Here is a 72,089-nt window from a genome sequence, read left to right as displayed (position 1 = left end):
TTGTTTAAGTTCTGGGACCCCTGAGCCCCCATAAAAATAACTTTGAAATATTATATTATGTGTGAAAATTTTACACACATGCACATTTATAATCAGCAGACAGGGCCTCTGCCCTTCATCAACCTGATAATCAACCATAGGACCTACTCAAACATGAAAAAAATAAAAGATTGAGAACTCTAAAGCACATAATCTTAGAGCCATTTAGAACCATGTGTATTTCTGAAATCCTCTATTACCGCAAATCTCTTGGTTGTATTTTCTATGGCATTGTCTGTTTCTCATTATCAAAGTCTAAAGAAATTTGATACAGTCATGTAACACTTGGCGAAGGAGTGTTAGAAAAATGCATTCCAAAGTGCTCGGCTTATCTTTTCTTTCCAAAGCAGTAACTACTGTCTGGCTTTACTCTTCTGGAGAAGCCAACTGGGAGGGCGGAGAGAAAAAAAAATCAAACCAAAGTAAATTAAACAATGGCCCTGTGCCTGAAATAATCACAGATGTCAGCTTTTAAACAATGCATTGTAGTTAACAGGCGCTTAAGGCAACATTAACATGGAGAATTCCTACTTGGTAAAGTCACCTTTTGCTTATAGAGTGGGTGGCATGCCATTCTTGAAAGCAGAGTTTAGATGGAACCAGACAGAATACGATGATATGGGCAAAGTCTGAGGTTTGCATTGCCTGTAACGGTAATAATCAGATGGCAATTGGCTTCAGGAAATCAGATTATGAATTCCCGGGGATGGTCTAAGGGACATCTCATTCTTTCTTTTGGCCAGAACTCAGGGACTACATGTCGTCCTTTCGTAAGAGTCAAGACATTAAAGAAAGTCTGAGGAAAAAAATGATAAATGATAGCTTTGAAGGAAGTTTTGTGTGTGTTACTCCAACAGGTGTTTTTTTCTGCTCATGTAAATTAGTTAAGTTATTCAGATATTACACAAATAGTATTCAGACAATTCTAGAAGCACATCTGATCAATTAAGATAAAACTCTGTTTTTGCAATTCAAGCTTTTAAAAAGCATTATAGTTAAAATACACTGCAAAGACATGCTGGGATAATTGGTTGTCAAAGTACATTGGCACCACTGAGTAGTCTTAAAATAGCAGGAAATGCAACTGAATACTGGAAAGGAAATCACTATTTCACTTTTTCAAATAAAACATATTGCACCTCTGAGTTCACAATGGGATATTTGCTGAGAGTCTGTAATTAACTCATAATGATGAGAACCACAGTAATAAACATTTCCTTAGCAAAACACTCACTTGTTTTCATAATTTCCTACTTTTTTGCTATTTCCTTGTCGGTTTTTTATTAGCTTATCACTATTACTCAAGAAAATAATGGAGAAAAGGGTGAATAATTTTTCTAGAAAGGGACTATTTTTAAATGTTATATAAAGAAAGGACACTTCTTGATAAAAGCTATCATATCGTCAGATAGTTCATATGGCATAAGGAAAAATGAGGGATTTTTTTTTTTTTTTTTTTTTGAGACCGAGTCTCACTCTGTCACCCAGGGCGGAGTGCAGTGGCACGATCTCGACTCACTGCAACCTCTGCCCCCTGGGTTCAAGTGATTCTCCCACCTCAATCTCCTTGAGTAGCTGGGACTAGAGGCGCATGGCCAAAAATGAGGGAATTTTGACATATATGTAAAATTATTTTACTTTGAAAACCCAGAACCAACAAGACCGACACGCCCCTCAATTGAAGATCACCTACAGCAGCTGCTTCCTGCCTCCTCTCCCGCCTGTCTGGCACACAGCTGTTGGATTAATCTTCCCAAATACCTTTTCATCATGTCACTCCCTTGCCCCAAACCCTTCAAGAGCTGCCCAGTTCCAACAGTACAAAGCCCACATTCCTCGGCCAGGCATTAAGCCCCCTGTACAACTGGTTTCAATTTTCTATTCTTGCCTCATTTCCCACTATTCCCTTCTAATGTAACAGCCCATGTGAATTCTCTGGCCTGTCTGGTCAATCACCTTTGAAAAAGCTATACCTTTCTTCTTTTGCTGTCATTTCCTCAAGCTGTTCACTGTCTGGGTGCTCCCCTCCTCCATCCCCTGGCACATCCTTCAGCGCTGGTCTGGGCCTTCGCACAGGCTGTCAGGTAGGTTTACCTGTTCTGCAAATGCATCCTGGCTCTGCATGAGATTTCAAGCTCCATGTGAGCAGGAATGTATCATATACTTCTCTGCGTCTGCTACCATTTTTAGCACAGTATCTTGTATTGTATGGCACTGGATAAATAGCTATTGGTTGATATAACAATGGTTACTCTAACACACAAAGCATTAGCCCAGCATTTGATGTGCCTCACTAGTGTCCGTTAGAAATAGCTGGTTCATTACCAAAACCTCTAATTTCTGCCCCCCACAAATTTTCCTATAACATCCTTAAAAGTAAGAGCAAGGCAAGGAATAAAGCAAATAAATCTTGCAAAGTATTTGGGCTGAATTTGCAAAACCTATAAATCTAAACTTCATTTACTGCATATCAAGATATATGCCAAAATTCAGGAGGCTGAGATGGGAGGATTGTGCTGCCTTGTGCTGCTGCAGCGAGCTGTGATTGCACCACTGTGCTCCAGCCTGGGTGACAGAGTGGGATCCTGTCTCAAAATAATATATACATATATATGCCAAAATTAAATGATTGTAATACATGTAAATAGTTATTTAAAAACTTAAAAATACTCTAGATATTTAGAAGTAGCTGAATGCAGCATGTGCTCAGGACCACTGGGTCCAGTTTTGGCTGTGACTGTGATGGCCTGGCTTGGGGAGGGGACTCTGGTTCCAACTGCCTGGCAGGACTCACTGCTCCACATGTCTCTCTGTGTCCTTTCTCCTCACAGCAGACAGAGGCATGTTTCTCTAATGAACATCATTAGGCCACACCACTCCTCTGCTTAAACCCTGCCAATGGCTTCCCCATTACACCTGCATAGAAATACAGTCTTTCCCTCTTTTTTTTTTTTTTATTTGGAGGAACAGGGTCTCTCTCTGTCACCCAGGCTGGAGTGCAGTGGTGTGATCTCAGCTCACTGCAACTCAGGCCCAAGGGATTCTCCGACCTCACCCACCCCAGTAGCTGGGACTACAGGTGTGCACCACCATGCCTGGCCTAGCTAATTGTTTTTTTTTTTTTTTTTTGTAGAGATGGGGTTTCACTATGTTGGCTAGGCTTGTCTCAAACTCCTGACCTCAAGTGATTCTCCCGCATCAGCCTCCCAAAATGCTGGGATTACAGGCATGAGCCACTGCCCCTGGCTAAAAATCCAGTGTCTTTTCATGACTAACAAGGCCCTTTGCTCAGATCTCATCCACTGCTCCCCTTGCCCACTACTCCTCCCCTCACCTGCCCCCTCCAGCCACCCTGGCCTTCCTTCTGCCATCTCTCTTTGTATTTACTGTTCGCCCAACCAAAACCTCTGCCCTTGATCTTTTCCTGGCTGGTTCCTTCTGTTCATTCTCAAACATTTCTCTTCAACGAGGTCTTTCTTAATCACCAAATCTAAATTCAGTGCCTCTCATTCCCTCATCTTACCCTCCATCACATCACCCAATTTGAAAAAATATTCCCTACTGGTATCTGAAATAATCTCAATTATTAAGTAATGTACTTGCCTGTCTATCTTCTTCCATTAGAAGTAGACACCATGGAGCTTAGTATCTTTTCTGTTTTAATCACCATGGTTTGCCCCAGAAATTGCTTTGGCATGCAGCATGTGGTAAATATTTGTCAAATGAATAAACTTGCCTAAAGTACACAGCGAATAAGTGACAGAATAAGCCCTGAAACCCAAGTCTGCCTGTCGCCATAACCTCCTACTCTGTCCAGGTGCTGCCATGCCCCAGACTCCACTTCACTCATGCCGAGTGCTGACCTCCCCTGGTGTGTACAGGGCAGAAGCCAGGGATTCAAGATAAATACAACAGAGAGAGCCAGTATGCCTGTCAGTCCAGGAGGAGCAGCCTGCCCGGGGAATCACACAGGACTGGGACCACAGAACCTCATGCCACACCAAGAAGTCACCCCAGAAGTATCAGCTGGAGGGACAATCACACCAAATCACTTATAACTTTGTTAGAAACCATTCGGCACTATTGCCAGTGCATAAGGCATGGACATGGATAGAATGGGCAAAAAGGGAAACATCTATGGGGGATACACTATAGAAGATAAATCAGCAAGATGTACTCATTCATGAGATATTGGAGAGAGTAGGTGCGGGCAATAAAAAAATCTCAAATAGGTTGACTGGGAAGAGGGGGGTGTCACTGATATAGCTCATGCACTTAAGCAGAGGAGGCTTTGCAGATGAAGCCAGGGGGAACACTGAGGACTGTTTTAGATTTATAAGTCTTGGCATATTGTTGGTGCTCAGAAAAGATTTGTCCAATGTCCCAGATTCCCTTGGAAAGTTAAGAGGAAGGAGAACATTGAGGTAGGGGTAACCATAAATTCCTCAAGGTCTGGGACCATGTGCCCATCCTTCCCTCCCTCCCTCCCTCCTTCCCTCCCTCCCTCCCTCCCTCCCTCCCTTCCTTCCTTCCTTCCTTCCCTCCCTCCCTTCCTTCTTTCCTCCCTCCCTCTTTTCCTTCCTCCTTTTGCTCCTTCCTTCTTTCTTCCTCCTTCCCTCTTTTCCTTCCTTTCTTCCTCCCTCCTTCTTTCCTACCTCCTTCTCTCCTTGCTTCCTCCTGTCTTCCCTCCCTTCCTCTCTCCTTTCCTTCCATCCTCTCCCTTTTTCTCCTTCCTTTATTCTCACTTTCTCTGTTTTCTTTCTTTCTTCATATCACTTGATATACAACTGTTAATATGACAAACAGTCCATAAATAGTAGTCACATAAAGGTTTGAAAAGCAAGACTTAACTAGTTTCTACATCTTAAATATCATTCATGTTCCAAGGAATTTCGCATAGCATGAAGAATAATTACCTTAAGTTCAAATAGATCTGCCCACTACACTTTTTCAATATCTTAGGCAATCATGATTCACTTTTCTTATTTGAAATCTGGAGCCAAACAAACCCCTGTGGGGTTCTTCTGAGAGTTACCAAAAATAATGTACTTGGGACGTTCAGCAGGATGCTTGAATCATAACTGACACTTAATAAGTGATGAATCATTAATATTGCCTCAATTTTCCTCATTCCATGTTGGGCTTTTGAGAACTGTTACTTAAGTTTAGAGACGTACATGCCAACCTTAAACTTGAACTAGTAACCTTACCTTATCTTCATTAGAAAACATCTATCAAGTGTCTAATTTCATGTGATCTTTTGAAAGTCGAACTATAAAATTAAGGAGAAATGTTACTACTACCAAACTTTATCCAAAACACAAAGAAAGCTTACAGCGTCTAACAACACAATAACAAGTTAAATGGTAAATTTTACTCAACCTACTCCCACTGGCCCATTTATGCGAATATCATCTTATTCTCTCTAAAAATAATATTGCATCAACATTATTTCACAGAACAAAACTCGGTGCTTGTCTGTTTATTTTCTGTTGTATTTCTCCATGTTAGCTTGTCTATCTCAACCACAGTATATACCCAACCAGTTATTTCAGTTTCCCTGTAAAGAAGCAAAAGTAGAAAGCACAGCCTTAAAAAAAATCCATTCTTGCCAATTTTCCAATCAAACCCTTATGCTAGCTAAAGCGTATTCTGTAGTCTCTGTTATTAATCTGAGAAGGCGGCCCTTTGGGGACAGAGTATTCCTCATATAAGTTCATCGCTAGCTAGCACTGACATTGATCATTTTGTGATCCTTCATAAACGATGACCAATTTAAAAATTAGGAAAATGTTACATAAGAATATCACAGGGATTGACTTCTTGGGCCCTACTGACCTAAAATTACTTGAAATGGTAAATGTGTTAGCAAAGGGTAATGGGAAACTACCAAGTCCCAAAGGCATGCAGATTATGTTTCCTCGTACAGAGACTGCTCTAAAGACGTAAACGTCTATTATGGCATGATTCGGCGACAATTGATTTGCAATTTAACAGCACAGTAAACTCAAACATTACCATTTATTGCCAGTTGGAAAGGGGAAAAAAATGGGAAACTCTGTGTCTAAGGGGGGATTCTGTAGTTTGGCACATTTGCTGGTTCTTAATTTAAGTGCTTTGCTGAACGAGCCTGCCTATGAGTGTGTGGTAGCCCAGTGTTCTTCTGACTAATTTGGATCGCTTGAGGCCACGGAATCATTGAGTGGTTCCATTCATGAACAGCAGATGATGTATGACAAGGCTGTAATGCTCTTAGGAGGAAGTTAGCTACCAAGAGCTGTACTATACCAGAGGGGGTTTTGATAAAACTTCCATCCAGGCTACAAATTGTAGACATTGATTTGAAATAAATTGTGACTGATGATCAGTCGATGACGATTTCCATAATCATTATGCCGTCAGTAATTTATCAAGGTAATGATATTTGTGTCCCTGATGTCACATTCATCCTGTACTAAGGGACTGAAGAACATGCTGTAATTTTTAAAAGCCCTTATTAAGAACCAACTGGTTGTTTTATACTTCCAACTGTAATCAGTGGGATGGCTACAAGTGAATAAAACATTTAAAAAATCCTGCTAGGTTTGTAATAAGATTCTTTCAACAAAATCTTCTATAGCACGAAGGCAGAGATCTTATGCTTGCAGCATTTTAATTAAATCTCCGTTATCAAGATCATTCAACATAGTTTGCCAATATGCATTGGAAAGGGCTATTACGGCACGCCGGGCAGAGCAAGCTGCCAAAGAACCTTCTCTTAACCCTCCTGGACTATTTTTTTTTCCAGTATATTTCTGTTCCTTTTTAGATTTCTGTGATTTCTTAACAACTGTGATTCTTCAGCGTGTGTATAGTCAACAGATGCCTCCACATCCTGCATTTATTCCTGTTAGATTTCAAAATTGCTGAACAATATTCCCACCCTTATTCAGAAAAAAAGCTAATGACATTAAACACTAAATGTCATAAGTATCTCTTCACCAAAAGGGAAAGTGAGCTGAGAAAGTCAACGAGAGTGATATAATTAACACAATTAACAAACGTGTTCTGAGATTGCCATTATAAAATGAATTACGATTAGATTGCAAATGTTATAGGATCATTTATATTTTCATGGAACATGGTTTAAATACATATAATCCAATATAGTTTTGAGAATTTCATGAATAATTCTAGTTTGGCAACGTAAAAATTTAACTAAAATTACAATAAAGCAAAATACTTTGGCTCAAATCAGAAAATAGAATATCAGATATTTGTTTTTAAAACTTTATGTATCCAGTTTGTGGAGATAAATTCCTATGAGGAGATCATGCATCTAACTCATGTCCAGGAGATCCACAGTTAGAGAGCAAATACTCAATAAAATTACTTGAGATTGAGTACACAAACTTCAGTTTTTCTAAACACTGAAAAGTAAGTAGATAAAACTATAGATCTACAAATGCCTCTTTGTTTTAGAAAAATGCCTGTCTTTACTAGTCTGAGATAACTGGCATGGCTCAGTGGTCTCACCTCTTAAGGTATTTGCATACTGTCTGGCTTTGGTTCCTGGCTTTATTATTTATTCTTATTGTGGTAAAATACACATAACGTTTATCACTTTAACCATTTCTAAGTGTAAGATTCAGTGGCATTAAGTACATTCACAGTGTTCTGAAACCATCACCACTACACTGGCTTTCTGATTTTTAAGCTGTTGCTCATCTTCACTTTGTCACCTGTAAAACAGGAACCAGGATTATAACAGCAACTTCATGTTGTTTTGTGAGAATTACATGAGATGATATGTGTAATGCTTGCCTGGTATATACGAAGCGCTGAAATATTAATACAGACTCCTGTTCTTTTGAGTTGTTTTCTTCTAATGTAGACATTACCTAACTCTGACAGAGCAAGACTCCATCTCAAAAAAAAAAAAAAAAAGAGGAAAAATAATTATGAAATAGCACAAGGGATTAACTTACATTTATTCTATAGAGGTGGCTATGTATTACAAGTGCTTCCACAAATATCTCATTGGTACCTCACCATAAACCCCTTGCCACAAACAAGAAGGCCAAATTTTGTTTTTTTTAAAATTTTAAATAGGAAAAGTGAACCCCATAAAAAAGTTTTAAATAGGAAAAGTGAACCCCTTGAAAGAGTAAATGATTTACCCAAAGTTCCACAGTCAGTGAGTGGTGGAGTTAGGACCCGAACATAGCACCTGCCACTCAGGCGGTACCGTTATTAGTGTGTGTTGAATAATAAATGACGTAAAAGAAGTTAAGGTTTCTGACGTTAAGTTCTCTATTCCTTCTGCCACACAACACTGACTTATTCGTGTCCAGCCAATCAGGTGTCCATACATCACCTGGTTTATCAGTATCCTGCTTTTATTTAGTGCTCCCATTTGCTAAGACCTTCTCTTGTAAGGTATTAAAAGCCTGAGAATCCACTGTGGGTTCTTGCTTCTTTAAATTCTTTGAAGTTGACCTTTCTCTTGATTTGGCTGGAAAGACGTGCCCTGAGTTGACTTTTCTCTTGGTTTGGTCAGAAAGAGGTACACTGGGTCATTAAAACTGGAGCTCTGAGTTTGATGGTCTGCTCAACAGGTAGGCTAGTGACTTTGGAGATCATTTAAAATCTATGACCCAGGCTCTCTTCAGGCATTTAGAAGATAATTGTCAAGAGGCAAACAGCTTTGTAGACTTTGTAGCTTTGTAGACTTAAATGTCGCAGTGGTGGCTGTATTTTATGTACTTACAGGCCTCTGAGTAAGGCTTAGATTTCAGAGGATGATGAAAGGAGGACCAACCCTACACGGTGCTGATGTTTTCCTAAGCGTGTTTAGTTAGGTAAATACTGCTTTTCCTTACTATGCTTGTATTTTTATTCTTTTTGAAAATTATTGTTTGTCTTTCAGTAGTGTGGATGTGCATGTATGTGTGTATGTGTGTGTGTATGTGTGTGCATGTGTGTGCATACGTCTGTGTGTGCATGTATGTGCACACCTATGTGTATGTGCATACCTGTGTGTGTGTACATGAGTGCATGTATATACCTGTGTGTGTGTGCACACGTGTGTGTGTGCATACCTGTGTGTGTGCACGTGTGTGTGTGCATACCTGTGTGTGTGTGCATGTGAATATGTATACCTGTGTGTGCATGCGTGTGTGCATACCTGTGGGTGTGTGCATGCATGCATGTGTGCATATGTGTGTGCGTGTGTGTGCATACTTGTGTGTGTGCGTGTGTGTGTGCATATGTGTGTGTGCACACCGTGTGTGTGTGTGCGTGCATGTGTGTATACCTGTGTGTGTGTTTGTGCATACCTGGGTGTGTGCATGCCTGTGTGTGTTCGTGCATAACTGTGTGTGTTCGTGAATACCTGTGTGTGTGCGTGCATGTGTGCATACCTGGGTGTGTGTATACCTGTGTGTGTTCGTGCATAACTGTGTGTTCGTGAATACCTGTGTGTGTGCGTGCATGTGTGCATACCTGTGTGTGTGTGTGCACGCGGACACTCTTGATTCAGTGCTTGTTGGGTTACCAGGAAAAGGAGGGCTTGTATCTATCCTACAGAGTGGGAGAACTTTAAAAGTATCAGACTTGAAATGACACAACGCTGTCTAATGGTTTCACTCTTCTGGGAGTGCTAAATCTCACCTTGGGCTATCCTGATGGAGCATCTATCCCATGAGGGTTGTTGTGGTGTATTTCTATGCTGGGTAACTCAGACTTCGGGACATGGAGTGCTACAATCGACTATGTTTCATGGGTTGAACTATGAGAATACTGGGAGGGGTAGGGCATGAATGCTAAGGTGATTTGAAACTTGAGAGTAGGTAAGTTTGCCCCAAAGAGAGTTAGAAAGTCATATTACGATAGTCTGTAAACGTATTCTCTCAGAGGAAAGTGGCCCTCAGAGGAACGAAGCCAGGAAATAAGGGAGTCTTCTAGTGGAGAACGAGCTGACACTTGAGTATTTTCTATGAAAGAGGTATCTCTTTGGGAAGTGGATTTCCGATCACTTGAAGTCACCAGAGTGACCTGAAATTGAAAATGCAATTCATCCTTTCCCCATTCCCAGCTTTATCCCATCTGTCCCCTCCCGCAGCAGCTAAGCATGGGAGATGAAACGGCTTCACCTCCAGCAGGGATGTAATTTGAAAACTAAATAATTTTGGATGTATGGAATGGAGTGAAGGAGAAAATTGAAAATAAGAGGCAATATACTTAACTATTTTAAGAGAAAGGTAACGGGCTGTGTCTTAAAAACACTCAGAGGAACAAAGGATGAGGATGCTTTATTAGAGTAATAGAAAATAAATTCTAAGACTGATATTTCACCCATTGTATGTAGAATATTTTAATATTAAAATTAAAATGTAGAACGCATCGGCACATCACAAAGCAGCAGTAATTCGCCTATTTAAAAAATGTAAGGAGAATATATGTATTTCATGCAAATAATATTTTTATAGCAATAACATGGTTTTCAGAGTTGTAAAATTATAATTCAAAATCTAAAAAGCCTCTCAATATAACAAGTACTACTGTACTACAGAAATATGGATTTAGAAATATAAATTTCCTACGTGGCTTTTTCAAACAAATGCCATTTAAAAATATTTTAAATGTCATATGAAAGAAGCAAATACCAAAATTTATTTCTAGACATATCTGATACAAAAATGTATCAAATTTATATTAACAGTAGATAAGATGATTTATATGCTATTAACATTTAATCTCTTGTTAACCAAATCATGTTGACTAACAAAGTCCATTAAAGCTGCTGGCAATATCTTCATAATTTTTAAGTAAAGAAAGGGTTACTGAGAAATAGGAGAAAAATGAGAATTGAGAGTAAGGAGAGTAGAAAGAAGTAAAAATAAAAATACAGATAAAAAGACATCAGTAAGGAAGAAATAATGAGTGAATGAATTGGGAAATATGGGGAGGAGCAGGTGGAAGGAGAACGATGGGAGGGAAAGAGAGAAGAGAAAGGCAAGAAGGGAGAAAGAGGAATGAAATTTGACAAGGAATATTCAAGGTCGGGGGCTGGAGGAAGACTCTGTGTGTGTGTGTGTGTGTGTGAGAGAGAGAGAGAGAGACAGAAAGAGAGACAGCAAGAGAGAGCGAGAGAGCGAGAGAGAGAGAGAGAGAGAGAGAGAGAGAGATGCTTTTAATCCAATATGCAGTCAAGCCAAACAAAGCAACCATGCCCACCTAATCTGCCTTTCTCTTAAAGGGGAGTAACATTAATTTTGGTCTTTCATACAACCCATGGCAGAACTATAGAGATCATCCTTGTGTCTGTCAGCAGACCAGAATGGGTATTTCAGAATTTTCTAAGATAATTTAGAAAAATTCCAACGTCTGTGTAATGTCATACAAAAGGACGTGGGGAAACTCAACATACATCAACTTGAAGGATGACACCATCTTCCATTAGCTTGCTTTTGCTTTGACTTTTTAAGTGGCTTTTAAAAACATTTTTGAATGTTTAAACACATTAAAGAAATACTATAATGCTTTTTAGTGTGAATATGTAAAGTACATTTTTTTTTCTGCAGCATAACTGAAATCTAATTAATCATTTTCTCTAGAGATTTTTTTAAAGACAACTTATTGTGACAACAATAGGAACATGACTTTGCTCATCATTGCTGAAAATGTTTCTGTTGGGGCAACAATATAATTTTATGAAGGCTTGCACACACTTATTAGGTATATTCACACAATTTACAAATGAAATTAACAGTCCAACTGAGATGCCTGCAAACTCTCACATCTTTCTCAGAATAAGAATTGTTTCTTCATCTTTTAAAACAAGAAACTGATTTATATAGCCATTTCAGTTATACTAATATCTTTTCCATTCATGAATTAGGGGAGTAATGTTCCTCCTTTAGTTGTAGACTGGAATATTAAGCACTTTTACTTATGACTGTTACCACTAATATAATTCTCTGGAAGACCCCTCACTGTAGCTGAAATGTGAACGCTTGGTTGTACTGTTTATGAGTGAACTGTAAATTTTAATGTCAAATGGTTATTTTCTGCTTATCCATCTGTAGCTCACAAAAACAAATGGATGTGTGGGTTGTTCTATACGTTGGCTCATAAAGGAACTCAGATTGTGGCATCAACTCAAACAATCCCTAAGAGCAGCCTGTTCTCTCTATGAGAATTCCAGAAGAGAAAAGGTCTGGGGCTCCTGGGTTACTCCAAACCGCGTTTTACGTTTGAAAAATTAGCCTTGGCGACTCTGGGCTGACCCTGATTCATCACGTCACTTTTATTCCATTGTAAACACATTCTTACATCCCTCAAGTTTTTTTGTCCTTAAACAAATTTATTCTTTGGGATTTGGATATTTCCAATATGTATTATATTATTACACTTACTACCAAGAATCTCGGTAATAAGTGAATCTAAAAACCTTTAGTATTCGTTTTGATGCTGGGGTTGATTTGATGATTGATGTCTGTCATGGTAAAAGCACTCATCTTTCCATTATCATACAGTGTTAACACAGGCAGCTAGAACACTGTTTGTGGATACATGATAACTGAGTTGGATACTGAGTACCCACCATCCTTCATATTGCACTGCAGTGACTTCATGCATGAAAATAGTAACATGTGGACATTTCTGGAATAGCTCATTTCTGTTGTGTTCCATTGATAGACATGAAAGGACTTTGAATCTACTTCTGGCTCCATCACCAACAATCTTAGCCCAAGCTTCTTCATGTTTCTGTTGCCTTGTTTATAAAATAGAAGTCACTAGATGGCCTATAAAGCTTCTATCTTAAATGTTCATCTCTGTGCACTTGGACATGAGCTTAGGGTTTCACAGGAGAGCACAAGAGGCATTGGCAGGTTTGTTCCTTCTTCACTTCAGTGTTTTTTTTTTTTTTTTTTTTTTTTTTTTTTTTTTTGAGACGGAGTCTCGCGCTGTGTCACCCAGGCTGGAGTGCAGTGGCGCGATCTCGGCTCACTGCAAGCTCCGCCTCCCAGGTTCACGCCATTCTCCTGCCTCAGCCTCCGAGTAGCTGGGACTACAGGCGCCCACCGCCACGCCCGGCTAGTTTTTTGTATTTTTAGTAGAGACGGGGTTTCACCATGTTAGCCAGGATGGTCTCGATCTCCTGACCTCGTGATCCACCCGCCTCGGCCTCCCAAAGTGCTGGGATTACAGGCTTGAGCCACCGCGCCCGGCCCACTTCAGTTTTAAGATGAGATTCTAAACTCCATGATTTCTAAAAATAGAAATGTATTGATTTGTCTATTGGCACTAGAATAGATACAGGACGCAATGCAAAAGTGTCACTATGTTTCATACAGTTTTGTGCACCCAATCAACAATAATAATTTTAAAATAACTGAAACAACTCTCTGGTCTTTAGCTTCAGTTTCAAATAATGTTTCTTGTATAAACAAGGACTGACATTGTGAATTTTAGTCTTTTCAGTCCTGAGCAGGTTTTGCAATTACACATATACTGGAATACAACTTTTTGACTTAAAAATTATATTCTAATATAAAGTTTCTTTCAAGTCATTTATAAATAATGTTTAAAAGCAACCCTGGCCGGGCGCGGTGGCTCAAGCCTGTAATCCCAGCACTTTGGGAGGCCGAGACGGGCGGATCACAAGGTCAGGAGATCGAGACCATCCTGGCGAACACGGTGAAACCCCGTCTCTACTAAAAAATACAAAAAACTATCCGGGCGAGGTGGCGGGCGCCTGTAGTCCCAGCTACTCAGGAGGCTGAGGCAGGAGAATGGAGTAAACTCGGGAGGCAGAGCTTGCAGTGAGCTGAGATCCGGCCACTGCACTCCAGCCTGGGCTACAGAGCGAGACTCCGTCTCAAAAATAAATAAATAAATAAATAAATAAATAATAAAAAAAATAAAAGCAACCCTAATTTTAGCTCTAATATATAAGCTTGGAAAGTTAACATTCTTAATTAATATTATATACACATGTGTATGTACATACATAGTTGGCCAAAATACAGATAATTTATATATAATACATATTTATACAAAGCATATAGTTGGTGTGTCTATCAATATATTTCTATTTGCATATAAATATATATATCTTATAGATGTTATATCAATCATACATTATAATATGTTATATAATGTTATGATCAATATAATATGTTTTTCCCCCAAGAAAGGAGGAAAGATAAGAAGTAAATGCAACAATTTTCTTTGTTAAGTGGATTTAACTTTTTCTGAAGAAATATGAGTCATAGAAAGCCCATGAGTAGGGTAGGATTGGAGAAAGACTGAAAGGGAACCAATGCAAATGATACCTCCTCAAATTTAACAGTTATCTCTTTACCTTTAATATGATTACGGCACCATGTCTATTTTCACTTAAAAGAAAATAGTGACTCTCAAGAGCAAGGCAGATTTACTCTTTTATTTTCTAAATTTAACCAGTGAAAATTACCTTAATTCTAAAGGTTTAGGTGTGTAAAGCTGTGAAATTACTAATTCACTTATATTCTCTGTTATAATGTTTTCCATATGGATGGGATTTTCATATCTAAAATAGATCCATATGGAAATTATAAAGCCATGAATTTCTTCCTGATGTAGCAACTAAACTTGCAACTGCTGGTGTTCGGAAAGCAGCATTGTCTCACTGCAGGATAGTAAGGTCACTGCAAACCCCACTGTTGCCACACTTTGGGACACAGGGCCTAGAGGATGGGAGGGCAGCTCCTATTTTGGCTGCATTGAATAAAATTTATTTTTGTTAAAGGATTAATTCCATAGCCCACAATTTACCAGTTCTATATTTAAATGCATTTGTACACTAAAATATTATTTCTTAAAGTGTGGTCTGTAAATCATTAGCATTCCTGGGCTCCAAATGCATGATTTAGGGCAGAGATCCTGTGTGGGGTTTCTCTCCATTATTTCCCAGAATATAGTACATAGTCTAACACACAGTGGTCAATTAATAAATATTTGTTCAGGGAATCAACTAATGAACACTAAAGAATAAGAAACATTAAAATAAAGAAACAAATGAATTGAGTAAATGCAGACCCAGGCAAAATTGTCTTGTCTCTTAATAATCCTCAAAAATTGTTTATCTCTTAATAATCTTCAAATAATCATTTTCTCTTAATAATCTTCAAAAAATTGAACCAAAATGATTCAAACAAAATTCTTACTAAATCTTTAAGTTGAGTCAACAGGAAAATTAGGTTTATGTTACCACAGTCTTCCCTGGAGAGAGACTTACAAAGACATAAAGTATTCTATTAAACAATCTAGAATGCAACCTAGAAACAAGCTGTTTCTAGAATTTTCTTCTCCTTCTGTCCTGCAGAGAAGCTCAAAGCCTTAGCAGTATTCTATATTTTTTCAAAGCAAGATTTCAAAAAGTTAAGATAGCATTTCAAAATTTCAAAATATTTTCACATGTTTATTTTTATTATTTATAGACAAACTCCAAGTGACTTATGAATTTTAGACAATAAGCAGTTCTGACGTTTTAAAGATACTCATAGAAAATCATATAGTCAGGGAAATAGTAAAAATGCCAGGAAAGATGCCTTGAAATATATTAAAAAACCATGTAGGAAAATGACTTCAAATGCCTACAAGTAAACAGCACAGTGAAGAAAGAGCATGTATGTGAGAGAGTTCAGAAGGGGCTTTCAAATATCACAAAGAACCTTAGTGTAAATAGGAATGGCCAGGCTCTGAAAGCTTATAAGTAAGAAATTGAAGAAAGGTGCGAGATGCCAATAGGACAGAATAAAGAGGCTCAAGCCATTGAATAATCTTTCCCTGAGAGAAGCACATTTGCCCTCTTCCAGTTTGAACAGGATTCAGGAACACAGGATGTAACCTGTAGTAATGACTAATATATCTTTGTTGAAACTCAGGAAATGGTTTATCTTTAGTGTGAGGCCAACTAAATTTCTTGCTGTTACAAGTCTTGTTTTTAGGTATAGAGCGTTAACAAATGCATGAATCCAGGAAGGTCTTATCAGTGCAAAGACCAAAGCAGGTAGAAATTTTCTAACTGCATCTCCGTACCTGCCCTCGCACTTGACAGAGAGGCACGGCAAGGTCAGTGTGCCAGATAGGGAGGGTGCACAAACACTTAATTTTGTATTAAGATTTTGTGTGTGTGTGTGTATGTGTGTATATCAGAGATATAACATATATTTCCTTCCCCATCCACTAACATTTTAGCCTAAACAAATAGAGATTTATCTAATAGATTTCACATTCTAGCATTTAAAACAATCATTACAGAGATGAGTAAATGTGAAAAATTAAGTCCATGTGTTCTACCGATTTCCTGGTTATATAGTAAAATTTGTACAAAATCATCTCACTGTCATCACTTAACATTTCATAATTCAAATTCATTTGAATCTTATTACTCTAGAGCTTCAATGCATATCTTCAAATACTCCTGTTAAAATATTTTTTTAAAAAAATTCTGCTTACTAAAACATAGTCTCAAGTTTTGATAAGGATAGAAAAATTTTCTTAGAAAACAATACCCAGAACAAAGTCGATGTAGCAGGATATTTAATTGAATGTCTTTAATTATACAAATTTGTAAACAAAGGAGACTTATTGATCCCCAATACTTAAATATCACATTGCATGAATAACAAATTATATAAAATATGCAAAATAATAGTACATTAGCTTAAATAACACTAATAAATTGCAAAGCTTAGCATGAAATTGAAAATCACTAATGGAACACTATGCAGTGTGTTCATGCAACAAGCAAAGACTCATACATAATGTAAGAGTACAACTGTTAGCAGCAGGCTGAGGGAGGACCATTTAAATGCGTTTTTATGGACAAGCTGGATTGATCTGGGAAGTGGTTCCTGAGGAGATTCCACTTACCCCGAAGAGCATCTTGGGAGATTGTCATAATTTTCCACTTGTATCTTATCTGAACCTCCTATTATTTAGATCATCTGTATCCTTTATATCCAACTTTATAAGGAGAAATAGATAGAATTAAATAACTGATATAAAATCATCAGTAATAAAGGCCATTTGATCTGGGGTGTTCTCTCACAGCGTATTTCCATTTCGTATTTTCTACGGTTTGAATGTGTCTTCCAAAGTTCATATGCTGAAAACTTAATCCCCAATGCAACAGTGTTGAGAGATGGGGTTTGCCTTCACGAATAGGTTAATGGCCTCATCTCAGGAGTGGGTTAGTTACTATGGGAGTGGGCTCCAATGGAAAGATGAGTTTGGCATCCTTCCCTCTTTCCCACACTCTTTTGCCCTTCCACCAGGGGATGGGGCAGCACAGTAAGAAGGCCCTTGGCTGGGCGTGGTGGCTCATGTCTGTAATCCCAACACTTTGAAAAGCCAAGGTGGGCAGATCATGAGGTCAGGAGTTTGAGACCAGTCTGGCCAACATGGTGAAACCCTGTCTCTACTAAAAATACAAAAATTAGCTGGGCGTGGTGGCAGGCACCTGCAATCCCAGCTACTTGGGAGGTTGAGGCAGGAGAATTGCTTGAACCTGGGAGGCAGAGGCTGCAGTGAGCCAAGGTCATGCCTCTGCACTCCAGCCTGGGGGACAGAGAGAGACTCCGGCTCAAAAAAAAAAAAAAAAAAGAAGAAGAAGAAGAAGAAGGCCCTTACCAGATGCGGCCCCTTGCTCTCAAAGTTCCAAGCCTCCAGATAAATTGATTTACTTATAAACTACCCAGTCTCCAGTGTTCTGTGATACCAGCAGAAAAAAGACTAAGACAATATTCAAGTTCTATGTTCTGTAAATTTAATAAAAAGTTGTTCTGCAAACAACACTTACTGTGATGAAAACTAAAAATTTGCCTAAAAGATGAGACTCAAATTCTTAGTATACTGGAGCCTCACAAGATTTAAGATGCAATATCATACAGAAGTTAGTATATATCAGGGGCTACCTTGGACCCCATTCAAGGAAAATGAGTTATTGAACATATTACAAGCAACTTGTTAGGACTATGTTTCAACCCTAAGTTGGTCCCCAGGCATGGAGATTGATGATAACATTATTAAGTAAAGCTCTAGTGTTTTCTACTTTCATTTTTACCTTAATATCACCTCTAAATTTAATTGGTATTTCAAAAGAGAATATAGTTTGAATTTGAACATTTTGTATCTAAAGGTGAGTGTAAGGATGAGTTTGAAGGTGATATGAAGTTGTCAAAAGTCATAAAGCTGCTACTAATTTCAAGAGAAAAATAAATTGCGTTACTGAAGGAAAAGCTTAGTTAATACAACAGGGACTATAATAACGAGTTCACCTAATATAGTCCCTAAAAGTGAAGAGAAGGTTTTAGTCAAAGGAACTTAGAGAAGATGGAATCTGTTTGTAACAAAACACTCTAGGGATACAGAGTAAGTAAAAATAGAGGTTTGTCCTTCACTCATTTCTATCCTCAATGGCTCATTTATGAGCTTCTTCTGAATTATGATCCTGCAGGCTCACTTAAGAATTAGGAAAGATGCAAATGTATACTATGTCCATCCATCATATTGTCTTCGATACTTTAGTGATCAATAATATCAAGACACACAATTTCAATGTTAACATTTCCTCAAACAAAGATAATCTGAAGCATACTTAACACCATGATGTGTACCTAACCTTAGAGATGTCTGGACTTGGTCTACCATAAACAATTGTGATTACGCTTAGGTGACCTTTTAACATCTTAAGCTAATTGACCCAGCCAGAAAACACCTGCTTCATGCATATGATTTGCTGCTACTGAGCTTCAAATAGCGAAAGGAACAGCAAAAAGGGAGTTGCAGAGAAATATTTAAAGTGTGGTGCAAATACTAAGTTTTAAGAAATGGTTACAAAACGCATATATGGGGAATTGGTCAGTTATGCACTTAAGTCATGTCAGTTTAAAAGCTTGTTATAAGAATAAAAGAAGAGAATGAATTAAACAGGTGGACATAGAATTAGATGTTTAAAATAGAATAGAGGCTTAGAGTAAAATAGATATCAATAAAATAAAAGTAAAAAATGACCGCTGGTTAAAGAGTAACAGTAGCTTATTTCTCTCCTGATTTTCATGGATAATTAAAACACATTGCAATTCCCAGCCTTTCTTTTTAGGAAGATCACAGGTAATCCCACAAAGCGTCTTAACTACTATTGGATTATTTTGTTAATATTTAATTATTACATTTGACTAGCCTTTAAGTTATTTAGTAACAATCCTTATAAATGTTATCAGCAGAATATATTCTTCCAATTTTGCATACAATCAACAGTCTTCAACTCAGAAAAACATCTATGATACAGTAAATATATATAGATATGTGAAATATGATGAAGAGAATCCACATGTATAGATATGGAATATGATAAGTCAAGGCCACTTTATCTATAAAACTCCCCTTTGAGTTGATTTGAGTTTTTCAGTTTCAACAGTTAATAGGCTCCAGTGCCTGCTGCTAACATTCAACGGGCCTTATTTTTGTAAATGTCAGTGTTTGGATTCTTTCCATGGTGAGTGGCACATAAAGTTAATTGATACATTGATGTAATTTTTTGGCACTCCAAAGAACAAAGCCCCCAAATCAGCCTTATGCCACATTTTCTGAATATACAAAAGAGATGGACAGAGGAAACATCAGGAGTATATTGTTGTTTTAAATGACATTTATACTCCATTTCAAACAGAGAAATATTAAGAATATTTAAAGACCCAAAAATATAAGAGAATTGAAATGTCAGAAGAATACTATAAAGGAAGAAAAGCATGTAAGTGCCAGAAAACAAATACATAAAACCAAATCTGCATTTCTAAAATAAATTTTAGCATATGATTCTCAAACTTGATGATGTATGGGAACAAAGAGCATTATTTATTTAAAATGGAGATTGCAGGCATTACTCTGAGAGAGCCTGATTCAGCAGGCCTGAGGAGGGACCTGAAAATGTGCATGTTTAATTACCTCTCCAAGATGCTCTGACGCAATTGACCCTTAGTACACTTTGGAAAATGCAATTTTAACACGTGAATATTTATATAGCCAAATAAGAGGTACTATAAATTACTGTCCCTGAATTTTAAATTGTTTTAAGAAAATATATTTAATAAAAAAGAAGAGTATTTATCATATGACGCAAAGGATCAAATTATATTCAACTGATATTCAACTGAAAATGCATAGATTTCAGACCCTATACACATATATCTACATGCCATAAGAATATTTTATTACAATTCTAGTCTTACTTATAGGTTCTCCAAATTTAGAGGAGAACCCTGATTGAACTACAATGCCCATTAACCTACAAATCATTGACATTTCCTAAAGCAGCATGGATTGCCAGAAAACTTAAAAACTTTAAAAAGTAGACAAAGAAATAAACCTCTTTCAAATATAGTCAGTCCAGAAAATACTCAGGCTAGTGACTGAGTGGAAGTGGAAACTAGCAAAGTAACTGAAGCATTAACTCATGATTTTGCTTTTTGGAGCATGTGTCTAAATGGTGATCTTGACATTTGTGTCCTGCTATCTTCTAGAAGTAGAGGGGTTCAAAGCCCATGGCTCACGTCATGTGTGGATTCTAATAGGAGAACCTTTCCTGTCCATGAACCTGTACCTAAAGGGGTAAATAATTAGCAGCAAGAGAAATGAAAAATAACCCCCTGCCCAGAAGACTGCAAGAAAAATACTCTATATCATATTTTGGAATTAAACAGGAATAAGGTTGGAAACGTACCCTAGTAATTCATCATTATAAGCCAGGCCTCACCAACAGTTGCAGCCTTACTGTCTGTAATTGTAATTTTAAGGCTTATTCAAAAATCTCAAAATAGTATTTAGTTTACAGTAGCCTCAGACTGGTAGTGCTTCAAAAACAAATACACTCACTCCTGAGAAATCTGGCTTATATAAACAAACAAATCACAAACATGCAAGGCAAACAAGATGTCATAAGCAAAAGCCAGTAGAAGTTACAGACAGCAGATTTAGACCCATAAAATATTCGCTTATTAAAATTATCAGCCACTGAATGTTAAATAAGTATACTAAAATGTCTCAAAAAGTCAAAAAGAAAAAATCAAGAAAAGAACTTTTAATATAAACATGGAATGAAGAAAATGGAAAAATTAGCTGATAAGTTGAACTGTGGTTTAGATACACTTAAGGAAAAAACAGGTGACTTGGAAAACAGTAAAATATTTATGGATATACAAATGTGATTCCTGAGACAAAATGCAATGAAAACATGCAAGAGAGGTTTAGAGACTTTGAAGATAAGGTAGGAAAGTATAACATACTTCTTGCTAAAGTTTCAGAAGAAGAGGAAGAGACAGAAAATGACTGAAGCAACATTTAAAGAGATAATGGCTAAACTTTTTCAGACTTACTGAAAAGATATCAATTTATTCCAGAAATCTAATGAAATACAAGAAGGATTCATAAGAAGAAATGTCAACCTAGACATATTGTAGTGAAACTGCAAGATACTAAAGACAAAGAGAAGATCATAAATGTAGCCAGAGAGAAAAGACAGATTAACTTCACACAAGCAAGAGTTAGGATATCCTGTGAATTGTCATCAGAAACATCAGACCAAAGAAGACAATAATATATAATAATATCTTCATTATGCATAGAGGAAAAGCTGCCCCAAACTTCTCGATCTAAAATTCGAGTTTTTTAAAGTATTGAGATGAAATAAAGAATTCCAAACAAAAACTGAGAAAGTGTAAGTTTACTACCAGCACACTCTCAACAAAGCTAATTTTAAAAGCACATATGAGCACATGTGTAAATATAATATTATATATTATATGTATTATATATTATATAAAATATATTTTGTATGCACATATAGATACATATATATATCAATGCATACAAAATATATGCATATGTATATGTATATAGGTATACATATATATATCTATACCCTCACATACATATATGCACATAGACACCCATACAGACAGATAGAAGATATAAAAGCTAACAACTATAAATCTGGGAACGGTAAGTGGGAGTTCTTTATATTATTCTTCCAACTTTTTCTATAGATTTAAAATTATCTGAAAATATTAAAGATAAAACAAAATAATAAAAATGATAATAGGAACTTCCCCATATGTTTAGAAATTAAGAAACCTATTTCTAAATTATTCATAGTAAAAAAAATATATAATGGGATTTAGAAAAATTGATAAATGAACAAAAAAATAACCAAATTTCATTACCAATTTACCCAAACTTGTACAATGTAGTTGAAAAATATCTAGAGGAAAATTTAGTCATAAATGCTTATATTAGAAAAGAAGACAAGTAATTCATAAATAAAACATGCATTTTATAAGAAGTTAGAAAAATAACAACAAAATAAGAGAGAAACAAGACAATAAAGAGCAGAAATAAAATAAAAATGAAAATAAAAGGAGAGATCAATAAAGCCAACAATTTTTTTCTTCGAAAAGCCTAATGACATTGCCAAACTCCTAGCGACTTTTCAGTATGAAAACAAAGAAAAAGAAATAACATTAAAAATTTAAAAATAAGAATGCTATGTATATTAGATACACATGAATACATTGTTGTCAATAAATTTGAAAACTCATGAAATGAACAAATTCCTAAAATATAACTTATCAAACTAACTTGAGAAAGAATAGAAACTCTTAATATTGTCAAGCTTCTAAAAAATTTCATCTGCAGCTGAAAATCTTCCTGTCAATAAAACTCCAGGCCTAGTCTTTTTTACAAGTTTGGTCTACGATACATTTAAATAACAAATAGCTCCTATTCTATACTAGCTACTCCAGAATGTAAAAAAGAAGAGAAATTCTCAAACCCATTTTATGAAGCCAGCAAATTCCAGATGCCCATATTCAACAAAAAAGTACATTAACACATCAATTCTTTCGAAGCGAGCAATTCTCGATGCCAAAACATGGCAAAAAAGCATATTACCAGATCAATTTCATTCATGAATGTAGGCGAGAAGATTCTAAATCAAATATTGGTGCATGAGATCCAGTAATGTATGGAAATGTAATTCTTACAACAAAGGGCAGTTGCTTTAGAAATGCAAGTCTACTAGAGGCTTCTAAGATTTTCTTTCTTTCTTTTTTTTTTCTTTTGAGATGGAGTCTTGCTCTGTTGCCCAGGCTGGAGTTGCAATGGCGTCATCTCAGCTCATTGCAACCTCCGCCTTCCGGGTTCAAGTGATTCGCCTGCCTCAGCCTTCTGAGTAGGTGGGATTACAGGTACACACCACCATGCCCAACTAATTTTTGTATTTTTAGTAGAGACGGGATTTCACCATGTTGGTCAGGCTGGTCTCAAACTCTTGACCTCATGATCTGCCCGCCTTGGCCTCCCAAAGTGCTGGGATTACAGGCGTGAGCCACCATGCTTGTCCCTAAGGTTTTCTTACACTGGTTTCCGCACTCCTGGCCACATGGTAGAATTTCATTTTCCCCACTTCCATATAAGGAATTCTGGCAAAATGGCTGTGGGCAGACGTGTTATGAGCCACTTCTGGGCTAGAGCACTCAATTGCCACAGAAAGATCTTTCTTTTGATCATCTGTTCGTGTGCGATGATGAACGTGGAAGCATGTGTGTCAAGGTGGTTTGTCCATCAGCTCAGATCCTGGAATGACTAAAATAAGCATAGGTCCCCTGCGAAACTTGTTGGACATGCAGCAATGATTGCTTTAACTGAAATGGTGATGAGCAAACACAGCACCGCCTAGCTATTAATGACAGTTCCACATGGTTGATTTAGCATTGAAAATCAAATGTAATTCACCACATCCATAGTTAAAGAGAAAAAAAAATAAACTTAATAAATGTGAAAAAAACCTGTGATAAAATTTAATATTCACTCATAATGAAAAAAACTCTTAAAAACTAGGAATAGAAGTATTTTGAAAAAAGACAGTATCATGCAAAATAGTAAGACATTTAAAATATTCTAAGACCAATCTAGGAGTGGCTCTCAATACCACTTCCATTCAGTATTATGTTAGAGACCATAGGCGGTCTGCTAAGACAAGAAAGAAAAACTAGTTTAACAATTGGGAAGGAAAAAATAAACTTTCTATTTAAAAAAACGATATGATAGTCTGCTTGTCTTTAAATGTGAAGATAAACCATTAGTATTAATAAGAAATGTAAGTTTGCAAGAAAGTGAATTATTTGCACTTTCTGTACTTCTGAACAGAAGATAAATTTAAAATATACTATTCACAATAGTATCAACAATTTGCAGTTCTTAAGGATAATAAAATGTGAGCAAGACTGTTATAGAAAAATCATAAAACTTCATTAACAGATATTAAAATAAATAAAAAAGATGAACCATATTCATGGATTAGTAAACTCAGTATTTTAAAGGTATCAATTTTCCTTCAGATTGAACTATGGATTTAGTGTAACCTACCCTCCCCTAAAGAAGAACATTTCTTAAATTTTATAACTTGACATATCAATTCTGAAATACATATGGAAGTGCAAAATTCCAGGGATATTCAAGAAACTGTTCAGAAGAACTGGGTGGGAGGACACTGGCCTTATCAGATATCATGAGGCTAAAGTTATTAAGGCACTGTAATATTGACATAAACTGACTAACGAAATAGAGTAGTATATCCAAGACACTGAGTTATGTATGTGTAGCTGAACAAGCAATAAATGCCAAGGTGGTATTGGAAATCAATGAGGAAAGGATGAAGTTTTAATAAATGATACTATGATCAGTCATTCATATGAAAAAAAGAAATTGAACCCATCCCTCATCAAAACATGCAAAATCCAACTCCAGGTTAATGAAAGACCCAAATGTATTATTTTAAAAATAAATTATTAAATGATGTGATGCATTCATTCCACAAGGCCTTCAACTGGAGGTAGGGGTGGGGAGTGGTGTCTGTATATGAAATTAGAAATGGCTGTAATTTCATTTTAATAACAGACTAGTACGTCAAATAATTCAGTAAGAATATGACTATTGTGACTAGAATTACTATTATCCAGAGAATTTATAGAGGGGAAGTGGTGTGTGTGTGTGTGCCCATGTGTGTATGAAAACAGTATAGCAAACATGATCACAATGGTATTGGAAAAGATTCTAGGGAGAGAATGATTAATGAGAGTCACTTTTGTCCTCAAGGAGCTCACAGTCCATCAGGTAGTACCTATAGGACTTAGGGGGCTGTCAGGTCCACCACTCATATCCTCCCCACTGTCAAAAACTGTGCAGAATAGGGAAACAGAGTTACCAAGGTCAAAATGACCAAGGATTTGGGATCACCTAGAATAGATTCCTGAAACTAGAACCCCTTTTGAAGAAAAACAAATGTTCCCACTGTTGCATTCTTAATCAGACAATTAACCAAGTGTAATTACTGGCTACTGAATAAGATAACTTGTAGTATTTATATCAATTACGTGCACATCTTTTTAATTCTTTTAATTATGTACCTTAATGTTCTTACTGCTGATAACTAGAAAACAACAAGGTTTGGTAAACATGCGAGCCTCATCACATCCTTCGTTGAATAACTGGAGTATTAGATCATTAGATCTGTCAGGTTTTAGCTGAATATGCAACGGACTCTCCTGAATCACAGGAAAACGTCTCTAACTCATACCAAGCAACCTGGAAACGACTGTATTGGTCGCCAAGAGTGGTTGACTTTGCCTATTACTTGCAGTAAGTTGTCTTTCGGTGATCACTCAGGCCTCATTATTCATGTAATTACTGTAATCATTGTGACACTAATGACTGTTGAAGTCTAAATGTGTGAAATTAATTCACTAACAAGTGTAAATATGTGTCCATGAAGGGCCAATATATAAATTGGAAAATGAAACTTCGTTATTCTGCCGAAAATGAGAGATTAGCACCAACATTAGAATATCAATAGCGTATATGAATGTTTTGTGAATGTAACCATACGTTGACCATGGTTAGATAAATTTAGTTATTAATAAAATTAATCCACCTGGGAGTGATTACTCAGAGTACACATAACCCTCCTCTAACAGACTGAATTTGAAAATCTAGTTCAGTTTCTTGAGTCAAAAATAAATTAATTCATGAAGGTGACCTAATGGTTGACACATTTTAGAATGTGAGGGTGACCTGGCTTTGACAAGCCATCCCACTGATCACCAGTGTTTTTTCAACTCACCTTACTGGCTTGTTGGGTGCCCCCCTCCCCTCCACAGTTCTGCGTCTGTCCTTCCTGAGGCAGAATGCTTGGTCAAAAAGGACATTGAAAAACAAATGACAGAACTTCTCATGTTGATTTCTGTTTAGCTAATTATCAAATTTCTAGTTTATCTGAACCTACTAGAATGGAAAAAAATGGCACTTTAAAGTTAACAATAGGAATAAGACATCCTTTCCTTTAGAGCTCCTATTTTTAGTAATCTACTCCCAGACCAACCCCCAAATCTGTCCCCAACAGGTTAGCTGTAGAAGAGTGTGAGGCCCTTCCTTGTTCTCTGATCAAAATGATAACCGCCTGCCTGGCTTTCCATGTCGTGAAGAGCGGTTGGTGTACGATCGCGTGACAGGATAACTCACACGTTGGCTAAGAGGCCAACCATTCCTTCCCCGCTCCCCCCTCCCCATACCCAGGCTGAGGGCAGGAACTCGAGTTTGTCCTGGTGAGGTGGGATCCCAGGTGCAGGTGCATACCAGCTGGAGGCTGCTCGTACGCCAGTTGGCGCCTATGAGCCCAGACACACACTTGCTGTGATTCTAAGCCTTCCTGCAGCCCAGCTCCCTTATGTGGTAAGCCCCCTGGAATACTGGTGATTAGACCCATATTTTAAAATGGTTTGTGACTGACAGGACAGGAAAACAATGCATTCGAAATAGCAGCATAAGTCTTCCTTACAGATTTAGTTGAATAAGTTGGGCATCTCTCTTTAGTCCAAAACAAACAAACATGACACAAAATGTGTTGTTGAAAATGCCATATGTCTGAGTTGGAGGATAAAAGGTTTCATTCAATAAGAAGTTGTCAAGCAACCACCAAGAGTGAAGTAACAGGGGCAAATGTTATGGGCCATAAAAATCCCCTTCCATTCTTTCTTAGCAAATTTATTTTTTCTCATAAGTCTCATTTTCCTCCTGCTGCATATATGAATCTAAAATGCACGTCAATGGAGAATACAATTGGTCTTTTCCTTAAAACATCGAAAGCTGACTTAAAAAAGCCATACTTTAACATTCTCCAAGTTGGAGTTGCCTTAATTAATGAGTCGAATTTTGAAAGCAAGATTTAATAAGTTCTCAACTAAGTGCCAGGTGCTGTGTTAGGAACCAGGGAGACAGAAAAGATAGCAGGACACCCCTTGTCCTTGAGAAGCCAACAGGCTACAGAGAAAAGAGACATATTACCAAGTAATTCCAATCTCATTTAATACACGGGTCAGTGCAAGTTGTTAAGAACATGACTAATTATGTCAAGGAGAGCAAAAAAAAAAAAAAAAAGTTTCCAGAGAAGTAGATAGGCATAGAGGAATAGCAGAGAGCAGAATGAAATACAGGAAGGTCTAAAAGCAGGGTCCTCTCCCTTGCAATTAAAGGTGTGAATTTGTCATGCTTGAATGTCAAAGAAGTGGAGTAGGAGAGGTGGGGCCATATTTGAATGGCCTGAGTAGCCTTGGAAACGAGTTTGAGTTTTATCCTGATGACAGCTAGAAACTAATCAGAGGTTTTAAGCATGGCAGTGGCATGCTTTCACCCCCCTCCCCGTCTTATAGTTAGATAACTCAGCATTTTCCAGATAACATGGAGAGGGTAGAGGCAGAGTCCAGTAAGGAAGCTACTGTGATAGCCGCATGGACAGTAAGTGATAGCCTGAGTTAAAGCTGTGACTGTATGGATGAAGAGGATAGGAGGATGGGGAGGGTAGAGATTTGGCAGCTGGAATGAACAGGTCTAGTGATAACTCACTTGAGATTTGAGGATCAGGAGAGGGAAGGAGACACCAGCGCCAGTGATCTCTGATAACCTCTCCTGGAATTATCACCTCTATTGTCGGGAAGTTTACTCTTATACCAAACGGCACTCTCTTTTGATCTTATTTAAGCCCTTTTGAGTTCTCCACAGAAATGGGGAACAATTATTCAGCATTCCCATAAAAACCTGCTGAATCATTGAAGACATGCATTGCATCTGTTTTTAACTCTCCCTTCTCTAGATGACACAATCTCAGTTCTTTCAGACCTAGAATATGTTACTGAGTTTGTTTTGTTCTGTGTTTCTCAATTATTTTTTGCTTGTTCACATCTGTTTTTCAAATGTCCAGGTCACACTCAGGGCGACTGTGTCCACCGCTAGTTTGGTAAAGATTCCTCATCTGGGACACGGTCCTTCCATGCTTGAGTGAAAGTTGTTGGTTACCCACGGGGTACATTTCACTCTCTTCAGGCACTGGGCTGCCCCCCACACAACCCACATGATCTCAAGGAATGCCATCCTGTTCCCTCCAGCCCTCAGCCTGCCCCAAGGCAGTTCAACTGATTTAAAAGTAATTCCATCCCAATAGCGAGTGACTCGTCAGGGTCCAAGAATGCAAGGAAAGGTTTCCTAGGGGAATCTTGAAAAGTTTATCTTTCCTTGCTCCTCTCCAAGAAATAGCTGAAGCAAGTCTCTTAGTGTATCTATAGATGGTAGATACTTCATAGCCATAGAAGCAGATGTGTCATAGATATTTAGCCTGGAAATAGCCAGCTCCTGGTTTATGGAGGTGGAGAGCGCTAAGGGGATTGCAGAAAAATGGACCCAGCTAAAAGGCTAATAGAACACTGAAAGCCCGTCCTTCCTCCCATGTTGACCTTTTGGCGAGCCAATCAGTTTTCTCATGCTTTAAGCTAGTTAGAATTAGGTTCTGTAGCAGGGAAGCAAGAGAAACCCAACTCTTGCATATTGTATTCTTGTTAACACACACTGAAGTCAGATTTGCTTTTTTAAAAAATGACCACATTGCAAGCCTCCTATTTCATTGCTTCAGGTCTTTTTCCGATATGTTTTAGTTCACCTTGTACTCAGCTCTTGGGCACCAATTATGGAGAACTTAAACAAAGTGGAAAACCGTGGTCTGCACTCTGAGTTCATCATGTGGTATGGCAGACACGAAACACACCGTGCACTTCCGCAGTTTCCTCCCATATGATGACCTATTGCTTCCTACTGTTTCTCCAAATTTCTCCATACCATGAACGACCTGAGGGCAGGAGCTGGGTCTTTTACATCATATATATATTCACACAAAATGTAAATATATATTACTGTAGAGATGTATATTCCGATGCTTCAAGCAGGGTTGACACAGGGTGTGCTGATTTAAATCTGGGATCTTTTTGGACTCTTCGTGTATTGCTCCTAGTAAATTCCTTTTCACCCACGGTAATATCCCTGTGTGCAGGGACAGCACACAGCCACTCCATGGAGGAAACGTCAGCTGTGGCTGGACTGGCCCTGGAGTGCTGAGTGGAATTTGGGAAGACATTTCTGGTGAAAGAAGGAATAAGAACAAAGGCACGTTATGTTTTGGAGGCAGTGAGGAAGTGGACTGGTCTGAAGCAGTATCTGTCACCTGCGGGGCCATTGGAAATAGGGTTGAATCCCCAAAAGCCAGGCGGGGATTTTAGGTTTCTTTTATACTCAGAGTAGGCAAAGGTATACAACATTTTCCTCCCATATAATTACCTATTGCTTCCTACTGTTTCTCCAAATTTCTCCATACCATGAATGACCTGAGGGCAGCAGCTGGGTCTTTTACATAATATATATATACACACACCAAATGTAATAAATATATTACTGTATAGATGTATATTCCCTGATGCTTCATGCAAGGTTGACACAGAGTGTGCTGAAATAACTCTGGGATCTTTTTGAACTCGTAGTGTATTGCTCCTAGTAAATTCCTTTTCACCCACAGTAATATCTTAATAGTCCATATTTTGTCTGTTGTGTAACTGATTACATATTAGCTGGTTTTAACACGAGCAATACTGCTTGACAGGTTCAATCACTCCTGCAGAACCTGTTCTCTACAAAGCTTTGTTCTTTGTTAGCCAATGGCCTCTGACTGATGTTTCTGAAATCAGATCTTCATAACATTCCTAGTATTTTTCAAAATATGAAAATTAAGGTCAGTGATCTTTAAAAAGACTAGATTGCTTATCTTAATTTTTAACAGTACACATAAAATTCCCTTATGTCTAGTCTTTTATAACTCAAAAATCAGGGTTTTGTTTTTGTTTTTGTTTTTGTTTTTTTGGCACATTAGGCAATGTTAATTAAAATGATAGGTTAATACTTTCAGGGTTAAAAATCTGATGGCAACAATATTAAATAATACACCATTTGGCTTTTATAACTTCTGCAGCAGAAATAAAACTGGACAAATAAGAACTCCATGACTCTCAAAGGTGGGCTTATTAGAATAATATGTGCAGATGACAAACTCGCCTCAAAGGAGATACTGCTCATCAAGAGATTACCAAAAACAAATTTTTTTGCAATCTTTAAATCTAAGCTGAAAAAAGTACAAAATTTGTTCATAAAATCTTAATATTTGTGGGAAGCGAAGGATAAGAATTATAGATTTATCTGTAAGTCATAGTAAATCTATTTTTAATCAATATACAAAATGAAAAATTGATTATTTGTCTTTGTGTCAATTATATTAAATTAGAAAGACAAACATTGTCATGAACTATGAGAAAAACAGTTTTTTGGGGGTTGGGAAGAGAGAAAGATTTTTAAGATGATAAGATTATTTTTCTTTTGATGGGGCCAGTGCCTAATTGAAATGCTACATACATGTATGAGAAGCTGTAGGACAAAGTCCCCCAGAATTTAGGCACACAGTTAGGGAAGAGTCATTCTGAAACTGAAAAGAGTAAAAACTCCAATCAGCTTAGGTAAGCTTAACATTACAGGAGTGACCTACACTCAGGAAACTTGGGTGACAGGATCAAGCTGGGCAGGAGACTCTCCAGGACTACCAAGTAGTTAGAGATTTCAGCCCATCTGGGAAGGGCAAACTTATTAAAGAGTATTAAGAGTTACTGTGTGGCAGGCACGCAGCAAGGCAGTTTATATAACATAATATAATCCCATCTTTGTCTCTTCACTCTGAGGGATATCATTTCCCCTAGTTTATAGGGGAGAAAACTGAAGCTAGAGAGACCGAGAGCAAGCAGCAAGCTGGGGCAGGCGCAGTGGCTCACGCCTGTACTCCCAGCACCCTGGGAGGCTGAAGTGGGCGGATCACCCGAGGTGAGGAGCTTGAGACCAGCCTGACCAACATGGTGAAACCCTGTTTCTACTAAAAATACAAAAATTAGCTGGGCATGATGGCGCACGCCTGTAATACCAGCTACTTGGGAGGCTGAGGCAAGAGAATCACTTGAACCCAGGAGGCCCAGGTGGCAGTGAGCAGAGATCGCGCCATTGCACGCCAGCCTGAGTGACAGAGCAAGACACTGTCTCAAAAAAAAAAAAAAAAAAAAAAAAGGAAGCAAGCAGGATGCAACAGTTCTTGTAGAAAATACCTACAGTGAAAAATCCCCTCCATCTAAATGTAGCACTCTTGAAAAGCTCATACAGAAAGCTTTCTATGAAGACTCAGGTGCTCTTCCACATTTTTCCATCACACCCTCTGCTTCCAGTGGGTGGAGAACTTGTCACTCAGTGTCTGAATTACTAGTGTGCTTTTCTCTCTCCTGCTAGATCCTTGAAGGGCAGCACTGTGCCTTGGTCCCCAGGGACCCCAGAAGCACACCTTGAGACCATGACTCAAGAGCAAGTACTTAATTTGGAAGGTGAAGGAACTGCTGGTAGGCAAGTGGGGACCTGAGCTAAGGGAGAGAACATAACCATGAACAGGCAAGTTACCAAACCAGCTCCCATCATGGGGACTGGAGCTTCCTCACTCTGGGGGAACTCAGGGGCCAGTGCAGAACCTGAGAGTTAGTCATCTCCCACTCCCATCAGCACTGCTGGAGCCTTGCGCCTGTGGGGTGGGCAATGTAGGTGCTGGCTCTGGGTCATGGGAGGACGGAATGGGAAGGGGATGGGATAGGGTGGCGTCTGCTCCATGATCCTTCATACCTAGCCTGGAGCCTATTGTATAGCATCTAGGCAAGAATCATTTGTTGAGTGAGACTGTCCTTTTCATTTATCAATCAATACTATGAGCATCTGTTAGCGAGTTAGTTCTCCTAAACCTGATCAACTTTAGGCCAATCAACTACATTGAGTTTCTACACATATAAAGTTCAGGACCAAACCTCAAACTATTGCAATTTTGCCAATGAGCTATCTGAAGTCAACAGCAGGTCATCTTCTTTCACACATATTTAGCCCCATCAATATATCTCTTTATTCCTGTCCATGTATCAGCACCTAGCAAATAAAGCATTTTAGACAAAAACATCGTTATAGTTGCTGCACTTCCCGAAACATTGTAAAATCTAGAAAACAGGACCATTTCAGAAGTTCTGAATATAACTGAGAAGGATCCAATGTGGCTGTTTGTTAACAGTGATAGTGTCAGATGTAAAGATAGAAATAATTCACTCTTTCATGATCTTATTCTAGTGAACAATTGAAGCAAAAGGTCCCCACATGAATTCGAAGACCCTGTTTAAGAGAAGGCCTGTGTGCATGTGATTTAAAGTACTGTCTCCCCTACGTCTGTGAGGTGAATGAGAGCAGTGAAACGGGTCCACGTCACCTTGGCTGGGGCAGTGACAGCACCTCAATGGAAGCAGAGTACCAAGTGTGTCACCAGAGGGGTCCCTGACAGACAGGGTGGTATCATGGGAGGACAATGGGACTTAGAAATCCTGGGGCCGGGCGCAGTGGCTCACGCCTGTAATCCCAGCACGTTGGGAGGCCGAGATGAGTGATCACTTGAGGTCAGGAGTTCAAGACGAGCCTGGCCAACATGGTGAAACCCCGTCTCTACCAAAAATACAAAAAGTTACCTGGGTGTGGTGGCACGCACCTGTAATCCCAGCTACTTGGGAGGCTGAGGCAGGAGAATCACTTGAACTTGCAAGGCGGAGGTTGAAGTGAGCTGAGATCGTGCCACTGCACTTTAGTCTGGGCAACAGAGTGAGACTCTATCTCAAAAAAACAAAAAACAAAAAACAAGAAATCCTGGGTTCAAGGGTTGTTTTGTCATTTACAGTCGGTAATCCTGGGCAAGAAATATGAACTCTTTGACCCTTAATCTCTGCATGGATCGAATGGAATCATAACGGCTACTTCATTGGGATATTTTGAAGATTTATGCAAATAGTGGGCTTTGTAAACGGTAAAGCACTGTACAAACGCCACTAGTATTGAAAGAAATAAGAAGGGATATTATTTGGCATCCTCCAAATCCCAGAGAAAAGCAAAGGAGCTTTTTGGTGTGGAAGCATTTGGCCTGGGCCATCAGAGAGTCCATTCACCAGGATGGTGCTGCAGTCAGGGGCAGCGAGGGGATGGCAACCTTGGCAGTGAGGGAAGGAGCACCTCAAAGCCCACAGGTGGCAGGGCAGCTTGGCTTCAGCCTCCCCTCCTGGAACCAGGGCACTCATCAGGATACTGTGACAGTTTGGTTTAGTCAGAGAAAACAGCTCTGCCTTTTCCCCTCCCTCAAAAAGGTTCAAGGAAGAAACCTCAGTTCCTAGAAACCAGTTTCCAAGCAGGCAGCCCTCTTTCTTTCTGGAAGCCAGGCTGGGGGCATGAATATGGAAGACGATAGCCCTTACTGAGAAGAAAGAGGAAGAGATCACTTTTTTTTTTTTTTTTTTTTTTAAATGAATTGGTTCCCATTACTGTTCCAATCACAAGCACTGTCTTGGCCTCTCTTGTTTTCATACCTGAAAATAATCAGGCAAACAGCCTGTCAGTACTTCACAGCAATGACTCTCACAGCTGCTTTGTCTAGAAAAGACTATTGCTTGGTAGGCATCGTCCTTGCCTGGTTCCGACTGCCTCGTACCTGGGGTGAAGCATCTGCCACAGCGTTCCTCCCTTAGCCGTAGAACCTGGTGAGCTGTGGGTCACTCGCTCACTCACTCTCACCGAAGAACCAATGATTGAAGTGATAGTCTGTTTGCAAATTGTGACTGTCAGGGAGGCAAGAGCTTCAGAAGGTATTGCTTGAACTGGATTATTCTTTGTAGAGGAGGGCACATCAACAAAGAATTTTTGCGTGTGCTAAGCGGGCATTTTAGTGGAAAAGCGCCTTGCCGGTGTATGAAAATCTTTTGTGCGAGCTACTTTTAGGCTCCTCTGGTGGTACAGGGAGCCACGCTGGCTTCTGGCTCTGCCGACGGCTCACGGCTGTTTGCAGATAAGAACAGAGGCGAACCTGAACTCTACATCGTTTGTTTCTTCTTTGCAAATAGATGTATCCTGAATTAATAGGGAGAGGGAAAAATCTTCCAAAGTATATTATATTTGAAGAATCACCAATACTGCTCTTAAAGAGTTACCCTGGTCTCCCAGGGTCCTGATAACACCTGTCAATTCGTGCTAACAGACACAATCAGTTGGGAGACTAATAATGGGAGCTTTTCCATTTCCACAGGGCTTTCCTGTACATGACCTGCTTTGTTTTGTTGAATTCTGCTCCTTGGAAGGTAGAGAAAAGAGGAATGATTGCGACTCCTGCTTTACAGGACTCCCTCTCTGGTGTTACCCAGCTAGGAAATGACAGAAATGAAATCAGAGCATAGCCTCCTGGTCCCGAATTCTTGCCATTTCTGCAACACCACACTTCTTTCCCGGGAAAGAAGAGGAATGCCTAAGAAAGGCTAAAATTTTCCACTTTCAGTGGGGACGAACAACAGAATTTGTGAATTTTATCTTCCCTTTAGAGCAGTGGCTCTTAACCCTGGTTGCACATTAAAATTGTCTAGGGAGCTTTTAAAGAATACCTTTGCCGGGACCTTACCCCACACCAGTTAAATCCAAATCTCTGGGGGTGGGCCTAGGCAGCCGTATTTTTCAAAAGCTCCCTGGGTGATTCTAATGTGTAGCTAGGGTTAAGATTCCCTGCTTTCGAGTAATAATCAACAAAACACTGGTTGCCTTTTTTCCACTTTTAAACCACTCTGGGAATGTAGTAATGAGAAATCCTAATAACCACTTTGCTGATGGCCTCAGAAGATAGTCCCTGGCCTTGGTTCTTAGTAGGGATTCAAATTTATCTAGAGATTGACTGACATGAGATGGTAAAGAAACGCTTTCATGCCTGGATCTGTAACAGTGGAACTGTCAATCCAGAAACTTTGTGAGACAAGTAAATTACATCCTGATCCCGTCACACCTTTTAATTATGTTACCTTAATAGTTTTACAACCGATGACCAGAAAATTAACACATCAATGATAGTGCCACCAACATCTAACAATTGTCTTTCTTTATTAAATAACTAGTAGCTGTTTCTTCTCCTGCTTATTTTTTTAGTTATCAAATAATTACAGATAACTTCATTTCAAGGTTTAACTTAGGAATCCAGTTGTGAATACACATCATTCTTGTGGAAATTTTATTACGAGTTAAGGCTTCATAGGAATAAATATATGTAACTGCAATGCTTTTGTAGTTATCTACAAAACAAACCCACTACTGACAAATTTGTGCTGGATGTTTACATGAAAGATTCACTTTCTATTAAGTTCATTGTTTTTCTTGCATGGGTCTCTTTAAAACATGCACTAGTTGGCAAGTATACTTCTTGGGGGCCAATCCTGCACTAGGTTTTGGGGTCACAATTAGAATATACTCTGGATAATCCCCCACATGAGATGTGATAATGCAGATACCAAAAAGCAGGAGTGAAGAAGACAGAAGGACTTCAAAGAGGAATTAGTTTTTCATTGAGTCTGTTTAAGCCATTTCTAAATAAACGCTTTTGGTCTTGAATCTCCAAGTCACTACATTCATTGAGTTCTAAGGCATATGTTCTCCACATTCTATGTAAAATATAAGAATATTTACAAATGGAATCTTTTTGTTCTTTTGAGTACACTTATGTTAACTGTGTGTTTTGTGATTGAGGGTATTTTACTGTCAATAAAATATGGCATTACATTTGTTAAATTAATTTCCTTTCTGAAGTTTACCAAACATCCAAATTCCAAATCAATAATGGCTTTCCCAGTCTCCTTTGGTGGGACCACAATGTGAAATGTACATTCAAGTCCCTGTATTTCGACTTCTATACCAATACAATACAATGGTGGGAAAGACCTGATTTAGTTTCCTCCTACTATTTTTAGAGAAAAAATATTAATGTCAACTACTCTGATTTTTTTTTTTTTTTTTTTTTTTTTTTTTGCGATGGAGTCTTACTCTGTCACCCAGGCTGAAGTGCAATGGTGCAATCTTGGCTCTCTGCAATCTCCAACTCCCGCGTTCAGGGGATTCTCCTGCCTCAGCCTCCAGAGTAGCTAGGACTACAGGGTCATGCCACCACAACCAGCTAATTTTTGTATTTTTAGTAGAGATGGGGTTTCACCATGTTGGCCAGAATGGTCTTGGTCTCTTGACCTCACGATCCATCTGCCTTGGCCTCCCAAAGTGCTGGGATTACAGGCATAAGCCACTGCGCCCAGTCTGAATCTTTTAAAAATAGTTTTCAGTGCCAGTAGGACTACTGTAGTTTCTTATGCTAATGACACCTAGGAACTCATTCTAGTAGGGCCATGCAGTCACTTCTGAGAACTGAATTAAAAATGTGACAGGTAGCCCGTAACTTCACACAACTATCAATGACATGGACCTGAAGTGCCCAGTGACTAAGTCTGTCCCCAAATGTCAGTGAGTGCCCAGTGGTCTTAATGCACTGTAACCTGGTGGCCTGAAATAGTTAATGTGCCTCCCTAAGCAATCTACTTTCCACCAGGGCATGGCTAGGACACCGAGTAGAATATAGAGTCTGGTGAATTAGGAGATAACTCTTCATTAATTTTGATTTTTTCCCATTGTTGCAGGTGCTTTGAATATTAAGTCTTGCCTGATCAGCAATTCATGTTGTTATGATTTAGCCATTTTCACCTTTCCCCTTCATGTCATATAAAATGGGAAGAATATGACATTTAGGTGTATATATTTTTCTGGTTTTAGACTTGGACAGTCGAGATTGTGAGATTGTTATTCCACATAGTGCTGTATCACTACCAAAAATTGTTTGCTGAGAGAACTGTCTTACAATATGCATATTGACCAGCATACTTGTAGCACTCTTAATAGATTATGTTGGTCGGGTGACTCAAGCCTGTAATCCCAACAATTTGGGAGGCCAAGACAGGTGGATTGCTTGAGGCCAGGAGTTGGGGGCCAGCCTGGGTGACATAGAAAAACCCCATCTCTTAAAAAAAAAATTAGGCAGGTGTGGTGGTGCACACCTGTAGTTTCAGCTACCTGGGAGGCTGAGGTAGGAGGACCATTTGAACCCAGGAGGTGGAGGCTGCAGTGAGTTGTGACTGCACCACTGCAACTCCAGTCTGGGTGGCAGAGTGAGACTCTGTCTCAAAAAATATATAGATTATGTTATTAGAAAAATATGAAAAAGCCCCGGTTGCAAGTCCTTTGTAAGACTGAGCAGCGTGTTCAGCAGGAACTGTAAGTGTCTTCATATGTCTGTATCTTTTTAGGATGCAACAATTTTTCAAATGATGCTGCTTTCCCTGTACACAAAAGCCGTCACTTCCAAAGCCTTTGATTAATTTGTGCACAATCAAGGGCATATGAGATAGCTGCCATTTAGTGAGCCAAAGCAATCCAATGCCAACTGCAATAAACCTATCAAGCTGTCATCGAGTCAAGCTGTGAGAAAGGCGACGACGATGGCAAGCAATAGTTTCCTTCAGTGGTTTCATAATTTCAATTTTTTGTTACATTTCCAGATTTTCAATACTTAGAGTAAGAATGCTTTAGTAGAGAAATATTTTCCCCAGGGGTTACTATCAACAACTTAGTGTATTGGTTTTTTTCCCCATCATTGCGTCAAGTATAGAAACTCATCAGGCAAGAAATATTGTGATTACAGTCGTCTATAAATTATTTAAAGGGGTTCAGCCAATCAAAACAGAGATCTAAGTGACTATTTTCCTCTTGATGCCTTTGTAACTCCTACTCAAAAAGCAAATTTCTGATTGATAGAATAGTTTTGAAGTTACTTCAAAAAGACCATTCTTTTGGATGGGAGGAGGATCTCAATATGAATGGTTCACATACTTCCACAGTGGCTCTTTCATGACAACTTTACAGAGGACGGGAGAGACCAAAATAACAACAAGCAGGGGAATAGGAAGTGGAGGGAGACAGTGATAGAAGGCAAGGCAGGTAATTAAGGTCTCTCCTGGAAAAAAGAAGATTCATGTATTCAGAGGTTCCTCACATATGCCAGTTCTGGCTAAAGAAAGTAATCACTGTTGAATAATCTGTAACCAAAAAGGTCTCATTCAATAACCAGTTTTCACTCATGCCTTCCAATGGAAGCATTTAGCACTCTGCAGACAGCCGCTATCATGCTTGACTTCATACTCTGAATATCACCTGTAAGAAACAACATGCTAATCGCTTCTCATCAGTCTCAGTTAATCCGTTCCCTGCATTTTGAGATCTTTCTTTTTCTCCCTCCACCCGTTTTTAGATCGTATTCTCACTGCCACAAATACGATTGTACGTCCACCCTTAATTAAAGCTAATAATCATAGGATAACTCATTTTAGATAGAATCTGGGGTAATATTTTTTTCTTGAATTTTGTAGGAGAATTAGTACAGCTCTCCTTTTATTTGCCCAAAATTAAGCCTAGAAAACCTAGAACTTCCTAAGAGCTAGCAAAGACACCCTCCAAAATTGCCAATAGTGGATGCCTTACATTTGGAAAAGGATTTTAAAACATTATTACCTTGTCCTCAAAGGACATTCTGCAAGTGTCATACATACTTCTCATACGTTAAGCAGTGGAGTTAAGACAGAAAGCTGAATCTCCTAACTTAACAGCATTAGTGGAAAAGTGAAAAAATATACTAAACCACCATTCTGAACAATCTGGAGAATAGACTAGTTTGATAGATAAAGCCTTTATTTATACTTCAGTTTTTGTAAAGGGCTAGTTCAACAGATATGAGCTTTGAAATTACAAAAATGTAGGGATTACACAAATAACACTCTCTCTTTCCTTAAATAAGTCTGTTTCCTTTAAAAGCTTATAATACAGCATCCCCCATTTTTGTGACTCTTACTGCAAATACTTCACCAAAAACTCCAATCAATTATGCAGTCTCCATTACAAAGTTTGAGGATTTTAAAGTATCAAAAAGAAACAAGAGGTAATAAACTCACTATTAAAGCATTTAGCATGGCAAGTGATTTATCTCTGTTCCTTTATCTGCTTAGGGTTTTTATTTCACTGCGTGAGCAAATTTCTACTGACAAGTAATTTTTGGAGAACAGCCAGAAGTGGGGGGTGGGAGGGAGGGAGAAAGATCTCCTAAGATATCAAAGACCTGAAAAAAGAAACCTGATGAAGTGACATTTGTGGTTTCAAAAATAATACACCTCCTCTAGTTTCCTGCTCATTTACCAAAGAAAAGCTCTCTTGTTCTTTAGCTCCCATTATGTATTGCAATATATAGAATAATTGTCAACAGAATAATTTTCTGTATGAGATATATAAAATCATTTTGACCCAAAACAATCCAGTTAAATGATAGAAACATGATCTATTGTTGCCTTGTACTTCCAAAGATTCTCCTGTTGATACTAATCCTGTCTAACTGAGTATGAACAGAACCAAAGAAGAATTTGCATGGCAGAGCAGCCTAAGCAGAAACTAAAATGCTAGCCATGTGTGAGCTACTAGTATTATTCATTGATTTGGGGTTCCAATCTTCTGAGTAATTTACACATAGTAGGTCCTCAAGAGATGGATTTCATTGAAGTGATTTCTCATTGCCGCTTTCTATAAATTATTTTTATTCTTTTTTTTTTTTTTGAGACGGAGTCTCGCTCTGTCGCCCAGGCTGGAGTGAGCGGCGCCATCTTGGCTCACTACAAGCTCCGCCCCCCGGGTTCCCGCCATTCTCCTGCCTCAGCCTCCCGAGTAGCTGGGACTACAGGCGCCGCCACCACGCCCGGCTAATTTTTTTGTATTTTTAGTGGAGACGGGGTTTCATTGTGTTAGCCAGGATGGTCTCGATCTCCTGACCTCGTGATCCGCCCGTCTCGGCCTCCCAAAGTGCTGGGATTACAGGCTTGAGCCACCGCACCCGGCCAATTATTTTTATTCTTAACATGCTACCTCACTTAAGCTCTCTGTACAGCAGCTGTATAAATACCTCTCACACACAAACCACTTCTCGGCAAATACAGCAAGGCTGCTACAAACAGGGAAATTCATGTATTCCACAAATGCATGTATTCATTCGACTTATAAATATTTACGTGGTGTTCACTAGCACTAAGCACTCTGCTAGGTGCTGTGGAATTTTAAAGAATAATTAAGACAGAGTTGTGTCTTCAAGAGTCTAATTATTGACAAAGGATTATATCGCAGGATATAAAATGAGAACTGTGACAAAACACCAAAGGGGATTCAAAGGGAGAAGAGATTGTTTCCTTCCAGTGGAATCTTGGAGGGCTTTATGGAGCAAGTGGCACTTCAGCTAGGCCTGGAGCAGTGGGCCAGGAGCGGGGAGTCTGGGGATCCTAGTAGACTGACATGCGGTGAGGAAAGCCACTGAAGCAAGAACGCACAGAATTTGTGCAAAGACCAGAGGGAAGTTAGTTAGGACAGCACGCGAAATGAGAGGGCGGCTATCAGGGACTTTGGTGCAGCCGGGCTCTATGCACTGCCATCCATAGGGGGCTGGAGTGGCTCTCTCTGGAATTCCTCAGGTAATATTCCACTTGAGTAACAGGCAGAACTGCCCAACCTGGAAACTAAAATAAAGATAACACCATGGCAGTCTATATTCCACTTTTCTTTAAAGTGTCAACGTAGACACTTATAAATTTAAAATTTAGGTTGTGTCGAAGGAAGTCTAAAATTCTAGAGGAGGGAAGAATTTTTTAAAAGACGATGATATAAAATATGTAAGGGAAAACCATGAGCCTCTGAACCACATGTGCTGCCACTGGCATTCAAGAAAAAGCTAACCCCGTGGGGGGAAAGGCCCCAACCCCCTGTTCTCTATCTCTAGCACATAAGAAAGGGATATTGTTTCCTAGAACAACACCCCAAGGCCCCCATTAGAACATGAAAATATTTACAGCGGTGGTGCTTTCGCTATGGGATTGCATGTTTTCCTTGCAAATATTTAACTTATGCTTTTGTGAGCCATGGCACATGGTGTAAAGAAAACAGTAAATCAGAGCTGATGTTGAGGGGTGAAGGCTTTTTATCCTAAACTACTGTGTGTGTGGTGTGTGTGTGTGTTTCTAAAGAAAATTTCTAGTTAAATGTGCCCATTACTACTAATCATTGCAACTAAGAAAATATGAAAAAGTTTCTTGTACTTAATCTACTGTGAAAATATACACAGAAATAAAAATAGCCCAAATTATGGGAGTCTTTTGCTTCATAATTTAATAATAATAAAATTTCTCTTTCATCTGTTTACCCTGTCAGCCAAAAACAAAGCGGAATTGTTCTAGGAAATAAATCACTTGAACAGCGGAGGAGACTTTGCCCTATTTGATATGGAAAGCACAGTCAAGGGTATGGATCTCACAGCCTCGGAGTTAGGAGCTGCTCCAAGCCTTCTTCCCTAGATGCCTCACACCCCTCCTGGACAACTTCCAAGCATCACAGCTCTGGATGGCCACTCATCTTCTGTATACAGACTCCAATCCCGGTGAAACCCATTTCATGAAATGTACTTTATATACACCTAATTTATTAAAGAGTTGCATTCATTAAGGGATTTTATTTTTTTTAGCATTAACTACTCATAGAAGTTGGGAAACTGAAAAGGCAATATTGTTCCAATTACTGTTTTTGTTGATAAAAATTTTGAGAACCACAGTTACTTCTAGATCAGGGGTCTCCAACCCCTGGGCCAAGAAATGGTACTGGTCCTCAGGCTGCTACCAACTGGGCTGCGTATCAGGAGGGGGAGCCGAGAGCAAGTGAGCATTATGGCCTGAGCTCCGCCTCCTGTCAATCAGCTGTGGCATTAGATTCTCACAGGAGCGTGAACCCTATTGTGAACTCCACATGGGAGGGATCTAGGGTCAAGTGCTCCTTATGAGAATCTAATGCCTGATGATCGGAGGTGCAACAGTTTCATCCCACAATCATCTCCTTCACCCCCCATCTGTGGAAAATTGTCTTGCATGAAACCAGTCCCTGGTGCGAAAAAAGTTGAGGACTGCTGTTCTAGGTGGCACAGAATTTTCGTATGGAAAATTATGAACAATCCTGATGGCATGTCAATGAGATTACAGCATATCTGCTCTCCATGGTTATGGGAATACATTAGCAAGAAACTGTCACCTCTTTGCCTGTGCTCTTTCTCCCTTTCCAGGGGTGAAATATATTGAATAACCTATTAATTACTTTTATTCTTTCTATGGAACTTCTAATTAACTTGTTTTATTTATTCATGTGGCATTAGTAGTTGGATCACATTTTGGGTGGGACTAGGCAGATTGGGGGTCAAAAAATCTTGAGAATGGACAGACCCATCATTTAGAGGAGGTAGTTTTGGCAGATCTGTGCAGACATCAGAAGGACTCTCATGGTAGATGACAAGAGGCATAGCCAGGAAGGGAGGTAATTGGTGTCAGAGAGGTCCTTCAGGGCTCACCTTCATCGGCAAGTGAAGAGCCAGAGGCAGGTGGATGGTAATGAAGGGGAGTTCTAAAAACAGATAGCTGGGACCTAACCATGGCCATGATCTTCATGGGCAAGACTCACATATTATTAGTCAGGTTCAACCAGAGAAACAAGCCAGAAGGAGATACATATTAAGAGATTTACTGGTCAGCTGTGGTGGCTCACACCTGCAATCCCAGCACTTTGGGGAGGCCAAGGCGGGCAGATTACCTGAGGTCAGGAGTTCAAGACCAGCCTAGCCAACATGGTGAATCCCCATCTCTACTAAAAATACAAAAAATTAGCCAGGCGTGGTGGCAGGCACCTGTAATCCTGGCTACTTGGGAGGCTGAGGCAGGAGAATCGTTTGAACACAGGAGGTGGAGGTTGCAGTGAGTTGAGATTACGCCATTGCACTCCAGCCTGGGTGACAAGAGTGAAATTCTGTCTCAAAAAAAAAAAAAAGAGATTTACTGCACCATGGCACACATTTACCTATGTAACAAACCTGTACATCCTGTGCACATACCCCAGAACTTAAAATACATATAAAAATGAAATAGAGATTTACTGCAAGGAGCTGGCATATATGGCAATGTAGCTCGGTGAAGCAAGACCACAGTCTGTGGGGCAGGCCATCAGGAAGAGAAGGTTTAAAGTTGGAACATTTGTCAGCTGAACCTGCAGTCCCCAGGCAGAATTTATTCTCCCGGGAAGCCTCAATTCTGTTTTTGAGGCCTTCCAACTGATTGAATCAGGCTCACTCAGAACATCAAAAACATTCTCCCATACTTAAAGTTAACATTATGGACTTAATTAACATCTACAAAATACCTTTATGGTAACACCTAGAATATAATTTGAGTGAATAACTGGGGACTATCCTCAGCCAAAACTGACCATCACAACTCATGTCTGAAGGACTGAGAAAAGCAAGATGAAGTATTTCAATCCTAGAAGAATAGTACAACTAAGCTAAACTAGAAAACAATGTGGGTCTCTTAGTAAGTCTTTGAGTCAAGGATAAAATGATTTGAACTAAGGAATGAGGGAGATAATTTGCTAGAAGGAAAGTCCAAAGCAGATATCAGGACCAAAGAGACCAGCAACAAACCACTACAAACACTGGACTTTGTAAAACCCCTACCCACAGGGAGTTTTGGCCCTTGTCTAAGTCTGTTTGTGCTGCTATAACAGGATATAGCAGACTGGGTAATTTACAAACAATCGAAATTTATTTCTCATAGTTCTAGAGGCTGGGAGGGCCAAGGCCAAGATGCCAGCAGGTTGGCATCTGGTGAGGGCTTGGTCTCTGCTTCCAAGATGGCACCCTGAAGGCTGCATCCTCATGTGGAAGAAGGCAGAAAGGCAAAAAAGGATGAGCTCCGTCCATTAGACCCTTTTTAAAATTTTTTTTAATTTTTTATTTTAAGACAGAGTCTCGCTCTGTGGCCCAGGCTGGAGTGCAGTGGCACAATCTCAGGTCACTGCAAGCTCCGCCTCCTGGGTTCACGCCATTCTCCTGCCTCAACCTCCTGAGTAGCTGGGACTACAGGTGTCCGCCACCATGCCCAGCTAATTTTTTTGTATTTTTAATAGAGACGGGGTTTCACTGTGTTAGACAGGATGGTCTCGATTTCCTGACCTCGTGATCCGTCCGCCTCGGCCTTCCAAAGTGCTGGGATTAGAGGCGTGCATCAGACCCTTTTATAAGTGCATCTAATATCATTCATGAGGGTAAGCCTTTGTAACCCAATCACTTCCCTAAGGGCACACCTCCCAGTACTGTTACATTGAAGATTAAGTTTCCGACACATGAATTTTGGGGAACACACATTCTGACTATAGCAGCCCTTGGGTCTTCATCTCTAGGTGTGGGTTAAAAAGCACAATCTACAGGGACCAGGAGATGTTTAGGAGTAGGGCAGTCGTTCTAAACCAGAGGCAGTTTTGCTTCATCTCCCCAAGGGACATTTGTCAATGTCTGCAGATATTTCTGGTTATCACAAAGGTAGGAAGGTTGCTATTGGCATTCAGTGGATAGCTACAAGTGATACCGAGGAAACTTCCTATAAAGCTCCCTGTGGCCCCCACAATAAAGAATTATCCAGCTCCAAATGTTCATAGTGCCAAGGTTGAGAAGCCCTGGAGGAGAGTAATCAACATAGGTAGAAGGTACTCAATATTCAATCTAAAGTAATCCTAAACTTTTATATAACTACTGAATACCTACAGAGCTCATGAGGAGGCAGCAGCCGCAGCCCTGTGTACTCTCTGGATGCAGCATGGCATAGCGAAAGGTGCATGAACTTAGAGTGGAGTCCTGAGTTCAAAGCCAACTGTGACATACACTTTGCACGTGCACCTTGGGCAAGATGCTTAACCTTTTGTAGCCCCAGTTTACTTACCTATAAAATGAGAAACTATCTCTCATAGGATGATTGAGAGTATTAGTGATATTACCAGATATATGTTAGTTACTTTTACTTTTGTCCCCAAAAAAGCATTCGGCAAGTTATGACCATAATCTAGCCAAGAGAGGATAAGACTATCACTTAAGCAATGACATTATCGATGCATAAAAGTGATTCCATTTTCAAAATATTTCTTAGAATCTACAAGACTTCTTGGCCTAGTGGATGGGGAAGAGAGGAGGGAGGGGCCGGGGATGAATAGAGTAGACGGGTGGCATTATGAACTGAGATATGAAATCAGCAGAGGACCCAGTTGATGGGAGAAGATAATGAATTCAGTTTCAGACATGTAATGTCGTGGGTGGCTTCAAGAAAGCCAGATGGAGGTAGAGTAGTCATATTTACAGTTTGCAAACCAGTTTCACATATGTTGTTCCTTTTAAACTTTGATCCTTATAAGAACCTGACAAAAAGGCAGGCTTTATTATTTATAGCTTCTAAATGTGGAAACTGGGCTCAGGGAGCCTAAGTAAATTACCGAAGACCGTCAAGACAGTAGGAGATAGAGTTTTCCTTTGACTCCAGTTCTTAATAATAAGATTTTAAAAAGCAAAATGTCAGGTGTGATAAGTGGCAAGTGGAAAATGAGTAGAGGAATAAGCCTTGATTTTTGTTGGTTTGTCTGTGAGGGGTTTACCTGCTCCTCAAAGATTGTGGAGGGCTGCGCAGAATGGAGCACTCCGATGCAGGCTCTGAAGATGGCCCCAATCTGTCACATTGAGAAGACAGGACACAGGTTGCTGAGGTCACTATGAGTGGAAACGTTTTATAGTTCATTAACTACATGAACACAGGGGCTGAGAGAAATTTGAAACAAAAATGTTAGCAGGCATTATCAACTCAAAAAAAAAACAAAAGATGCAATGATCATGCAAATCAATGGAAAGATATGAATGAACAAATTTTGATTTACCCGTAAGTTTTTAGAAGCACATTTACTATGGCACATTTGAATCTCGGAGCATTGATGCTCTTTCATTCCAATAGCAATATAAAGCATGCTATTCTGAGAAAGAGCTCTGGAAGCCTGGGTTTTCACAGGTTTGTTTTTCACAGTTTTAATGTTTCTGAAGACTTACTTTTGGCCGTGAGACACATATTCAAAAATGCTCTAATGAGACCAATTTGATTTTTAATTTAGATTTTCTAAATCTGAGTTTCTGAAAATTTCTAAGAAGCAACCCCCACCCTCTGCTTATTTCTTGGAAAATGACAGCCTTCGGTCTCCCAGCTGTGTGATCAGTAGAGGCTCTCTTCCTACTGGTCAGAGCAGTACCAACAAGACTGTCAAAGGAGATGTGGACTGTATTTTAATCAACCTCTATATTTTTCTAGTATCTTATGTATTCAAGTTTTCCCCATTTGGGGGGACCTATTAGGCCATTTTCACTTTGTTAATGTATCTTCGTTTCCTCTACACCTTTTTTTTTTTTTTTTTTTGAGAGGGAGTCTCACTCTGTTGCCCAGGCTGGAGTGCACTGGCATGATCTCGGCTTACTGCAACCTCTGCCTCCCAGGTTTCAAGCAATTCTTCTGCCTCATCCTGCCAAGTAGCTGGGATCACAGGCACCTGCCATCATGCCCAGATAGTTTTGTTTGTTTGTTTGTTTTTTGGTTTTTTTTTTTTTGTATTTTTGTAGAGATGAGGTTTCACCATGTTGGCCGGGCTGGTCTCAAATTCCTGACCTCAGGTGATCCGCCCACCTTGGCCTCCCAAAGTGCTGGGATTACAGGTGTGAGCCACCATGCCTGACCTCCTCTACACTTTCACAGACTGCCATAGCTGTACGTTGTATTTCTTTAAGATGATTTTAATCCAATTTCTTTTGCATCTCTTGTTACACTTCTTTTATTCCTAACCTTGAATAGATGTATTTTCCTTTTTCTCTTTTCCTAAATCAGGCTCTTGAGGGGTTTATCTATTTTATAGGTCTTTAAAAAATTTAATTATACTTTCTACTCTTTTTGCTTTTCATTTCATTAGCACCAATTTTTATCTTTATCCAGTCTCTCTTAGGTTCATTTTATTTGAACTTTTGTTCTTTCTAAATGTTTGAGCTTTGGTTCTTTATGAAATAAGTTCCTCCTCCCTCCCTCTCTTCTGCTTCTGCTCTGATTGTGGATGTTGCTAGTCCCAAATGTTTGCTATGGGCATAGGGCCTAGATGTTTTGGGAAGGTCACCTTTTTGTAAATTATTTTATAATTTTCATTTGATTATGATCAGGAAAAGTTGCCTGTCGGATCTCTACTTTAAAAAATGTGTTACAGCTTTTCTTTCCCAAATAAACTATGGATTTTTGTAATTGCTGCATGCGTGCACGTACACACATGCACACACACACATCTGAAAATAAGTGTATTGTAAAATCTATCTATTTCCTATGAGGGGCTCTGCAGATATCCATTCAGTGAAGTTTATTAACTGTATTTTCCAACTCTTCTATGTCCTTACATATTTTTTGTCTATCCGATCTGCCCAATCTTGAAAGAGGTTTATTGAAAATGCTCACGAAGTTTGTGTTTTTATTAAGTTCTCCTTGCATTCTTAATTGTTTAAAATTTGCTAAGGATTTTGTTCCATACTGGTTTATGGCTAATATTTTTGTATGCAAATTTTGTATAATAATACAATATATTGTATCTTTTTATACTGCTCTTCATCTTAAAGTCCACTAGTCATACCCATATACCATTGGTATTGCCCTTGTTGATTTATTTTGTTTTACATGTGACTAGTACACATTGCCTTTTCCTTATTTTCAAATTTACTGCTGTTTTCAATACTTTTTTTGTAAGCAGCTTAAGGCTCCATTTTGTTTCTTACCCTTCTCTAAAGCCTTTAATGGGATGAGCTTCTTTATGCATGGTTAGTGTAATCATTGAAATACTTGACTTTGTTCCCTTTGTTATCCTTTATGGTAGTATATATTTCACTACATATTTCTTCTTCATTAGTTTTTCATGTTTCGTCAAGCTACTATTTTCTTTTCCCATTTTTTTCTTATTAATTGAAAGTTCTCTAATTTTCTCTTCCTTTGCAGTTGCTTCCCCTTTCCCAACACTTATTCAGACACATATTTACCCACTATTATTTGAAGACAAGATGCTGACCACTTCCCTCATCTCCTTCTACCTCCCGGAGACGAGGCTTGGAGGAATACTTTGTCTTTTTCCCCGAATTTTCTTCTTTGCATTCCCCTCCCTCAGAGGCGACACTGAAACTCATTGTCCCTATTCTCAAATTACAGGTTTCATTGAAAATTTGGTTAATATTTCTTTTTTACATTGAAATCTGTTTCATTTCTGGACTACCCCTTACTGGTGTTTTGGTCTTTTGGATCTCACTTCCTGGTCTCACACCTTTTTCTTCATGTTTTTATTTGTCTCTGCTGGATCTGGGTTTAAGATAAAAACCACCTTTATTTAAGTCCACTAATTTAGATTTCAACACTGCCTTTCTCTTCTTCAAACAACCTATTGGAGATGTTTAAGGCATGCAATGCTTGCGTGCTTGATGCTTTGTTTGTTGTTGCTTTGAGTACCGTGCTTGATTGTTAACTGCCCATATTATTCCTAAGTGCTCAGAGTTGTGGTCTAGCTCTTCCAAGGGCTCTGTTTTCCTGGACACTTTGTGGTTGATCAGTTTCTTTGGCTTTCCACTCTTCCCTATTGCTCTGTGCCACCCCTCCCTGCAACATGAATGGGATTGCTACCCTTACAAAAGAGAACCCAAAGAGATCCCTTGCCTTTTCCACTGTGTAAGGTGACAGTGCGATGGCTGTCAACGAGGAAGCAGGGCCTCACCAGTTGCAGAATCTGTCAGTGCCTGCATCTTGGACTTGCCAGCATCCAGAACTGTGAAAAATGCATTTCTGTTGTTTGTAAGCCACCCAGTCCATGGTATTTTGTTAAGGTATGTTGAAGGAGACACTAAGAGGTTATCTTCAAGAGATGGAAGGTAGACCATTCTCTTCCACAGTGGGTTGGCTGGGTGCCTCCAGGAGGCAGCTATTTCCCCCAACTCAGGTATATTCACGTTCTCCTTTCCCTGGGAGACAGGCGTTTTAGTTCTATTAGAGGACTTCTCCTTGGGTTGTTGGGGCCAGGAAGACTATTTTTTCAGTCATTTGTAAACTGTGACTCTGATCATGGGTGAACCAAATTCCTCTGCGTCCCTGAAATTCTGATCCACGCTCAGTGAATGCCCAGGGTGGCATTCAACCTCTCATGTGACCACACTAGACAAAGACCCCAGCTCAGCTGTCCTTCAGAGCCCAAAATATTAATGATACTCATGTGTCTACAAGCGCAGCATTTACTGGACATAGGAAAGGCAGAGAAATTGGTACTCAGAGTGCAGAGAAAGTGAAATATTAAAGTCCAGCCACTGTCTCCTAGAATCCTCTCATTGTGATGCTTTTAAAAACATATACAAAAGTTGTCTTTTAAAAAGACCCTTTGGGTTGAACTCTATAAATATGAATAATGAGCATAACTAATTTTTACTTTATAAGCATTGAAGTAGCATCAGAAAGTCATTAATTATCAGCCAAAATTTTTCTAAAGTTAAAAGTAGCAATTGAAAAACTAACATTTCATTCATGTTAGTTTTCTTATCCTTAAAACAATGACCTGATATTCTCAACAACTACTCTAAGATATTAGGAGGAAAAAAGTGTAGTTAGTGTTACTCTAGGATATTGGAAAAGAAAACAAAGTTTAGTTAGTGTTGTTACTGTTACTGTGATATCTCAAAGCTTAATGAAAGCCACCAGCTCCAAAAACTTTCAGGACACTTTAAGTGAGCCAAAATATTTGGCCAGATTTGTGTCATTTTGACCTAGGCCTCTTAGTTCCTAGTGGCGAGAATGAAGAGGAAAAAAGAAACAACAACAAAAAAAAATGTGTTAACTCCAGCCAGATGCAGTTTTTAAGAAAAAAGAAATCAACCATCATCAAAAGGCAATATTTGCCCTAAACATTAAACATTTGCGTTTAATCACCCTCAATCTAGTGTTTGAAGAATGTGCAAGTAACTCACAGTTTAGATATTCATGGCAATGAAATCCAGAGTATTCTGCAGGCCTAGTGTTATGGTTTGGCTCTGTGTCCCCACCAAAATCTCACCTTGAATTGTAATAATCCCCAGTGTCAAGGGCAGGGCCAGGTGGAGATAATTGAATCACATGGGCGGTTTCCCCCATCCTGTTTGTGGTAGTGAATAAGTCTCATGAGATCTGATGGTTTTATAAGTAGGAGTTCCCCTGCACAAGCTCTCTTGGCTGCCACCATGTAAGACGTCCTTTTGCTCATGTTTCGTCTTCCATCATGATTGTGAGGCCTCCCCAGTCATGTGGAACTGTGAGTCCATTAAACCTCTTGCCTTTATAAATTAGCCAGTCTCAGGCATGACTTTATTAGCAGCGTGAGAATAGACTAATACACCTAGTTAACTCAAAATGCATTTTCTTTACTTTGAAAGTGCTTTCAGAACTCTTGTATAAGTTTATGCCAAAAGAAATTTTTGGCCAAAGTGTTGGAACCAATGTTGGAAAGATACAGTCTTCATTACCACTTCTGTGGGCCATAATTGAGAAGAGATGCATGATGAATCTTTGGATGCTATCTGAACAGGTATATATAACAAAAGTAACAGTGAATATATGTGAGATTTTCACAAGATACATAAAGAAGAATAATTAGGAAGAGAGGTATTCAATTCTTAGGGTAGAAAAATAGCCTGTCAAGTGATCCTTTCCATTTTCAAGGCTGCTACCTCTAAAATACTCTGTAGTGCATATTCATATGCTTATAGGAAGGACATTTGGCTTGGCAGACATATCTCTTGAGTCAAAATAATTCAACCCACTCCAAATTTCTCGCTGCTTACTGCACATCTCCATATGCTGCTTCTGCCAGCCTCCCAAAATCAACTCATCCAAATTTGGACACATTTTCTTCTATCCCCTCTTTCCTCATAACTCATCTTTCCTCTAGCAGCCTCTCTCTCTATTGATATTTCCACGTAGTCACCCAGGCCAGGAAAGCTGGGAAGCTACATCATCTTCCTACACTCCTCAGATCCAACCACACTGGAACACGTGCCGCTCCCTGAACAGCCTCTGTCCCCGGCTTTGCATATACTGTTCACGTAGCCCAAGACTTCCTCAAGCAAATCTGACTTGAGGACATAATGCCCCTTCTTCAAGGCCCACTTCAAAGGCCACTGCCATGATTCTGTCCTGTGGATGCTTGTTCACATCACTTTCTTTCTGTCTACATTTTGTTCATTGCACATATATATCTCTCTCACCAGACCGCACTCCGTAGTGTTCAGGGATAGGGTTCCAAGGACAGTTTTATCTTTCGAAGTCTAAGTGCAGGGTCTTGTATGAATAACATAATCAACAAAAACATTTGTTGATTCTAAACCTATTACAGCACAAACATACTGCACTCACTACCCTCCAGCAGAAATTCAGGAGCTATGAGTGAGAAATCTAATAATTTTAGATTTTTTAAAACAGAGAGGAAAGGGGACTCAGATTCGTTCATTATTTACCGAGTGCCAGATGTTTCAGGTAATGTGCTGGTGCCAGAAACCTGCTTGCCTGTTGCTTTCGCAGAGGAGAGTACACAGCTGTCGTCGTTATTCCCACTTCATGGCTGCAGATACTGAGGTTCAGAGGGTAAGTGACTTGCTGGAGGTCAAATAACTGGTAAGTACAAAAAGTAATTTTGAACTCCCCTGTGTTTGGCTTTAGAGAATGCTGCTTTTCTCCCACAGTGCACAGTCCTGGATCCTGTGTTTTTCCCTTTTATATGAATTGTCATTGGTTTTTTTTTGTCCCCTCCCCCCCCCCGAGAAGATGATGTATTTACCTCTTGATCCACCTTTGTATTAGTTTTTTATTGCTGCTATAACACATTATCACAAGCTTAGTGACTTCAGACAACACACATGTACGCTCTTACAGTTCTGGAGGCGAGAAGTCCAAAATGAGCTTTAAAGGGCACAAAAGAAGGTGCCAGTGAGGCCAGTGGCTTCTGGGGGCTCAGGAGAGAGTGTGTTCCCTGCCTCTTCTCCATTCCAGAGGCTGCCTGCGTTCCTGGGATCAGGGCCTCATCGCTCTCATCTCTGCTTCTCACATAACCTGAGCTGCCTTGGAGATTCTTGCTTCCTGCTTATAAGGACGCTTGTGATTACAATCCCCACCCCCGGATAAGCCAGGATCCTCTTCCCTTCTCAGGATCCTTAATTTAAATACCTTTGGCCATGTAAGGTAACAGTTGTAGATTCTGGGGATTAGGATGCAAACAACTTTGCAGGTCATCACGCAACCTTCCACACCTTCATAAGTGTAAGGTGTATTGGTAAAATAAGATTTTTTCTTTAGCACAGGAAGCTAATTGGTGGATAATGAAGTTGAATCAGGGATGTCCAACTCTGTAAGTAGTTCAGGGCAATACACAATTGAACCAATGAGTCGCAAACAGAGACACCTGTTTATACAAACACCTGAACCATGGATAATTGTGATAATTATATGTAAGCACTTACTGGTTCTATAAAATTCAAAATATACTTGACATTACTCATGGCATATGGTCAAAAAGCCCCAGAGCCATTATACTTTAACAATGAAATCTATGTTATTCACTCCACTCTGCTGTGCAGTGGTCCTTTTCAAATTTGAATAATGCCCTGTGGTCACAATTCCCCACAGAAATGCTCACTTTCCTTGTAAGTATATGTTTTCTGCCCATCTGAATGGGAAGTGACTCTTTTTAACTTCTTTCTTTGTTTGCTTCTTCAAGTGAACTAATCATTGAAGCCACTCCAGTGATAAACTGGCAGTTAAAAGACTCAAATGTCAAGATGTTTTTATCAGCCACATCAACAGTAACTTTCAGACTGAGTATTTTTCTCTCCGGTGTATGTCACATTTTTGGCGTGGCTTTTCTTCCCTCCCTTGCAAAGTAGAAATTGCTTACATGCTAATAGGAACTTCCTTGTCTAATTGTTGACACATCTCATCTAGAATATCCTTCACCTGTGAGTGAAAATGATGATGGGACGTGTTATCCTGTAGCTGTTGAATGCCCATTAGCCCTGAGAAGCAAGTATACCTCCTTGTGTGTATCCAGTATGTGATCGTAATAGAATTCCATTTTGTGGTTTGTGGAAAAAAAGTGTTTCAGAGCCAACCCACGTGTGTTTTCAAATTTCATACCAATATACACTCAGCTTCTGAGCTGTTCACTTGCTCGCTGGCTTGTATCCCATTTTCACATGCAATTTCTTTATGAATTGAAGGGAATATGTAGGCAGGCATCTAGCTGTTTAAGAAAATAAATTTCTGTATTTTGAGCATGTGCCTTGCTGCAGATGCAAGACAAAATAGATAGGTAGACATCTCGGATTGCCAGTGAGGTTTTATTTTTAAAAAGAGATTACAGAAAGTATCCTTCTCCATGCCTCCTAACCTGAATGCTTCTACTAGAGTTTTTTTCCTATTTAAATATTGCTCTGCTCCTCAATCAGTAATATAATGACCTATCTGAAAATGCCATATGTCATCAAACTATTTGGCAGCAAAAACCTATTTGAGACCCATTATTTAGTGACAGCAGTGTCTACTCAAATAAATAAACTTCATTATCTATATGCTCCCACCCATGGACATCTGTGAATGAAGAGTTATGGCATATTGATTTTGCTACAGTCCTTCGCTGCAAGGTAGGTGGCATGACATCCGCTTACAATTTCAGTGACCAGCCACAGTTTAGAAATAAAAAATCGTTATCTGGAAACCTCTCAAACCAACAGAAATGTAATCAATTTTTTATCTGTGGTTAGGCACTGGAAGTCAGTGGTGGATTTTCTATCCTCAGTGTTCTCATCCTTTTGTTAAAATATTTAGGGAGCTCCCACGGGAAACACTATACCTAGATTGAAACTGTTTACATTAGGAAGTGAAAAATCGGCTCTTTGTATCTTGTTAGCCACAAATACATCCTTGTGTCATGGAGTCACTTCCCCTAGGGGATTATGGGATATAGTTCTCCTCTAGTTTCTGAATATCCTCCTACTGAATGGCTGAAGCCACAGGGACTCACTACAACCTTGATTACTATTTAAATTCAGCATACAATTTCACATCATGTAACTTTAACTCCCATTCAGGTGGGAACGTACTAATTTGACATCTAGAAGTATTCCCAATAATATTCTTTTGATGATTATGAAAGAAAAATAATCCCATACTGGAAGGTATGATAGAAATGTTCCTAGGATTGGCCAGGCACGGTGGCTCATGCCTGTAATCCCAGCACGTTGGGAGGCTGAGGTGGGCAGATCGCCTGACGTCAGGAGTTCGAGACCAGCCTGACCAACATGCAGAAACCCCATCTCTACTAAAAATACAAAATTAGCTGGACATGGTGGTGCACACCTGTAATCTCAGATACTCAGGAGGCTGAGGCAGGAGAATCTCTTGAACCTGGGAGGCGGAGGTTGCAGTGAGTGGAGATTGCACCATTGCACTCCAGCCTGGACGACAAGAGTGAAACTCCATCTCAAAAAGAAAAAAAGGAAAGAAAAAGTGTTCCTAGGATTGGTAACATGTCTTAGGTAAGTAATTATTACATTTAATACGTTATTTATTTTTAATTTTTGTTTACTTATCCATATTTATGGAAGACACACTATTGTTCAAACATAGTCAAAGTGACGGAAAGGTGAAGAAGTCGTGCTCTCTCCTGCTGAAGAATTTGCAATTTGTCTAGTAAGAGGAAAGATACATCCTTACAAATAACTACAACGTAGGGTGGAAAAGAACAGATGCCATGGTAGAATTATAAATGAAAAACTATCAGGTATCTGAGATGGAAACCTCCTAGAAAGAACGGGGGGAACAGGAGAAGGCCTTGTGAAGGAGGAGCATTTGTGGTGAATGAAAGTTAACAGTGACTAATTGATGGAATATCTACACCGTGTGCCTGACAGTGATGGACAAGACAGATACAGTCCAACCTTGGAGAAAGACCTGAAATAAGACTTTATACAAAAATGAATCAGTTATAAATATGATCCATCCGTGAGGAAGCTTCTCCTATGATGTGGCATCTCTGTTTTGTGTTGCTATAACAGAACACGTGAAACTGGGTAATTTACTAAGGACAGACATTCCTTTCTTACAGTTCTTAGAGGCCCGGGACTCCAAGATCAAGGCACTGGCAGGTCTGATGCTTGGTGAGGGCCTAGTCTCCACTTCCAAGATGCCATCTTGAAGGCTGCATGCGTTGAAGGGGAGGAATGCTGTTCCTCACAGGGCAGGAGGGTGGAAGAGCAAAGAAGCCACTTTTAAAAGGCATTTAGCCACCCAGGAAGGTGGTGCTTTCGTGGCCCAATCACCTCTTAAAGCTCCCACCTCTTAATACTGTCACAAAGGCAATTAAATTTCAACATGAGATTGGAAGGGCACAAACATTTGAACGTTCAATCACAGCATGTAATATTTAGGCTGGGGGTGAGGATGGTCAAAAGTAGAAGAGACAGGCAGTAGAATCAGGGAGGAAATAAAGGGCAGAATTAAGATCCAGTTTGTCTCAAGACACAGGTATGGGGATGACAGATGTAACTATTGTAAACACAGCTCCTTGGGGCTTCAGTGACATATGGGATTCATAAGCAGGTATAAGAATTTATGGGCTCAGAAAACTGAACTGAAAAGGGAAAAAACAAACTGCTAATTATTGATTAAGTACTACAGACCACATATTTTATCAAGTTCTTTATACATACATATTACATTTAATTTATAATGTTCTTATTTTACAGATGAGGGAAATAAATGTTTAAAAGGCTGAATGATTTCCCTAAAATGATACCGCAGGTTTGTAACGTTCACTGTTACCTGAAAATATTGGAGGGTGGGTTAGGGAAGGGACTCTGAATCCGGGTGCAATCACTCTTATTTTACAGGGAAAGAGATGAGAAGAGATTAGGCTATTCTTCCACAGATGGAGAGCTGAATAGGCGGAGAATTAGGATTAGAAACTTTATGTCAATATAAATGTCATCAATACAAATTAGAGAAAGGAAACAAGATGAGAAAAGGTTTAAACATGGAAATTTCCATCTCTTTATTGCTTCAGAATTAAGCCCCCAGATTCCATCAAATTCCACAGCAGAGCTTTGACAAGGGTCCGCTGCAAATGGGTGACATGTGCACTGAGATATTTATCCTCTCAGCCCTCATGGTGTAGGGAACAAGTTTGTTGGGAGACACCCACACACACACACGTGCGCACACACATTTGTTTTTAAGGATCAATTGAATGTTGAGAGCATAGAAACTCTGAACAGAACCTCAAAACAGGAGCTAGTCTGCGGATTCCGAAAGGAAATTCTTCCCTGAGGATGTGACGTTTCAGTGGGCATTTGAATGAAGGCAAAATATTGGGGGCTCTGGGAAAAGGCTACAGAGACTGGGAACTACAAGTAGACGGAAGCCTGAGGTAAGGGGCTTCCACTGCAGGGAGGTAGAGATGGCCAATGTGGTCTATACTTTAAGAGGAGAGTGCCATGCAGCACGCGGACGGGTCAGAGGGGGCAGTGGAGGGGGTGGAGTGGTGGTAAAGGTTTTGTATGAAGGTTAAAGGATTTGGGTTTTCATCTTAATAGGAATGGAAAGTCATTGAGTCAATGAAGGTAGGTAGGCTGGTGAAGCTTTTTGTTGGGGAAGGATGTTCATATGATCAGGTTTTCATTTGCAGATAACTCTGTGGAGCAAGTGTGACCATAGCAGAACTCTTAGGAGGCTGCTGCAGGTGCAGCTTTAGGCTGTATGATGGCAGCAGGGGCAGAGAGAAGCAGGTGCTTATGAAGACCCACAGGAGGCTGGATGGAGGAGAATCAGGGGACAGGGAGAGACAAAAATCCAGCAGAGTGAGGTAGGGAATTGGGGAAGGGTGAGAAAAGGCACCTAGAATTTTGTCACAGGCTCCCCCAGATACAGGTATTTGTTCTGACCTCCTTTTTTTCCTCCAGAAAGACAGGTCTCTGGCAATGTTGTCTAGGACGGAATCAAACTCCTGGCCTCAAGGGATCCTCCTGCCTCCGGCTCCTGAGCAGCTGGGACTCCAGGGGCCTGCCACCACGCCAGGCATCCACTTTCGACTTCTTTTGCCTCAAAGTTTAGTTAAAGCGATCTTTTTAATTCATTGTGACTACACCCAACACTCTCCACATCTTTATCCTATATTTATTTCAACCACCCGGAATTGCCTTTCCCTCTGTATCTGCATTTCAACATCTTGTTTATTCTTTACGCCTCAGATCAAATGCCCCGCTTTTCATGAGATCATTCCTAATTTGAAGTCATTTCTCCTTCTGTGTACACCTTAACTTTAATGATCTGTGTGGCTCAACACATACATTTATCACATTTTTTCTTGTGTTTATTATTTGTGTGTCTGTTGGCTTCCCCTTTGGGACTGGATAGAGCAGATTTTATATTTTATCTGCAAACGTCTACCAAAGTTATCTGCAAAAATCTACCAAAGTTTGCAAACCAGTTAGAATTGGACTGACACTATTTTATTTTTACAATACAAATTTTGTATTATTTGTCAATTCCACATAAAATCCAGATTTCTAGTTTCTCAGGGAAAACAAAGACTTGGCCATCTTTTATTTTCCTTCCTTCCTTCCTTCTCTTTTCTTTCTTTTCTTCCTTCCTTCCTTCCTCCCTCTCTCTCTCTCTCTTTTTTTTTTTTTTTTTTTTTGAGATAATAAGTCTCAGTCAGTTGCACAGTCTGGCATGTGGTGGCACAATAATAGCTCACTGCAGTGCTGACCTCCTGGCTCAAGCAATCCTCCCATCTCAGCCTCCCAAGTAGCTGGGACCACAGGCTCATGCCACCACACCTGGCTAATTTTTTTCATTTTTAATTTAAGGGACAAGGATCTCACTATGTTGCCCAGGCTGGTCTCAAACTCCTGGCCTCATGATTAAAGACACGAGCCACAGTACCCAGCCTCAAGCCATCTTTTGGAGTAGGTGCCTACCCTCTGACCTCCATGCTCACTACTCCTTATTGTCTATTAATTCCCCTTACTGGCCTGGCCTCTGGAGGCATCTGAGTTTAAGGCACTGGTCTAGAAATTCTTATTGAGTTTAACAAAATCTCATCAACAATAGTGTGTTGAGCTACTTAATTCAGGACTGACTGGTGAGGTCATCTCAGGTAAAATGCGTCCAATGTCACTTCAAGGCCATTATTTCAGATTATTTGTGATGACTTTAACAAGAGAGAGGGAGGTGTGTAGATATGCATCTAATAGAACAGCTCTGTCCTTAGTCTAAACTTCAATTTCCAATATAAAGACATATAAATGTATGTGAGGAAGGAACAGAAAGCTGGATACATTCTTGATTGAATTAGCATTGCTTGCTTTGTTTGTAATTGTTTGGATATTTAGCAAGCATGGGAGGGGGAGTTGGGTTGTAACTGATGGAGATTGTGGCTGTAGACAATTGGGTCTAATTGAGTTAGTATGGCTTACACAGCGGATATTGCTTCCTGGTTGGAATCTGGTGCAAGTGCATAAATAATCAATTTCAGTAATAGAAATGTGATGGTTAGAAATTCTTACTAACACATATGTGTAATGATGAAAAAAGGATATACCATTCTTAATCCCTTGTGCTCTAATGTTATAAAATAGCCTCGATTCTAATGATATGCTCATCCAAACGACTGAAATTTAGCATCGTTTGTTGGTAGATGAGAAAAGCAAAAATAAAATCCCCCAAATGGAGTAAAATATCAGGAGGAATCAAAGTAATTTATTTGATATTACTGTGTATTAAGCACTTTTTCCTCCCTGCATAAAATGGAATTTAAGGCTTATAAATCACTTTTTGAATCATTGGGAATCTGGATGTTTTCTGAAAATGGAACTATAAAGAGTTGAAATGATAAAAATAGAGAGCTAAAGCACTTGACTGCTCACAAAGGTATCAACAGATAATTAAATTCAAAAGACAAAAAAATCAACAAAATGTGAGTGCCTCACTGACGATACAGAGACCAGAGGAAAAGTGCATCAAGATAGTCTCAAAAATATATCAAAGGTTAATATATTTTTGAGTTTTTGATCATAGAAAATTTGAAATCTGCTTTCAAACTGCAAACTAGTTATTTAAAAATAAATCATTCTGATTCTGATCTAAAAGACCTATTTTTTTTTTCTCTTCTCAGAATCTATTTCTTGGCTCTGAAAACAATAATCCTAAGAAGTATTCTGTTGCAAAGTCTTCTGTGAACACAACACATTTTATGGGCTAGAGGAGATTCCAGTGAGTGAAAAGCTACGGCAAAATCTTTATATCCTGTGAGGTTACATAATTCTTTCCGTAATGTCCTTGGCTGAAGACATTTATAAAACTTGTCCTGCTCCAGCACTGTCTCTGAGTTCATCTCCCAAAACACAATAGCCATAATAGTAGCCATTATAGCTGCTATTCTTCTCAATTGTAAAGGCACAGTGAAATCGTGGGATGAAGCTGTGTCTTGATTGGCTGTTAAATTGCGATCAATGAAAAGTATTTGTGCCATAATTTTACAACCAAGCAAGAACCGGCCATCCTGGTGGTAAATCAGCATGTACATACCATCAAAACTAAAGTGTCTCACTTGGATAACTGAACTGCATTTTCTTTAAGACAACAGGGTACAATAGAAGGTACATTTAAAAAAAAATCCGCTTGGGCATTTTTCTGCCACCTGGTTAAAAAGAAATAACATATGAACAAGGACAAAGTTCAAATAAGAATGGTGACTTGCCTCTAAATTATAGCTTAGTTGCATCAAGTTATAAAGGAAAACCAATGCTCCTTTTAATCTAATAGGAAGTGAAAATGACAAACATGTAGTCACCATTCTCAAGGGTCAGCAAACTTTTCCTCTAAAGGGCCAGGCAGTAAATATTTCAGACTTTGTGAGCCATGTATGGTCATTGTTTTGTGTGTGTGTGTGTGTGTGTGTGTATGTGTGTATGTGTGTGTGTATATGTATGTATATATACACACAATTCTTTAAAAATGTAAAAACCAGACTTACAAAAGCAAGCCATGAGCCAGCCTCAGGGCTGATTTATATGAATCAGCCCTGATTTATATGAATTTGCAGACCCCTGATTTATATGAATGCTTATAGATGTGGATTTTAATAAAAGTACGACACATCCCTTTTGGTCTCCTCTATATGGCCCCCTCCACCCTCCTCAGGTTCGCCACCTGGAGAAATGAACTGGAGAGTATTCTTAGTTTTTAGACCAGTGCTTGAAAACAGTAGCCAAGGCTATATCTGTGAAGTGTGGCTGGAAAATAAATGCAGGCAATACAATAGTACTTTTCCTATTGCGCACATCTATAGACTTTCTTGACTTTTCAGAACCTGTCACTGTTCATCTCTGTCTCTCAGACATGTAGAGTCTTAGAGAAAACAAGCAAGCAAGAAAACAAACAAACAGAAACCAAAACAAAGAAACAGAAAAAATGGGCTTCCCAAAAGCCCACAAAAAGAGCCAAGAACCCTCAGTCCCAGACAGATACATATACATGACCAGATAATGACTAACTCCTGCTTGCCAAGCCAACCTGTCTACCGTGATCATTGCTTCCTTGTCCAAAGGAGGGCTGTTTGAAGCTGTGCTTCACTGTCACTTTGAACTATTTCTTCTACCCTCTCAGCTGCTTCCCAACTCTCCATAGCACAATTACTTGGTTATCTTGCTGCTATTTTTTCTTTGCCACCAGTTACCCTGCAACAGGCATTTTTCAATGTTGTTCCACTGAGTTGCTCCATTCTGAAATGCCATCTTGCCTTTAACATTCAAGAAACACACCAGCATTTTGTTCATAGTAAGAGTAATAACGGGTTACAGTTAGCAAGTACCTATACTACCCTAGGCACTGTTCTCAGTGCTTGATATAAATAACTCATTTAATCCTCACAATGACCCTAAGAGGTAGGTACTACCATTGTTTCCATTTTACAGAAAAAGGAAGTGAGGGACAGGAGTCAAGCAACTAAACAACCAGGAGCAAGTCACCTGAATTGTTCCCTCTATAGGTAAGGAATTCTTGTTTGTTTGTTTGTTTGTTTTTTGAGACAGAGTCTTGCTCTGTTGCCCAGGCTGGAGCTCAGTGATGCGATCTCGGCTCACTGCAACCTCCGCCTCTCAGGTTCAAGCAATTCTTCCACCTCAGCCTCCTGAGTAGCTGGGATGACAGGTGTCCATCACCATGCCCAGCTAAGTTTTTGCACTTTTAGTAGAGATGGGGTTTCATCATGTTGACCAGGCTGGTCTTGAACTCCTGGCCTCAGGTGATCCGGCTGCCTCGGCCTCCCAAAGTGCTGGGATTACAGGTGTGAGCCACTGTTCCCGGCCTAGAAATTCTTATTTCTTATTCCCATATGCCCAGTATGTACTCTGGTTGGGTGACTGTTCCTAGTATAATTGTTTTCAGAATAGTTTTGGCCATTTGTTCATCTGGTGACCATGGTTCAGTCTACATAGAATATGCAGATATCCTGGTTAGGTCATTACACCGTTAGGAGTTTGCAAACACGTGGCTCCCATCTTGAATCTAGTCCTCCTTAGATTTGTTGTTGTTTTTAATAACTTAGTTGCAACACTGACAATTATGTGCACTTCACAGGAAAATCTTAATTTCTGGCTCTTTTTTGAAGAACCAGAAGCTCTGGCAATCCTGGGCTTGCATTCTGGCACAGCGATAATTGGCTCCATTAGCCACCTTATCCTGGGCAATTGCTTTCCAGTTTGCCTGTCCCCGCAGACCACACTACTCATCCGTATTATCTGCCTAGCTCCTGAGGGCTTTTGAATTCCCACCTCCTAATAGACAGGCTGCTTCCGATTGTTCACCCAAACAGAGCACATTGTATTGTGATTCTTCTGGAGAATGTATAGACCTAGTCAAAGATGCCGCACCAGAGCTTTAGATCCTTGCAGTATAATTTAATAACCTCCCCATACTTTCCTTTGTACTCATCTATTATTATCCCAGGCATTTACCTGCTAAGAAAGTGTTTGGCAGTGTCTTAATGCGCTAGCCTCTTCCTGTTCCTTTGCTGTTTTGAATAGCTGTGTCAGCATTCTCAGTGCTTATGTGACTTAGGTAATACATGTCTGCTGCTATTTTCTGGTATATTTTATAAAAGTTTATAAAAGTAATTGTCAGAAATGATCATGCTTTGATTAAATAAATATGCTATTGAGGAGTTAGGTACACAATTTAAATATGGCTTGAATAATTTGTTAGCATATCTGCCAACTTATTTCAGTAGCTTTAAATTATAGAGACGTTTGTGGAAGCACCATCCTATTTTGCAAATTTGACAGCAATAGCTGTTTCCTGAATGTATTTGACATTATTTTCTACATTGTTTTATGCCAATCACATTTACTGCAAACTGCTTATTACTTTATTGCTGAAAATGGCAACATGTATTTATTTAGCTTTTTATTTTAGAATCAGCAGGCTATCCCTCGCTTTATTAATCAGATCCAACCTTGAGGATTATAGCCACTGGTTTCAAGTTTATCTAATTGCTGCTGCTCAAAAACTGAGAAATCAGTAATACAGTTATGTCATCCCCTTGAGGAATTATTGTTTCTAAGGATATTATATGTGTTAGTGGGAAAAGGGAGCCTTCCAATTTATATATTATTTTTCCATAGAGAACAGTGCATAAGTGGCCTTCTAAATTTTGTTTTAGGAGGTTACCCGTGTTAAAAGTCAGGCTGACATTTCTTTATGCATCACTTCTTTTTCTCATTCTTACAATTTAGAAAGGTTTCCTTTTCTTGTATTTTCAGCCATCTCCCTGGCTCACACTGTTACATTTGTTATAAAATTAAAACTACATTTGTTAACTCACATACCATCGTTTTTATTAGCCCAGCAGAAAAGTCAATATTTCTAATTTGTTGCCTCTGGATTTATGCCAGTTTTGATGTATAATAACAGCCCAACAAGGCAACATAATATATACTAACCCAAATCTATAAAGAAGGGAAATGAAAGTCAAAGTAATAAAAAAAACATTACTTGGGAACCAGAGATACGTGAAGCAATCTGAAACAACAGTTACGCCAGCCTGCATTCGTTTTTGATTGTTAAAAAGGAATGTGCCTTAAGACATTTAGAATTTTAGAAGAGACGGTATTGAGTCTTCTTTTCCTGTGGAACGCACAAGGGTCTTTTCCTAAGCACCATGATGCTGTCCCAGATGTGCTAGTAGAAGCCCAATATAAAGTCAAGAAAGCTGGGCTCCCAGACACTAGGGAGTCTGAGGCAGGGTCATCAGTTGAACACAGGAGGCAGAGGTTGCAGTGAGCTGAGATTGTTCCACTGCACTCCAGCCTGGGTGACAGAGCAAGACTCCATCTCGAAAAAAAAAAAAAAGAAAGCAAGCTGGGTTCCAACTTGTATGACCCAAAATGCGTCTCTTAGCTGAGCCTCGGTTCCCTTGTATGTAAAATAAGAGGTTGGTTGAGACTCAGTTCTTGTTCTTATCAGCGTGTAAATTCTATAAGTTTGATTCTTAAGAGTAAAAAAGAAAAAAACTGTATATATACACATACACACACACACACACACTTATTTTGATAATATGCATTAACAGGTCCTTTTCAAGAGAAGAAGAAAAATAGGAAAGAAAGAGAATAAATAATGATAAAAGATAGAACACTGAGGACTGCTGAAAAATGTAGATTCTATCATCCATTTCCCCTGTTTCATTTCTGAACCCTAAACATCACCAGAGAAAATAGAGAAAGCTGTTCCAAATTTATGATCATAGTCAGAAAACACAGGTAGGATTATTGCCTCACAGTTTCCTTCCTCTTTTCCTATCACATTATCGTCAAGACAACGTTATGGTTGTGCCAGGGAGAAGCCCCAACATTAGAAAGCCATGCATGGCAGTAACAGAACCTAGTTTCAGTCCAGTTTTTAGTAGTCTCATTCACTGAAAATAAATAATCACTGTGAAGCCGATGGGATGAGTCAAAACACATATTCAGACACTTCAGTTATGACACGTCCTCTGTCTTGGGCTCAAGTCCTTCTGCCAATTTTACTTGTTAATGCCTATGAATTAAATGCAAAGTCACGGCTTATATACAACATGTTGAGGAAAGATGGGGTAGTGTTAGAGTTAAATATATACACATTCATGTATATGATTTGCTGAAGGACTGAATTCGTTATACTGATACAGTCTACCACACAAAATCAAAAACAACCAGAGGAAAAAGGAGAGGAAGGAGAAGGTGTGTCAGCTTGGATCAGAGAGCAAGGAGACAATGGTCTCTGGAGCCCTATCTGGAGTCCAAGGCCCTTTCTCTGCTCTCCTGGGGTGTCCCTTTCGCCATTATGTATTGGCCCTTTTTTGTTGCCTGCAGTTCAATTCTGAAAGCAATGTTGACCATGGTGAGCAGTAGGGGCCACGTTATCAGTAGCAAGGTAAGCTTCATAGACTTCTTTTAGGATTGAGAGGAAAGGAGCAGTTTAAAAAAAAAAAAGGGAAAAAAGATTAAAAAAAACCCTCCCTTTTACAAAGAAAAATCCCTATGTACAAAGAAAAGGGGAGGAAGTATATTTTGAGACAGTAAAACCTTGTCGACTGGGCACCACGTGGGCCCTGGACTGGGGAGGGGCTCACACTCTGGCCTGTGGGCCTCCCTCTTTGCCATCTGAAATAAACTCACGCACAACATGGAAACAGCACAGCGTCCAAAAATCATTTCCCGAGAATACAAAAGGCAGTTTCTAGACTTGCTCTGACATGAAGTAAAAATTTTCTGAGATAAAAGTGGATGCATATATCTGGGTAGGAAGAAATGAAAGTGGTGAGGCAACACCACCCTTTGGAAGGAAGGATACATTTCTTAGTTGAGGTTGTCCACCTTATGCAATGTCAGTGTTCTGGACGGGTTCCAAACTGCTCATACTCTTGTTTTATGAACTCGCTTCTACTGAGCGTCTAGGCTGCGTCATAGGTGATCATCTCTCTCGCCCCTCATGGTCAAGTAATGACGTCATCCTGCTGATTAATTCTACTCCACCTCTCATGTGTGGGCCCCACCCCTCCCCTTCCTGGGGCTCATCCTCTAGTGCAGATGCTCCTGTCCCTGCCTCTGGCATAACCCTGGTCACCTGTGCTGTGCACTCTGCCTGGAAGATCTTCGGCACTCTCCACATGCCTAAATGCTATCCCACTTTCAAGGGTGGAATCCTCAAAGACCATCTCATTGGTTATTCCTGCTGAACTCCCAGCTGAAAGTAACCATTCCCCTACTGAACATCACAAAGTTTTCTTTGAGCTTTTCCTGCAGTATATGTCCCTTTCTTCTTGTATAATTCATGAATGTGCCCTCTACTGAGGACAGGGCACTTGTCAGATCTGCTTTGATTGGGCCCAAGACCTGGTGTCTGTCTAATACACTTTTGATGAATGAATGAAGGAATCTATGACTATAAGGAACACAGGTGACAAAAAGAAGTTTGAACTGTTATATTACACTCCTCCTCCTTGATTCTGTACGTTGGCTGCTGGTAGCTGCAACCTATTACAACAACCATAAAACATTTCTGACACCATCGTTTATTCTATAGCTCATACCCAATCAATTGCCAAATACTCATAGGTATATTCCATCCCCTTTCCTTGCCATATTCAGGCCTCTAGCCTATCTTGTCTGGATACTACAGTGACTCCCTACTGAGTCTCTCTTCTTCTGTGCTTTGCCCATTGGAGTCATTTTCTGCCTAGGTACCAGAGACATCTATTTAAAACACAAATCTAACCCAGGTCATATCCAGGTTATACTTCCCCATGAATTTCCATCATGTAAAGGTATTTTTATATGGCATACAATATCTTCTTTGGCACCTTGTCTATCTCTCCATGTTCAGCTCCAACTTCTCTTCCTTTCCCATGTGCCATGCTATTTATTACCTTCATATTTTTCTTAATTGTTATTTGTCTTTTGAGTTATCAGTTGAGAAAATATTTGTTTTTATCATTGGCACAACCAAATTACATCAGCCACTTGGTGATAGTTCAGCAGCTCAGCAACTGGTATCAATCATCTGCTGAAAGAGTTGACCGAATGCAACATATCACACCAGTTTTCATTTAGGCCAAAGTTGCTATGGACTGACTATTTACATCCCCTGAAATTCATATGTTGAAGCCCTAATAACCAGTATGATTGTATTAGGAGGTGGGGACTTTGGGGAGTAATTAGGTCATAAAGGTGGGGCCCTTATGAAAAGGATTAGTGCCCTTATAAGAAGAGACACGGGGAGATGATCTCTGTCTCTGCCATGTTAGCATACACCAAGAAGGTGTCTGTCTGTAAACCAGGAAAGGGATCCTCACTGGGAACCACGTCAGCCAGCACCTTGATGTTGGATTTCCCAGCCTGGAGAACTGTGAGACATAAATCTCTGTTATTTAAGCCACTCAGTGTATGAAATTTTTGTGATAGCAGCCTGAACTGACCAAGACAAAAGATATCCATCTAAAACACAAATCTGAATATTGAGACACACAGAAATAACCTATAGCAAGCATGCCAGGGTAGAAATGACTCTGCCTAAATAAACTATCAGAATAGTCAACTATGCAAGGGATTGCAGGCTACTGTTGTTTGTGCAGGTGTTAACTACAGAACAGTTTCCCAACCCGAATTACCTTGCAAACTGGTAGGTAAATTTCTTCTGTGAATTCCTGGACTGATGTAGCTGGGATTTGGAGTGGAGTGGAGAAGCACAGCTTGTGAAAAAGGTGCTCTGAAGTAACTTAAGACACCACTTGCAAATTATTGGAGATTATTTAAGGTTCCAGTTCCTGAAATGAATCCTAAATGTGATTTTCTTACATCAACTAAATTTCTTTGATCCAACTTGACCCAGACAGAACTAAAATGTTCTTCAAAATACTACATAATAAAAGTAATAAAAAGTGCTACACACACACACACGGATATTATTCAGCCTTAAAAAGGAAGGAAATGCCATCATTTGAGACATGAATGAACCTGGAAGACACTATGTTAAGTGAAATAAGTCAGGCAAAGAAAAACAAGTCCTGCAGGATCTCACTTGTATGTGGAATCTAAAAAAGTCAAATTCATAGAATAGAGAGTAAAATGGTGGTTGCCAGGGGCTGCAATGTGGTGAAAATGGGAAGATGCTGGTTAAATTGTACAAAGTTTCAGTTACACAGAATGAATAAATTTCTGGAGATCTAATGCACAGTGTGGTGACTACAGTTAATAATAATCTATTGCACACTTGAAATTTGCCAAGAGAGCAATCTTTACTGTTCTCACCACACACACACACACACACACACACACACACACACACACAAAATCACAAAGGTAACTATGTCAAGTGATGGAGATGTTAATTAGTTTTACTGTGGTAATGACTTTGCAGTGTATACATACATAAAAACATCACATTGTATACCATAAAGATATATAATTTTTATCTGTCAATTATACTTCAATAAAGCTGGGGGGAAAATAAAAACAGTGACTCAAGATATGTAAACTATAATAACAGTGGAGTGCTAAAGATGTTGCTAAGCTTATTTTTGATGCTTGTTTTGTACTTATCTTAAATCAAAATGTTTTTGGATGTTGCCAGGTGTTATTAATGTGGAAACACTAAAACAATAGGAGGTATATAAAGTAATAAAAAAGGACTATAGGACCAGCCCTAATCATCATCTAAATAATGGGAAATACAATAAAACAAATGAACCGAAAACACTGAAAAATACTCAACAGCATTCCAATTGAAAGAGGCAAGTATTACATTTACTAAAATGATGTGAGCATTTCTTGATTCAGATACTCATGCAAGCACAGCATTTTCTTCTTTGTATGTATGGGAAAGCCAGCCCTTTTGAGAGTGAGAATAGCTTTCAAGACTCCTGATTTAAATTTCAAACTCTTGATCATAGCTGGGGAGCAAAGGTTTTCATCTTGGAATTGGAAATTGAGTTCTTTAGCTCTATACCAAGTGATAATATTAAGCATTTTGTTGTATCCACCATGCAAACCAAGTTCCCCACTGTGCCTTCAAAGCCACAGTGAATGAACCATATTTGGATTTGCTTATCAGGAAGAGACATTTAGAAAGACAATGCACTTGTCCTGCAAGACTGAGACTCCTGATGCTTTTAGATAGGCCTGTGGAGAGCTGCAAAATGGGCCCTAAAATCAGGCTGACATGGTCGCTTAACAAGCCTCAGCATGCTCTGTGGGCTCAGTGAGTTTGTGGTGTCACCCACAGGGCTGCTGATGGCAGCCATCATAATTAGAACACATGAATCAAAAACACCAGGTGAAGATTTTGACTTAGAAGAAAGAAAAGGCAGATGGAGGGAATTACCATGCCCTTTGACTATTAAGCTCTTTCATGCAGCTGGATCGCGGGCCAGCTCTGGCTGCATGAATGAGTCTAGCGCAGTGTACAGAAGTCTCACCCTTCCTGCTACCAAGCTTCAAAGGGGCAAAGAGAGCAGAAAATCTCTTCCTTGTCAATTCATTGGACGAAGTAAAATCTTAGCGTCTCTCCCAACATTTGGTAAAACAGGTAACAGTGTTTGTCTTAATTTATTTTTGTAATATGGAAAATGACTTGGCAATCTTTTCCGGAAAAAAACAAACAAACAAACAAACCTCTATAACCTCAAGGGATATGACCTTGAAAGAGATTTGCTGAACTTTAATATGACTGGATTTTTTCCAACCTTTATGGGCTCTTGATTTGAAAATCTACATAACAAAAGCTGTGCCAGGAAAGCTGTTATTACAGAGATGCTGCTCAACAGGCAGAAGTGGGTTAATTGCAAGCTCTCCAGTAAAATAAAGGAGGGTTTTGAAAACAAGTGCAAATTTGACAAAATGTACTGCATTACTCTTATGGAAAAAAACTAGGAGGGGGAAACATTAGAAATGGCAAAATGTCTAAAATAAATAGACGTTATAAAACCTGTCGGAAGAGGCTATTCGAGATTTCAGATTACTCATAAACAGTTGCCCACTGACCTTGATATGAACACAGAAATCCATTAGCAATCAAATTTTCAAACATAATTGTATACTAAAAAATCCGTATTTTTTTCCCTATCAATTTACGTTGACAGGACCTAGTTTAATACCACAATGTAGACTTATTTATATTTTTATCGTCTTTTCCAGTATATTGCTTTTGAGATTAAGTAAGCATAATTCATGATGAAGAGCTTAACAGTAAATTGTGAATTTGTTCAGAGAATTTCCTTATAACACTCTATGACTTTCATGAAAATTTAACTTCCATTTTTGAGCCAAAATAAAAGCTTCAAAATACACAAGAATGTTTATGTTTTCCTATTTACAAGCAGCTGAGATATTTTTCTTCTAACAAAGTTAGTTTTAAGGATATTCTCCTGACCTTAACAATTTTAAGAGAAAAATCACGCTGTCTTGTTACATCTGTGACTTCATTTACAACAATATCATTTAATATAATGTCGATGGATTTGGATTATTTTGAAAGGAAGACTCGATACTATTTGAATGTGTTTGTTATATGTAAGCTAAAATGCAGTCGGAAACTCAGAAACACTGTTATCATGTAGACTAATAGGAAACTTTACTGAATCCATCAAAGAAATTAGAAAGAAAATTGCATTTCTGTCCATGTGTCCTAAGAGTGGCTGTCCCTGGAGGACACATGCCTTAATTTTGCCTATTAAATAAATGAATATTCTTGAGAATCCACAGAGTCAGGCAAAAACATCACGGTGCCCATTGCCTACTTTTAGTTTAGTACTAGTCAAAAGAGACATGTCTCTGTCTGATTTCAGCTTCATTTGGAAGCAATTAACTATTTTATGTGAGATATAACAAGGGTCTCCAGTGCAGGGACCACAGTTACCTGCATTCGTTGTGTAAGAATTGAGTAAAGTCACGTTCACATTCAACACAGCTCCGATGATACCCAGTTCCTTACTGCCGAGTGCTGTCTCCTCTCTCATTTCCTAAAATGTGCTGGGCTGGTGAAAAGAATCTGGGCTAAAATTACCAATTACTTTTATTCTTATATGACTTTCCTGAGATTTATATTTGATCATCAAAATGGCCAGAAAGCACAATAAATAAAATTCTTCACACTTTGTTTACAAACACTACCCCAGATGTTCAACTTTACTCTCATGTTTCATTTTATAAAATTATGATTTGTATTTGTGTGTAAAATTCAATTTTTGTTGTTATGATTAAAGCAAAGTAAGCTAGAGACTTCAAACATGATTTAAAATCGATTATTTCATTGTAGGAAAAATGAGAGGCATTTAAAGAAGTCATAAAATGTATCATATAAATGTGGCAATCAAAACAATAAATACCCCCCAAAAAAGAGACCGGAACTTGAGTAGCTGCACGGCCCATGTTTCTCCGGACCACTATGATGAAGACACTGCCTGGTTCAAGGCGATTTGCCTGCCAAGCAAGTTATCTAGCCCCTGAGCTTTAAAAACAGCTCATTCCGGTTTGACTCCAGTCCCAGGGAAACTGATTCACTCCTTTCTGAGGGTTTCCAGTATATTCTGTACATGCCCCATGAAAGCATGTATCATATGGCTCATAATCATCTTTTGCACAGTTTTTTCCACAACTAGACTCTTAGTTGCTGGAGTCTGGGGGCCAAGTTTCTTTGTACTTGAACCCCAGGACTAAGCAGGGGATCTGGCACAGAATAAGCAGGAAAAGGTAAGCAGAGGTAACTTGCCTCTAAATATCACCGGAAATTTCCACTGAGGAAGATTCTCAGTGAAGGCCAAAGATGGCCTCCATCTCCTCTCTCCACGAGCAGATATTAAGAAGAATACAGTCCAGTTTAGAGCCATTTCTTGGAACTGAACGCTTCTGACTGTTTAATTGTCCTTGCTTAAAAAATGTTGAGAATTAACTAAGAAAGCCTTATTCTTCTGGGTCTAGAATGAAATATCTCTGATGGGATGCATAGGTTTCCTTCCATTATCTTCACTTCATTTTTTTTTTCCACTCGTAAGCAGTAACTTTTCTATTTCTATTTTCTTTTCTATTCTTAAAGACAGAAGTTACACTTTGCAGCTTAGACATCTTGACTCTAACCATGTGAGAAACTTAACAAATAATGATAACTGATAATATACACAGTACAATTAACTGTTGTTAGAGTTCGCTTTTTAAAAGCACCACATTGCAGACACAATCTTGAAAATGCTTTTAGGAACAACGTTCTATTTAGTGTTTAGCAAATCAAACTGTTTTTGTGTGATTGGAGAAAAGTGAGCCACTTCTTATACCATCTCTAAAAGAAAAAACAATTTTTTTTTCTCTCTACTGCCACACTCATTGCAGAACCCAAGTGTGGCCAGATGTGTGGGGGTCTTTACACACACACCAAGCAATCCTCTGGGGGCCCCCAGCTGGCTATGTCATACTTCAGTTCAATTCTGACACTATCTACCTGAGATAGAGTCAGAGGCTCAGGTTGGGGCTCAGTCCCACAAGACTGACCCTTCTTCTGATGCCAACT

The sequence above is a fragment of the Macaca mulatta genome, chromosome 5 (genome assembly GCF_049350105.2).
Source record: "Macaca mulatta isolate MMU2019108-1 chromosome 5, T2T-MMU8v2.0, whole genome shotgun sequence".
Classification (NCBI taxonomy): Eukaryota; Metazoa; Chordata; class Mammalia; order Primates; family Cercopithecidae; genus Macaca; species Macaca mulatta.
Note: the sequence above shows the minus strand (reverse complement) of the source record.